Below are 72089 nucleotides of genomic sequence, written 5' to 3'. Positions count from 1 at the left end.
TGAAGACAGGTGGTGGAAAAATCTGTGCATGCATGCAATGTGTGTACATTAGAGGGAATGTGATCACAAACTCCAGCTATAATTCCAAAAAGGTAACGTTCCTTAACAAAGTAGCATTTCATATCTGCCCACTTTTGGAACCTCTTTCCTTCATCTGTCCTCAGATCTATGCTCATGGATCACAGTATTGTGGTCAAGAACTGTTGGAAATGCATTAGCATTAGTTTAGAATTTTCAGAAATAAATGATAATCCAAATCATGTCACCATTTGTACATTTCTGAGCAGCATATTTCCTCTTTGCTCATGTCCAGATTCTGGAAAGAGGGAAAATCTAATGATAATGCTTTCTAATGCCCATATGTTAATCGTCATTTGAGAATATACATCTGCGTATTTCATAGTTAATAAAACACCTTTTACATTTCTATTGTGTACATAGTGTACTTATAATGTACTTTAATGTGTGAACATTTTTTATTTGATTTTCATGGAATGGAGGACTGTGCTCACTCTTTTAGTCAAAGCAGTGAAGGCTTCGAGAGATATAATGGACCAGTGTCCTTATTGTATCTAACCCTCATCCGCACTGCTCTTATGTCACTGCTGCATGTATGTATGTATATTCCACTATGGGTCATGAAAGTATCATAAACAAAGACACACCTGTGTGTTTCTGTACCTACTTTTGACAGTGTCTTTGTCTTTTTTCCCATTTTCATGTATCTACCTGCTCTGCTTGTGTCAGCCACCATTTTCATGGATTAACATAAGGCTGGACCAATAAAATTCAATCGTCAATAAAACTAACTTCTGCATGCCTGACGTCATCACTGACAAAACAAATTATTTTCCTGAAGTAACAATGACAGGATTATTAGTAACACCATGTTTATAATTATAAAGTAGCAAAGGTATTTTTGAAAGTGATAATGTTTTAATCTTTTCAAAACAAAACCTTTTCTTATAAAACTTATAAAACTTATTCCCTGAATGAACCTGTGTATACTCCACAGGGTGGGTGCCATACATTACATCACTCAGTTACAAGGTAAATAAAACCCTGGCCATGAGAGATTCTGTGTTTTGTGGAACGAATAGTGATTATTTCTAGTGAAGATGTTGTGTACAAACTGTGTACAAACAACTCTCTCTGGAGTAAAAAGGCCAGAGGTGACACCATGACAAAAATAGCCCTTTAGACCACAAACACTTTAGTAGTTTCATTCTCGTCACTGCTTTTGCTTATTAACACTGCAGAAGTGACAGAAGCTCAGTGTGGAACAAGTGCTGAAAGTACATCAGAGAGATAATGGTGGAGGAAATCTATGATGATGTGTTCAGCTTTGAGCTGAGTGAGATGGACAGAGAGGAGAAGTTGGTGGCCATTTATCAAAGTGCAGATGCTGTTAGAGCTCAGAAAACAAGCACAAAAACCATCAGCACACAAAGGGAAACAACTATACAGGACACAGGTAAAGTACATAACTTTCAAAACCAAATAATTGTTTTCTTTTGTTTGATTTTTTTTTATATCTTTTGAAACCTCCATCTGCTTTTCATATTGTAAATTTCATGATGAACAATCTGATAGAAGGGTCCAATATTACTTATAAAAAATCTCATTAAGTTCTATTTAAAGACTGAGCAAGTTCGTGTTTTTATCTGAATTTATTTTTTTAGTGAGATCACAGATATTTAATCCACTATTTATCAGTTGTTAGAACAAGAGGTAGAGCTTCCAATCTGCCTGCAGTGTGTTTTGGACTGCTGTGTGTTCTCCTGCTGATTAGCAACGTAACAATCTACATGAACTGTGAGTATTTCTGCCTCAAACACAAATACAGTGCCCTACATAAAGTTTGGAACAAAGGAATATTTCTGTGATATGTGAGGTATATTTAAACATAAGGCCTTAATTGCAGTATTAAGAAATGTTCACTGTTCTGTATGTTTAGATGCATGCTCTGTGTCTGGGCTCCAAAGAGAGAAATGTTTAGGTTAAGCTGTCAGTGAGAGTAGGAGACTATAAATTTTACCCCTCCCTTAGTCCCTTAAACATGCAAATGTATACCAACCTCTATATTCACCATATTTGGAAAGGAGAAAGAACCATATAGATCGGGTCCTACCCAAGAGAGGGAGGAGAGAAAATAGAGATGGGAGAGAGCAGATAGAGAAGAGAGAATGGGGCAGAGACATGCGCGCGCTGAATCGGGAAAACTCTCTCACGGGATCCTTGTACATAGCCACTAGGGGGCGCATTTCAAATTTTCTACATGAAAATATGGAATATCTCAGTGAAATATAAACATATTGACAAGCAGTTTGCTTTATTGCATACTCTGCATAGTGTCTTACAACTTTGCAATTCCAACTATTGTCAAAAAATGCATAGTTTATCCACAATAGTCAGGTATGTGAAAATGGAGCTTTTCGTACTCCTCCCTGGAAATTTGTCTTATCAATAAACAACTGGTATTTTTGCAATCTGTATAGACTGTAGGTCAATAATTATTCACAAAAGTTTGAACTTTTGACATGCTGTTGCGGCAGTAATTTAACAAATATGCATGGGCGGGGCTCCATGCACTCTTTGAGCTATAACTACAACAAACTTCACCCAAATCAAACACAACTTGGTGCACATATGTACGTCATTACTCTGAAGCAGTCTGCTAAATATGCCCGCATTGCACAGAAAGGGGGCGCTACAATTAGACAACAACTGGTTGCATAGGTTCATAATTGATTACACTGCCACCTAGAGATGCAGTACCAGCAAGATGAGACAGTTATATTCTGATGACCATGGGAAAGGAGCTTGTGCGTTTTCATATCATTTGGCTAAAGCATTTTTCAGTTTCAGCTGTTAGTTATGTGAAGTTTTGAATACAAGCTGTACTGCTCTTTTTAAGCAGATCCTGCTATCACACAGTAATGAAAGTTCCACATTTTGTTGATAATTATTAAAGTTCAGGTTCTTATGAATCTCATGATCACACATATGTCCATATTGGCTTTTGATCCAAGCACTAGTTCATGCTCAAATACATGTCTGTTCCCACTCACCTGCCTGGAGTCTTCTCTTTTTTGCTGAATCCCCCCTCAGCCCCTCCTTCTCCTTCTCACACACAGACTGTCACCTCCCCCCCCCCTCCCCCCTGCCAGTCAGAGAGGGCCAGAGGACACAGACAATTGAAAGCAGTTTTAAACAAATCAACAGTAACATAATGACCACCTCCTTATTTTAGTTTCAGTATCCATGTTTTCAGCTCCACTGTCCAAAGTAACACTTTGTAGATCTAACATTACAGAGAGGGGTGCACCTCTTGCTCTGCATACTTTCATTGCTCCCTTTCACATGTTCTTCAATGGTCAGGACACATACAGAGCAGATATGCTGAAAATGTATGACCTACTGTCTCTGCCTTTTTTATCTATAATGTGGACCAACAGAGTATGTGTGTGTAACAGTGTAGACAGTGAGTGGACACAGGTTTTAAAATTATCCAACAGCACTGCTCTCTCTGATCCACTCATAAGAGCACAATACAAACTGAAATAGTACCACAATGTCAGTGTCACTACAGTTCTGAGAATGTATGAGATACTGTCTGAATTTATGTCTATAAGTTTGACCAATAAAATATATGTATCTCAGTGTGGACAGTGAGTTGACACAAATGTTAAAATCTCTAGCAGCACTGCTGTGTCTTATCCACTCATAAGAGCACTACACACACTGCCATATCACCACAATGTCAGTATCACTGCAGTGCTGCGAATTATCCACTACCCAAATTATATATGCTTTGTGGGGTCCTGAACATTGGGTCAGAATCCAGGGTGAAATTCCAGATTCAGTTCTGTGCTCTGGGCTGTCTCTGTAACCCAAGCCCCACGTTCACCTGTCTGCAGACCAGAAATTCACTCACTCATCTACTACCCTTTCTTCTTAGAAGTCAGAGCACCAAGGATCACATTTTAAAGCACTACAAAATCTTAAAGTGTGGCTCCTGTATCAGGAAATGTCATATGCTACTTTCTTGCTCTGCAAAGACTGCTCACTTTCAACCTGCTCTTCAATGGTCTGGACACCTATTCAGCAGGTATGACTCAGGTGTTGGAGTTGTAAATCCCTCAGCATCACTGCTGGACAGAGAATAGTCCACAGCCAAACACAGCCAGCAGAGAGTGTCCTGTGTCCACTGATGACAGACTCGAGTACAAGCTACTCCACATCATATCTGCTGTTTGGGGTCCTGAACATTAGGGTGAGAAACCAGAGTGCAACTCCAGAGTGACTTCTGTGCTCTATGCAGTCTCTGTCATCCGCTACTCCTCCAGCTCATGCTACACCTCCAAAGAGATGCCAGAACAGCATGGAACACCTTATAAACACTACACAAACTTCCCCAACAGCCCCTACTATCTCAGGACACCTCATATGAATAAAACACCTTACAAACACTACACAAACTTCCCCAAAAGCCCCTACTATCTCAGGACAGCTCATATGCTAGCACATTGTTCTTCTACCAGCGAATACCAGCTTGGACCCCGGGAATTGTCGCTTGCGGCTATATTTTATTATTTTTTTTTTTTAACATATGGAGTCCAATCAGGGTCAAAAACATTTGCATGTGAGAAAAGTGCACACACAAAAAAGTGTCTGAAAGTGTAATGAAGATTTGGAGCTGTAGATATATTTGTACATGTGTGCACCTGTATATATAATTTACACATGTGAAAAAGTGCATATTCATATTTTTAACAGTGAAGGTTTACAAGTCTGATAGACAGAGGCACACATTTCCTACATTTTAGGGCAGCACTAGAGTTTCAAGCCATATAGGCTGTATATAAGAGGGAACAGTAAATCCCCCTTCATTTCTACTGTGATATTTTGGACAAAAGATGGCTGAAGTTGGCATCTGGTTTGCACTTACAGAAAGTGCAAAGCAAAATGGAGACAGAGGGTGTCAGCATTTAAAAATACACAAGCAACTAATCTTGAACATAGCAACTTTTGTTTAAGGATTTGAGAAGGTGATGTTTCCACGTCATGGTGAAACTGACACTGGACACTGCTCACCAGGTAGTGACCCCAGGGGCAAAATATTCTACTTTTGGAGCTGGCATCATTTTAGCTGACATGGGAAAATTAGAAAAAGCTGGAGAATAAGAAGCTTTATTGTGAAGATCTGTACAAAACAATTATAAAACTATTAGAGTTATTGGTCAAATATTGACAATCAAAATAAACATTTTGGAATAATTATTGTAAAGAAAGAATTTAGTAGTGAGATTAATATCACATGAGGACTGCTAGGCCAAGAAAGAACTTTAATGATGCTCTTAATGCTGAAGATAAAGAATACTCAGTTTTCTGTCGTATAGTGCATTAACAGCTTTCAGGAGGTGGATTTCAATTTGTCAGAGGCCACTATCCACAGAAGCTTTCAAATAAAGAGGTTACACTGCACGACGCAAACCACTAGTTATTCATAAAACTAGAACGTCCAGATTACAGTTTGTAAATAATTACTTAAATAACCTGCAGAACTCTACAAACATGTCTTGCAGTTTAAACCAAGACAGATCCGTATCTGAGTGATGGTAAAGGCAAAGTGTTGCAGCAAAAAGGAACTGCCCACAATCTAAGTATTTCACCTCTTCACACACGTATTTGGCATGTGTGAATATATCATGTACGGCTGCAACAAATACTGACACACTTATATTCATGAATGGTGTAACCGCTGATGACAGGAGCACAATGAATTCTGAAATGTAAAGGAACATCTTATCTGCTCACACTGGACCTGAATACACAATGTCGATAGGCTGATGCTGTGGAAGCACAAACACACCAGTGGTTCCCCTTTGACTGCAAAATAACGTCTGATAACAAACGTCTCAAAATATCTTCCCTGTATTTTATCTCGATGCAGATATAAATGTGAAAGCGGAGAAGGACAGTCTAACACAAACTGTCATTTCTCTAAGAGCAAACTTCACAGCAGAGGCTGAAACATTTTTATCCCCCATCAGAAATCTCACTGAGGAAAGAGACCAGCTGAGGGATCATACTTCCACTGTGACTGGTGAAAAGAGAAAATAAAATATTTTTAACACTAATTAAACATGGTATGTTATTTATATAATTTGACGTGGCGGACACATGGATCCAGCTTTTACTACTGTTTAGAAAAGACCAAAAATTGCCATGATTCCAGACAGGAGTGCAAGAAGAAAGGTGGAGATCTGCTGATCATAAACGGCAAAGAGGAACAGTTGAGAGAGACATACAGCGACAGACAGAGAGAAAGGTGTCTAAATTTTAATAATATTATTTTGCATTAACAACCAAGGCATAAATACCTGGATTGGTTTTAACTCATACAGAAACAGAAATAGAGTGGAAGTGGGTGCATGGGTCAGCACAAAATTCATCTGTAGGAGTTTTAAAATCTTGAATTTAGTCATGGTAGATTAGATTAAATTTGTATGAATATTAAATAGAAACACTTGAGGGTTTGCAAAATATAAATTATTTGAAATGTCACCCATGATGTATTATTTATACATTAGTTAACCCCTTGATTTCCAAATTAAATACAAAATTTACATCTGAAAACAAGACTTCAGACCACGGCGCAACATTCCAGTCCTTTTTCTCCTTGGCCCAGGTGAGATGCTTCTGGCATTGCCTCTATCATGAGTGGCTTGAAACAAGGAATGCGACAGTTGTGGCCCATGTCCTGGGTACGTCTGTGTGTGGTGGCTCTTGAAGCACTGCCTCCAGCAGCAGTCCACTCCTTGTGAATCTCCCCAAAATTTTTGAATGGCCTTTTCTTGACCATCATTTCTTGGCTGTGGTTATCCCTGTTGCTTGTGCAACTTTTTCTATCACACTTTTTCCTTTCACTTACCTTACCATTAATACGTTTGGATACAGCAGGATGGTATCAATGACTGCCTTCTGGACATCAGTCAAGTCAGCAGTCTTCCCCATGATTGTGTAGCCTACTCAGTTTGCCTTTGCAGGTGTTTTGTGTTGATTATTCTAATTTTCTGAGATGATGATTTTTTTTACAGTGTTCATTGGCAGTGATCCATAACAATCAACATTAAAAGAAATAAACACTTGAAATAGATCACTATGATTGTTATGAGTCTATATATGAGTTTTACATTTTGGATTGAATAACTGAAATTAATTAACTATTTAGGCAGCACAGTGGCACACAGCCCCTGGGGTTGCGGGTTAATGTCCCACTCCAGGTGACTGTCCATGCAGAGTTTGGTGTGTTCTCCGCGTGTCCATGTGGGTTTTCTCCAGGTGCTCCGGTTTCCTCCCATGGTCTAAAAACACACATTGGTAGGTCGACTGGCGACTCAAAAGTGTCCATAGGCGTGAGTGAATGTGTGAATGTGTGTCACCCTGTGAAAGACTGGTGCCCCCTCCAGGGTGCATATAATCATTTAACAGAAAGCATTTCGATCAGGGCTGTGCATTGCAGAGAGCAAGGCCTCCTGATAAGTGTGATGCAGAAATAAGTGTGAATTTCTGTTCGAGCATTTGACCACTGAAGTCAACAGTCACATTCATTTACACTTTCAGAATTCAATGCTTGAGAAATGAAGCAGCAAAGCAAAGAAAATTACAGGTGTTTGAAATACATATTAATATTTTATTATGTTTTATTATTATTATTTTATTTTATTTATTGTTTAATTTATTATTATTATTTTTATTTATTATTATTTATATTAATATTTACTCATTTACATTGAGTTCTAACCACTGTGCAACTGGCTGCTTGACTGGAAGACCACAGGCAGTACGGGTTGGCAGTAACTCGTCCAGCACCATTACTCTGAACACGGGGGCTCCCCAAGGATGTGTGCTGAGCCCCCTTCTGTTCACTCTGCTAACCCACGACTGCTCTCCATCACACACCTCCAACCTCTTCATCAAGTCTGTGGATGACACGACTGTGGTAGGCCTCATCAGCAACAACGATGAGTCACACTACAGGAGCGAGGTGAGCCGGCTGGCCTCTTGGTGCAAACACAACAATCTCTCTCTGAACACTGAGAAGACCAAGGAGATTGTTGTGGACTTCAGGAGAACCCACACACAACATGCCCCTCTATCCATCAACGGGGCTGCTGTGGAGAGGGTGAGCACCACCAAGTTCCTGGGTGTGCATGTCACAGAGGACCTCTCCTGGATCAACACAGCATCACTGGCCAAGAAGGCTCACCAACGGCTCTACTTTCTCCGCAAGCTAAGAAGAGCAAGAGCTCCACCCCCATCATGATCACCTTCTACAGTGGGGCCATTGAGAGAATCCTGACTAGTTGTTTCACTGCATGGTAGGGGGCCTGCAAAGCATCCGGCTGCAGAACCCTCCAGTGTATTGTGAGAACTGCAGAGAAGATCATTGGTACCTCTCTCCCCTGCCTTCAGGACATATACAACTCCCATCTCCTACGAAAAGCCCTCTGCTTGACAGGTGATCCCACCCACCCACTACACAGCTTCTTGAGCCTGCTGCCATCAGGGCGGAGACTGCGTAGTCTCAGGGCTAGGACCAGCAGACTGAGGGATAGCTCCATCCATCAGGCTGTGAGAATGCTGAACTCTCTCCCTGCTCTGCCCCCCTCCCACTTCTGCCCCCCCCCACACACCACTCAGCAACCTCATCAATTACCACCAATATCCAACTGTGACTTTGAAAATCAGGCAGACACTGAATCATTTTAACCAGCCTCCAGGCTTCATATCTCTGTATTTGCACTACTGTTGACATCGGGTCTGTTTATATTGGTACTGTCACTTAAGCTCCTCATCAGACCTAACTGTGACTTTTTCAATGGGTATGCACTTGTTCACTTTATTTAGTTGTTATGCGATTATCTTGCACTATTGTCTACTCTGCCTTGTACATCCAGTAACCTACATCCTATTACGATTATTTTGCACTACTGCTTACACTGACCTGTACATCCAGTATCCTACCTCCAAATCAGGTTATTGTCCTCAGTCAGTGTCCCATTGACTCATGTATGTCTATCAGTGAGCTGCTGGTATCGTATGCCCCGCACTTGTCTTCTGTTGTCCTGCACTTGTTCACTTGAACTGTTGTTCACTTTCCTATATTTATATATATTTATATTTATTTAGCTTAATTGAATTTAGTCTATGTTTTGTTAAATGTTACTGCATCTTGGAGAGGAGAGTAACGTAATTTCAATCCTTTGTATGTCCTGTACATATGCAGAATTGACATTAAAACTCTCTTGACTTGACTTGACTTGTATATTATCTACATCCTTACCAGATGTTTAACCACCAAGTTGAATCAGTTAACAACGGACATAATGTATTTTTATACATCAGTGATAATTAGTGCATCTTAACATATGAAACAACTAACTTCACATTCTCGGGCCTAAGCTTATTATTTCCCTTGACATTTTCCCCTGGCAATTTTATTCAAAAAACTTATCACTGTTGTGGTGGAGAAAATAAATACAAGTATTAAGAATTGAAATCTAACAGAGCATTTGCAATAAGAAAGTAGTTTATTTATCCTTAAGGTGGTCAGCACACAATAACAAGAGTATTGTTATAATAATAAGAGTATTATGTGATTGTGGACAAAGAAGATGTTTTCACTGAGAGTTTATATAGGTAGTTTATACACCATAACCATAAGATAATCACACTAATTTTCTGCAAGCTTAGCTTCCTTAGGTTCCCAGGTTGATAAACAAGATGATGTACAGAATGTTTTGTTGTGATAAAGCACTGACCTCGAACTGACCTGACATACACTTAGTTTCTGAGTTCTGTTGGCAATTATAAATGAATATATAGACAAAACAAGCAGACAGGGTCTTTCAACAGAGACATATAAAAATTTCCATTACAATCGTCACCCTTTCTTTCTCTGTGTTAAACATGACCATTAATGAATATTAAGGTGTTTACTATCTGATTTGAACCATTTATAAACATTTATAAGTGTAGTCTTGTTTTAAAGTTGTGGACTGCATACTGTAGCACGTGTGTTTTTCAAGGACACTTCACCCCCCGCTGAACGCAACTGTACAACGTCGAGAGACTGGTGCTGTGGAAGTGCAAGCATATCATCAGTTCCCCTTTTACACCAAAACAACTTTTGGGAAAAAACATCACAGAATTTACATGTGCTTCTTTCATGTATTTTATTTTGATACAGATATAAATGTGAAAGCAGAGAAAGACAGTCTGACCGAAACCCTTTCAACCCGCATCAGAAATCTCACTGAGGAAAGAGACCAGCTGAGGAATCAGACATCCACTGTAACTGGTGAGAAGAGAAAATCATTTGTTGCAGTTTTTATTTTTACACTCATTAAATATTGTATGTTTTATTTATTATTATTTAAAGTGACGTGGCTGACACATGGATCCAGCTTTTATTACCGTTTAGAATGTTCCAAAAACTGGAATGATTGCAGACAGGAGTGCAAGAAGAAAGGAGGAGATCTGCTGATCATTAACAGCAAAGAGGAACAGGTGAGAGACACACACAGAGACAGAGAGAGAGAGAAAGAGAAAGAGTGAGGTGTCTTAATTTTAATAATACTGTTTTGTCCTCTAGGAGTTCATTAACAACCAAGGCATAAATACCTGGATTGGTTTAACTGATAAAGAAAAAGAAGGAGTGTGGAAGTGGGTGGATGGGTCAGCACTAACCACTGGGTAAATTCATCTGTAGGATTTGTAATGTCTGGTAAAATCTGGAATGTAGTCATGGTGGATTAGATTAAATTTGTATGAATATTAAACTGAAAAAATGTATTTGAGAAATTACAAATAATAATTCATTTGGTGGCTTTCGTAACATATTATTTATACATTAGTTAACACTTCACATCATCACATAGTAACGGATTACATAATTATTAATAATAAGGTGCTGTGTAAAGTGATTGTTTATCCCTAGATCATATTTCTTAACTGTGTGTGTATCTATTAAAGGAAGAAAAATGAGAACTAAATATTGGTGTTACATTGTTTATTACTAAGCAATTAATAAATTAAAAGGCAGTGTCAAGGAGGGGCACAATAGAGGATACCTAATAATGCACCCTTGTCTATTGAAAAACAAACAGATAAGGCACTTCTTAAGACACATTATTGAATTTTCTTGCCCTAGAGGACACATCATCTTAAATTATTGTAAGAAATGGCACCCAAGAGGGCACTTTGTTATTTATTTGCCACATGAATGGCAGCCAATAGGGCAAGTTGTCTCGTTTTTGCCACTTTGCCACTTTGCCACTCTTGAGGGCACTAGTGACATTTTGCAACCATCGGAGCACGAGGTGGGCGGCCCCCAGGGTCCACCACTGTTATTTAGTAAAAATTACTTACAGTCTTAACCATGTTACAGACATATGCAAATGTCTTCATGTAGACTGGTGTTCCTACCTGAGCAGGGAATTGATATGAATCATCTTCTGAATAAAAGGCAGCAGTGTTAGCCACTACTCTACTCAAACCACATTCAGGACCCCTCAGGTAATGTGTGGCCTATGAATGAAATAATGTAAAATAAATCAATAATGTGAAATTTCTAATGCTTGCCTCTTTGCTGTTTGTTAATCTCAGATACTGGAGGCAGGGTGAACCCAATAATGGTGGTCGGGTGGAGCACTGCGCTGTTTTCTTGGTCTACCCTCCTGCACTGAACTCATGGAATGATATAAACTGCATGCAACCATCACCCTGTATCTGTGAATCTACAAAGCCACCCTCATAAAGGTTTGAGAACTTCAGACCATTTGCTGCTTTTGGATTTGAAAAGATCTGAAAGAGAGTGAAAACAACCTAACACAGAGTAAATATAACATGGATGTTGTAAGACATTTGTTGGTCATTTTTTAACGAGCTGTGTGGCACCAACATAATTATTTTTTAACATCTGACATAATTCTATGTAAGCATCTATAAAGGCTTAATCCAACAAACAGCAGCTGTCATAAAGCACTTATTGCAAAACACCTTTATAAAATCTGCACAGTTTGTGGACACAGACATTCAGCACTGGGTGGTGAAGCAGTAGAAATGCATTAAGTGAAGGAGTATGTGTCACACCCTTGTCCTGTCGTGTCTGTTTTCCCCGCCATGCGGTCTCTTAGCACATGGCTCTGTTTGTTATTGTCCATGTCTCCGCCCTTGTCCAGCCTTTGTTCCACCTCCTTGTCCGTCCTCCTCGTTATCTGTGTCAGGTGTGTCTTGTCTGTGTCAGGTATTTAAGTCCAATTGTCTCACTTCCTCTTGTCGGTCATTCGTTCCAATTTCCAGGTCATGTTGTTTTTAGTTCCAATTCACAGTCTCGTTGTTTCCTTCCCTAAGTCATGTTGTGTTGCTTTATGTCGCCCAGTTCAGTGTGTTTGTCTCCGTCATGTCATGCCTTTTTTCCCTTCCTCGTTATGTTGTTTTGCGTTTCAATCCCTAGGTCATGTTGTTTAGCCTTCTAGTCTGTCTGTCTCTGCTATTACTCGTTTCATTATCTATTGTCTTGTTGCTCCCAAGTCTGTCTGTCTCTGTTGATTCTCTATTATGTTTGTTCTCTGTTTAGTCTACTGTTTTATGCTCTGTTTATGACTCTGTTTAGTTCTCTAGTCTTTATGTACCATTAACACTGTTTAGAACTCCATGTTTATGTTTAGTCTGTTTAGTACTCTGTGTTTAGGTTTTGTCTGTTTAACTGTGTCCTAGTTTAGTTCACTTAGCTCCGTTTTGTCCAAGTCTCTGTTAGCTCTCTGTTTTGTTATTCTTTTTGTAAATTAAAGTTCACTGTGTTTTAGCGAGTGTGTCCGCCTCCATCAGTCCGTCCCGCGATTCCTGACAGTATGATTCAATAACTTTGGGATGGATAGCGTTTAATGCTGTGATCCAGAACTAAACAGAACATCAGAACCTGACTTCACTGTTGCTGTAATAAATGAATATCATCATATCTTCACAGTTAAATTGTAATATTTATTGTCTACTTTACAAGAAGGTGTAGAAGCTGTTACTGTATCAAAGAGGGTCAAATTACTAATACCCTGGATTTCAGAAGAAATATTTCATGAGCATCTATCCACAGATTTGCCACTTCACTCTGTTTTTGATATTTCTGCTTCTGCTTTATGGTTGAAATTATATTAGCCCTGATAGTCATTTTCATTTTTCACTTGAGTTTTTATGTGTAGTAGATGTTTGATTGTTTTGTTCATTTATAGCAAATACAATTAATAAAATAACAAAACCTGTTCATTTTCAAAAGTGGAATAAAACACAAAAAGTTAAACATTGTAAATGGGAGCATCATCATTTCTACATCCAGTGTTTTAATAACAGTGTTAGTCACAGCTGTCTGAGTGCTGGCTCCATCACAAATATATCACAGGTTTAAATCAGCATCTGAGGCTAGGAGTCTTAGAAAACACAGCTGACCTCACTCTCTGGGCGAATAAGATGTCCTTCCCTTTTACTGCATGATGATGTCTGTGCAGGTGCCTGTGAGCTGATGTGACAGATCTGGACAGTTACTATTTTTAAATTGTCCAGTAGCATGGCATCATCAGTACAGTCTCAGGAGACCCAAGCCCACACATATCCATGGTCAATGCTACCAAATAATTCCTTCAAAAAAAACAACCAGTTATTTTCTCCAGACACATTTTCATGTCTATTGTAGAAATACATCTATTTTAAACATGACCACTTGTATCTATGTGACTATAGAGTATAAACTGGTTCATTCTCATGTGTTGCTCATTTTTGTTAGCAGTGGAATATTCCTTACATGACTTCTGCAGAGAAATGGAATTATTAATGTTTCTTTTCAGTTAAATAAAGTAATGTTTAATGCATGTATTCATGAGGGGGAAAAATGTCAGCACAATATCTCTCCCTCGTGGAATGATCCCTATATTTGCATATATCTACAGTACAAATGTAAGAAATAGCGCCTCTTTCTCATGCAACTGAGTGAGTGGGTTTGAGGTCATTTCCATGAAGTGAATCACATCAAATGTAAGCAGTGAAATATTTAATTGCATCCAATATTTGCTTCTGCTTCTTTTTTTGTATGGTATTTAGGTATAAAGACAATAAGCCTTAACATTATTTTTAAACATGTACAACCAAATGTTCCATTAATTATTTTATTAATATACCATTATTTTGCTTCAGACTTTTCTTGTAACATTAAAAATACTATTTTTAAAATGGCCTGTAATGTGTTTTTTAATCAAATCCTTCAAATCCACATAGTTCTCAGAGAGCTCTATTCTGGTCATATTTGAGGAGGGATTTATCATATTTGTATATTGTGGTTTATATCTAAGAATCGCTGAACATTTCACATAACATCCAAGTTTAGAAAAATACACAAACTTTCGAAATGGGTTCGAAAGGGGCGTTATAGCCCCTGTTCAAATATACAGCTGCTCCAATCAACAGCTTCACTGGCTCAGATTCACCGTTAGAGTCAGCACAACAGATAAAAATGACGGCTAATTACAGTTATGAAAGCGGCTTGTATATAACGTCTTGTTAGGGAAACACAGGAGGATTTGGGTGTCAGTGAACGTTAGCTGTGGTCAGGTTGTGGATGCAGCAAGTTAACCTTCGTCTCTGGTCATGTCCCAAACTGCCACTGCTGCACTGAATAGTTTTTAAATATAATAATATACCACCCTTAGCAGTGCTGTCAATAGTATGTACAGTTCCATAGTGTGTTGTTTGGTATTTTACTGCCTTATCTACTTAGGAATCAGCTTATAGCTATCTAATGTTTTGGGTATGGGATTGGCTTCCCTTGTGGAAAAAGAGAGAAAAGTGTACTATTTTGGAACCATTCATTTGTACTATATCCTTATTAATATGTAATATAAATTATATCAAATTACACTGAATATATACTGAGTGTACTAGTCATTATTTCTGCAAATCTAAGTACACTTCAAATGTATTTATAAAGCTTAGTGTTGTATAAGTCAAATTCATATTATTTACAAGTATTGTAATATGTAATAGAGGTATATTTGTGCTAATGCATAATTTTTATTAATTATTATTTTGACATGGTCTAATTGTTTATATTAGTGACTTATTTTATATTTTATTAATAAATAAATCTCATTTTAATGTGTTTTATAAATGAGGCAGGCAGCTCAGATAAATCAGGGCATGTGAGAGAAGTGCACACAAAATAAAGTGTCTGAAAGTGTAATGAAGATTTGGAGCTGTAGATATATTTGTACATGTGTGCACCTGTATATATAATTTACATGTGTGAAAAGGTGCATGGGTAAATATAATGTTACCATTCATATTTTTAACAGTGAAGTTTCACAAGTCTGCTAGACAGAGGCACACATTTCCTACATCTGAGTGCAACACTAGAGTTTCACGCCATAAAGGCTGTATATAAGTGTGGACTGTAAATCCCCCTTCATTTCCACTGTGATTGTTTTAAGACAAAAGGTGGCTGAAATGGAAGTTGGCATCTTCTTAACACTTGCAGAAATTGCAAAGCAAGATGGAGACAGAGGGTGTCAGCATTTAAAAATACAGAAGCAACTGAGATTGAACAAAGCAAATTTTGTTTAAAAATTTGAGTGTTCGTTTGGATGAAAAACTGGTGTGAGTCCAGACAGGAGTTCAAGAAGAAAGGAGGAGATCTGCTGATTATAAACTGAAGAGAGGAACAGGTGTGTGTGTGTGTGTGTGTGTGAGAGAGAGAGAGAGAGAGAGAGAGAGAGAGAGAGAGAGAGAGAGAGAGAGAGAGAGAAGCATGAGTTGTCTAATAATACTGTTTTGTCCTCTAAGAGTTTTTAACAATCAGGGCATAAAAACCTGGATAATCTTTAGGATTTTAAAGTCTGGTCAATGTAGTTGTGGTGGATTAGATTAATTTTGTTTGAATATTAAATAGAAACACTTGATAACCCAAGGGGGATTGGGGGGCTTACACTGAAGTGTACTTATCTTAAATATACTTAGTACAATATGATTATTATTTAAATTCAATTAATTTATTTATTTATCTAACTTTATTTGTTCATTTATTTGTTCATTGTAATTTTGGGAACCTAGCACCTTCCTTTGTGTTCTCTGTTTGAATGTTGTAATGTCTGTGTGTGCATTCTTCTGTTATTGTCTGTAAGTCTATTTTGTTATTAATTATAATTTAATTATTGTAAAATGTCATTTTCAGTTGATATTACATGTTGCAAAATTTCAGAAAAGCAATAAAAAGATTTACCCCAAAGAGGTATACTTAGTGTACTTCCATGCACTCATGATTAATGTACTAAAAGTGTGCTAATTTTAATGTGCTATGTACTTAGTATGCTATTTATATATCGTCAGTGCTACTAAAAGTATGCTTAAATCATTAATGCCCAGGCACTTCAAACAGCTTTTCAGCTTCACCACTGGTAATTATCCTTCATGGAGTACGTCCAGCACCTGGAGGGTTCACAGCCCTGGTTTAAAGAAAGTAAGTGAAATATGCTGACAGCATTGTATTCACTTTTGCTCAGCCATCATGTCTGTTTCAGTTCATAGACTCTAGACAGCATCGGGTTCCAAACTGTCTCTTGCTTGGTCTCATAACTTGTAACATCTCCATTTAAATCATGTGGAACATGTCAACAAGCCCATCATCATTTCCATGCTGTTCTATTCCTTTCAACTCAATGCTATATGTATGTGCATACAATAATAGCACCCATCTCTGTAATCAAACACAGACACAGAGCTTCCCTACTTTTTTTTTTTTTTTTTTTTTTTGTTTATTTTTGTCTATAGCTGTGTTCATCCTAGGAACTAGAGGCAGAGACAATGGGGCGTTCCCCTCCATTAGCACAAATCTGAGATGATCTTTCTACAATTCTACTCACATTGCACTATTAAATTCTAGAGCAAATAACACCTGTTTTACCTATTTTAAACACAAGGGGGAATCACTCTATAAAGTTGTTAATTTTAGGGAACAATTTGATTCTTCGTCTCATACAAATTAATTTAACTTAATTTAAATTAATTAAGCACTAACTAAAAACAAGATAAAATCAAACAAAAACAACTGATATTGCACAATATAATTTCTAGGTACAAAACTTTCTCACACGTTCCTTTCGGTTGTATACATCACAGTCCTGTTTGCCATGATCTTAGTTTTTAAAAAAATACGGTGGGAGTATGTGAAATGAAATCATAGAGAGATAGATAAACAGATAGATTGAAAACATTTTGAAAAGAAACCCCAACCACTGATAATAGTAAATACACACTGACTGCTATTCAAAAAAATATTTAGAACTTCAAAATAAAAAAATATATCTTCATGAAATTTCCATCCCGAAGCCAACAGATGGCGCCAGTGTAGCACTTCTGCTTAAAGAGCTCATATACATTACACTTATGACCGAACATGACTACATTTAAATGATTGATTTCAAAGGTTTTTTTAATTAACACTATTTTTAATGTGTTTCTAAGGCTTAAATATGTAAATGACCTCTTTTCTGATTGGCTATCATGTGTCTTAATTAAAAAGCATTTCATAGTGAAGCTTTCTTTTTAACTTCAGCTGAATAGTGGCTATACGTAAATATACAGCACAATGTTTTGGGACATTTTGCACAGTGACACACTCACACCTATGGACACTTTTGAGTCACCAATCCATCTACCAACGTGTGTTTTTGGATCGTGTGAGGAAACCAGAGCACCCAGAGGACACCCATGCAGACACAGAGACCCAGAACACACCAAATTCCTTACACACAGTCACCCTGAATGGAGATTTTAACATGGATGTTGTCACAAAGCAGCCTCACAGACTTAGTATCAGAACAGATCATGTGGATCAGAAAGCCCCATGAAAGCAAGCTGAAGGCAACAATGGCAAGGAAAAGCTCCCTGAAGGCTGGAGGAAATTTGGAGTCTGCAGTTGCCACTGTTCAACATGAGGACAAGAGATGTTCAGATGAAGGTCAGTTGAGCTATTGTGAGTTTAGAAAATAAGAATAAAACTGTTATTGAGTCATTGGCAAAACATTGGGATTACCAGAAATAACTGTTTAGAATATTATTGTGAAGAAAGAAGGCACTGCTGAGCTCATTAATCATAAAAGGTCTGCTAGGCAAAGGAAGACCTTCACTGCAAATTACAGAAGAATATTTACTATGGTAAAGTCCTCCATTGTCTTGGAGACAGATCAAAACAGACTTGAGGTGGAAGGTGTCTATTTTTCAAAGACTATTTTCTGCAGAAGTCTTCATGAACAGAAACACAGAGACTGTATAGCAAGGTGCAAACCACTAATTAACCACAAAATCATTACAGCAAGATGACATTTAAGAATGCTTAAAAGAGCTTCTGGAGAATGTCTTGTGGACAGATTAGACCGAGATTAACATGTTAGCAGAGTGACGGCATGAGTGTCATTAGAAGACAACAAGGAAACCATGTTTCCTGTGGAAATGTGGCGAGGCGTCATTGCTTGGCCTGGTATGCCCATGTATGGCTGCCCATGTATTGGTGCACTTCACTTCATTGATGGTGTATGTGCTGAAGACAGTAGCTCAATGAATTCTAAGGTCTATAGGAACATCTTACCTGCTCAAGTTCCAGTTAATAACTCCAACATCATTGGATGGCACTTCAGCCAACAACATGATCATGATCCCAAATATACTACTGAGGCAATGTTTACAATGTTACTACTGAGCTGTTTTTCATAAGTAGACAAACAAGACATTTCTTCAGTCACACAATTTAAATCCATCTAAGTATGTGTACCATTCGCCAAAAAGAATATTTAAAGAACTGTGACCCTGAACTGTATAAGCGGTTACAGATAATGAATGAATGAATACTTAAAGAAACAAGGCCCCAAAACAAGCAAATAGCTGAAGAAGACTGAATGAATCACAGATTTCATGGAGTCATTTACATGTAAAAAATATGCAATAAAGTACATAGCAATGATAGGTCCATTAAAGTAGTCATTTTATATTTTATTTATTATGGTGCCCTGAAAAAAAGTAATTTCTGAAACAAAATGTACACAAATGCACTTGAATGAGATGAAAATATGAAATGTGTAATTTAATCATGAGTTATTGGTATGATATCATTTTAAAGTAAGGAGCATATCAAGAAATATATTCTGTTATTCATGGTCTTATGATTAAAATAAATCAATTCAGGTGGGCTAGAAATTTCAAGCTATAACCATCCCAGACTTTTCTTTTTTTTTTTTTTTCTTTAATTCAGTTCATTCATTCATTCATTCATTCATTTTCTGTAACCACTTATCCAGTTCAGGATCGCGCTGAGTTTGGAGCCTACCCAGAATCATTGCGCACAAGGCAGGAACGCACCCTGTAGGGGACACCAGTCCTTCACAGGGTAACACACACTCACACACACCTACAGTCACCTAGCCACCTATCAACGTGTGTTTTGGGACCGTGGGAGGAAACCGGAACACCCAGAGGAAACCCATGCAGACACAGGGAGAAACACCTCACAGACAGTCACCCGGAGTCGGAGCTGGAGCTGTGTGACTGCGATACTATCTACTGCACCACCATGCTGCCACTAATTCAGTTCAAATCTGTGCATGCATGCAATGTGTTATATTGGAGGGAATGTGATCACAAACTCCAGCTATAATTCCAAAAAGGTAACGTTCCTTAACAAAGTAGCATTTCATATCTGCCCACTTTTTGAACCTCTTTCCTTCATCTTTCCTCAGATCTATGCTCATGGATCACAGTATTGTGGTCAGTAACTGTTGGAAATGCATTAGCATTAGTTTAGAATTTTCAGAAATAAATGATAATCCAAATCATGTCACCATTTGTACATTTCTGAGCAGCATATTTCCTCTTTGCTCATGTCCAGATTCTGGAAAGAGGGAAAATCTAATGATAATGCTTTCTAATGCCCATATGTTAATCGTCATTTGAGAATATACATCTGCGTATTTCATAGTTAATAAAACACCTTTTACATTTCTATTGTGTACATAGTGTACTTATAATGTACTTTAATGTGTGAACATTTTTTAATTGATTTTCATGGAATGGAGGACTGTGCTCACTCATTTAATCAAAGCAGTGAAGGCTTCGAGAGATATAATAGACCAGTGTCCTTATTGTATCTAACCCTCATGCTAAATGTATGTTATATTTATGAATTAAACTTTATCAGTTATTCACTGTCCTACATTATTCTTATCCCCACTGCTCTTATGTCACTGCTGCATGTATGTATATATATTCCACTATGGGTCATGGAAGTGTCATAAACAAAGACACACCTGTGTGTTTCTGTACCTAATTTTGACAGTGTCCTTGTCTTTTTTCCCATTTTCATGTATCTACCTGCTCTGCTTGTGTCAGCCACCACTTTCGTGGATTAACATAAGGCTGGATCAATAAAATTCAATCTTCAATAAAACTAACTTCTGCATGCCTCCTTACTGACGTCATCACTGACAAAATAAACTGTTTTCCTGAAATAACAATGACAGGATTATTAGTAACACCATGTTTATAATTATAAAGTAGCAAAGGTATTTTTGAAAGTGATAATGTTTTAATTTTTTCAAAACAAAACTTTTTCTTATAAAACTTATAAAACGTATTCCCTGAATGAACCTGTGTATACTCCACAGGGTGGGTGCCATACATTACAGTTATGAGGTAAATAAATAGGACACAGGTAAAGCACATAATTACTTTCAAAACCAAATAATTGTTTTTTCTTTTGTTTGATTTTTTAATATCTTTTGAAATCTCCATCTGCTTTTCATGTTGTAAATTTCATAATGAACAATCTGATAGAAGGGTCCAATATTACTTATAAAAAGTCTTTCATTAAGTTCTTTTTAAAGACTGAACAAGTTCATGTTTTGATCTGATATTATTTTTTTAGTGAGATCACAGATATTTAATCCACTATTTATCAGTTGTTAGAACAAGAGGTAGATCTTCCAATCTGCTTGCAGTGTGTTTTGGAGTGCTGTGTGTTCTCCTGCTGATCAACAGCGTAAAGCTCTACATGAACCGTGAGTATTTCTGCCTCAAACACAAATACAGTGCCCTACATAAAGTTTGGAACAAAGGCATATTTCTGTGACATGTCTCTCTACTCCTTAGTTGAAAATTTATATCAAACTATGAGCTATTTAATGTATACAACATGTATACGACATTTAATTAATTAATTAATTTTTTTTAACAAATGGAGTCCAAGGGTGGCACGGCGGGGCAGCAGGTAGTGTCGCAGTCACACAGCTCCAGGGACCTGGAGGTTGTGGGTTCGATTCCCGCTCTGGGTGAGGAGTTAGTGTGTTCTGTGAGGAGTTAGTGTGTTCTCCCCGTGTCCGCGTGGGTTTCCTCCGGGTGCTCCGGTTTCCTCCCACAGTCCAAAAACACACGTTGGTAGGTGGATTGGCGACTCAAAAGTGTCCATGAATATGTGTGTGTGTGTGTGTCTGTGTTGCCCTGTGAAGGACTGGCGCCGTCTCCAGGGTGTATTCCCGCCTGGCGCCCAATGATTCCAGGTAGGCTCTTGCCCCCCCGCGACCCTGAATTGGATAAGCGGTTACAGATAATGAATGAATGAAATGGAGTCCAATCAGTGTTAAAAACATTTGCATGTGAGAAAAGTGCACACAAAAAGTGTCTGAAAGTTTAATGAAGATTTGGAGCTGTAGATATATTTGTACGTGTGTGCACCTGTATATATAATTTACACGTTTAAAAAAGTGCATGGGGAAATATAATTTTACCATTCATATTTATAACAGTGAAGTTTCACAAGTCTGATAGAGAGCACTAGAGTTTCAAGCCATATAGGCTGTATATAAGAGGGGACAGTAAATCCCCCTTCATTTCTACTGTGATATTTTGGACAAAAGGTGGCTGAAGTTTTCACTTACAGAAAGTGCAAAGCAAAAGTGGAGACAGAGGGTGTCAGCATTTAAAAATACAGAAGCAACTAATCTTGAACATAGCAACTTTTGTTTAAAGATTTGAGATGATTGATGATGTTTCCACGTCATGGTGAAACTGTCACTGGACGCTGCTCACCAGGTAGTGGTGCTGAGGACAAGAGAACAATGAATTCTGAAATGTAAAGGAACATCTTATCTACTCACACTGGACCTGAATACACCATGTCGATAGGCTGATGCTGTGGAAGCACAAACATACCAGTGGTTCCCCTTTGACAGGGGAAAGACAGTCTGACACAAACTGTCATTTCTCTAAGAGCAAACTTCACTGAGAGCAGAAATCTCACTGAGGAAAGAGACAAGCAGCTGAGGAATCATACATCCACTGTAATTTTTTTTAACAATAATGAAACATGATATGTTATTTATATAAAGTGACGTGGCTGGCACACGGATCTACCTTTTACTACTGTTTAGAAAAGACCAGAAATTACCATGATTCCAGACAGGAGTGCAAAATGAAAGGAGGAGATCTGCTGATCATAAACAGCAAAGAGGAACAGGTGAGAGAGATATACAGCGACAGACAGAGAGAACGGTGTCTAAATTTTAATATTATTTTGTCCTTTAGGGGTTAATAACAACCAAGGCATAAATACCTGGATTGGTTTTAACTGATACAGAAACAGAAGGAGAGCAGAAGTGGCTGGATGGGTCAGCACTGACCACTGGGTAAATTCATCTGTAGGATTTTTAAAATCTGCTCAAATCTTGAATTTAGTCAGTAGACAGCTAATACTGCATTGGGATCTGAGGGACAGAAATATATTAACAAACACCACTGATGCAGGAAAAAGCCTTGTTAACTTCCAGTGAAAATCAATGTAAAAAGACATTATTCTGAATAAATGTGGAACATTTTTATTTCTCCATTCATCATTGATCACAATGTGAAAGACAACTGCTGTGTTCAAATTAAAAATCAACCAAAAATGGAGGCAAATATTTTTAAGCAACAATATCTTGTCAGCAACAATATCTTGGCATACAGTTTTTTTTTTATTGACCTATAGCAGTGTTTTAGATTCATGGATTATAAACTTGCAAGGTAACTGGGTTCAATGTGACTATTGACTTCAGTGGTCAAATGCTTGAACAGGAATTCACACTTATTTCTGCATCACACTTATCAGGAGGCCTTGCTCTGTGCAATGCACAGCCCTGATCAACATTCTTTCTGTCGTATAAATGATTAAACTTAGATGAAAATGTAAAACTAAAATAACTCATTTAGACTTCACATGTCTTTTAATTTTATAGTTTTTTTAATAACATTTTTACATTGGTATGAAAATAGAAAGTGGTATAAGTGAAACATTTTTTAACTCATTTTATTTTAAGACAGTTTGGAATGTGTTTCCATGTGTTGTTTAAAAATTATATAGTAAAATGCAACACTGTTTAAAGAAAATTATGAAAATGTCACAAAACAATTTTTGCAACACATAATTGTCATAATCTGCCTAATATTATTCCACAAAGTAAATCAATTTTTACTTTAAAAACTCCCATTTCCATTTCCAAATGGCTTTTACTGTTTTACAAACCTGACACATTAGGAGTTCAGTCACTGTGATGTGGTTATAGGTGTGCATGTATAGAATGGCTGTACAGAACAGTGATATTTGCACTGCGCATAACGTTACTAAATGAACGTTACTCAGTTACCTCGTTTGAACTGTGTGCCTTGTCATCATGATGTTCTTATGAGTCTTGTAGCTTCCCTATTGGTTTGTTTACATTATAACAGCACCTGGGTTCACTTTGCCCCTTGATTTTGACAAGCACTAGAGGACAAGGGGAGGTGGATATGAAGTCGTGTCTCTAAACTAGAAGCCCAGGGCAGAGGGCAGCAGGTGAATGAATCAAATGAATCTGTGTCAAATAGCACTACAAGAAGTAAAAACTGGCAGTGACGCTATGACATGCTACCAAATAAGCCACAATTTATTCATAATGTACTATATATACAATGATGGAAGCTAGAAAGCCACTGCTATGAGCTTTGGATACAGCTAAATCAGAGTTAGCCAATCAGAGCTCAGAAAGTTAACTATCCATTTTTAAACCTATCTTTAAACTTATACAAACATTATGGCACACATTTGGCACATACGTCATGAATTATTTTTTTCACAGTTTTTTCAGTTGTTTACTGCCCTGCATGATTCGTATACCAATTGCTCTTATGTCACTTCTGTGTTTATGTATGTATATTCCACTATAGGTCATGATATTATCACTCTGTTACAAGGTAAATTAAATTCTGATCATGAGTGATTCAATGCTTTTTTTATTGAATAATGATTATTTTCAGCTTCTGGAGTACAACAATGTGTTCAAAATACATTCTCTGAAGAAAAACCAATATGCAAACAGGAAACAAATGAGGCCAGATGTAAGACCAAGACACAAATATCAATTTAGACCACAAACATTTTGGTAGTTTCATTGTCGTCACTGCTTTTGCCTATTTATAACCAATGCAGAAGAGACAACAGCTCAGTGTGGAACAAATGCTGAAAGTAGATCAGTGAGATAATAATGGGGGACATCTATAATAATGTGGGCAGCTCTGAGCTGAGTGAGATGGACAAAGGTGAGCAAGAGAAGATGTTTATTTATGAAAATATAAATGTTACTAGAGCGCAGGAAAACAGCACAAAAACTACCAATACACAGGAGGAATCAACAACGCAAACCTTCAGGTGCTGTTCATGTTGTGGTAAGTTTTCATTATGAGCAAGCCAACGGAAAGGGTCCAAAATGACTTCCAATTAAATACATAGTATTTTAATGTTTGAAATTGACAGTGAAATATGTCCAATGACTATGCATAGAAAAGATTCATATAGGAATATTTAAAACTTATTTTAGAGAGATCACAGGTTGTATTTTCACTGTTTATCAGTTGTCAGAACAAGAGGCAGATGTTCCCGACTGGCTCCAGTGTGTTTTGGACTGCTGTGTGTTCTCCTGCTGATCACAAGCATAATGCTCTACATGAACTGTGAGTATTTCTGCCTCAAACACACATACAATGTCCATAACATTTTATATTTTTTCTGTGAGATGCCTCTCTGCTCCATAGTTTAAAATTTCATATAAAACCATGAGATATATAAAGTACATCTTCCAGACTGTAATTTAATGGTACTTGCAGAAAATAGTGTGTGGGCACCACATTTCTGTAGACCTCCTTTATCAGGACACACAGCCCACCACCAACATTCATATCCCCCAAAACAATAACATTTAACCCCTAAAATAACCTGTAAACAATAAACATGGTGGCTGCTGAGCACACAATTTTTTATTACTCCACTGTGGGACTAATAATTGTTTATCTTATTTGATGCTGGGAGCTCCCTGTGTGATCCTCAGCCACATCTCTGCTGGGCACTGCCACACAGCTTCTCTCCAAGGGCTGACAATGTCCTTGTAAAGCCCACACATTTAAATTTGAACAGTCCCCCTCCGTCAACAGTAAAAGCCCCAAACACACAGATAATAATCCCAAAAATACTGCAGCACAGGTGTTTTTCAAGGACACTTTACCCCCCACTGAACGCAACTGTACAACGTCGAGAGACTGATGCTGAGGAAGCACAAGCATATCATCGGTTCCTCTTTTACACCAAATGAACTTTTGGTAACAAACATTATAGAATTTACATGTGTTTCTTCCCTGTATTTTATTTTGATACAGATATAAATGTGAAAGCAGAGAAAGACAGTCTGACCGAAACCCTTTTATCCCACATCAGAAATTTCACTGAGAAAAGAGACCAGCTGAGGAATCAGAAATCCACTGTAACTGGTGAGAAGAGAAAATCATTTGTTGCAGTTTTTATTTTTACACTCATTAAATATTGTATGTTTTTCTTTTATCATTATTTAAAGTGACGTGGCTGACACATGGATCCAGCTTTTATTACCGTTTAGAATGGACCAAAAACTGGAATGATTGCAGACAGGAGTGCAAGAAGAAAGGAGGAGATCTGGTGATTATTAACAGCAAAGAGGAACAGGTGAGAGACACACACAGAGACAGAGACAGAGAATGAGAAAGAGAAAGAGTGAGGTGTCTTAATATTAATAACACTGTTTTGTCCTCTAGGAGTTCATTAACAATCAAGGCATAAATACCTGGATTGGTTTAACTGATGAAGAAAAAGAAGGAGAGTGGAAGTGGGTGGATGGGTCAGCACTGACCACTGGGTAAATTCATTTTTATTTTATTTGTAATATCTGGTAAAGTCTTGAATTTAGTCATGGTGGATTAGATTAAATTTGTATGAATATTAAATAGAAACACTTGAGGGTTTGCAAAATATTAATTATTTGAAATGTCATCCATTACGTATTATTTATACATTAGTTAACCCTTTGATTTCCATATTAGACTGAAACAATTTATTTGCAAAATTACAAATGATAAATTATTTGGTGGCATTCATAACATTATTTATACATTAGTTAAAACTTTACATCATCACATAGTAACTGATTACATAATTATTAATAAAGTACTGTGTAAAGTGATAGTTTGTCCCTAGATCATATTTCTTAACTGTGTGTATCTATTAAATAATGAAAAATGTGAACTAAATATTGGTGTTACATTGTTTATTACTAAGCAATTAATAAATTATGGGTAATTATCTACGCTTAATTAGTAGTTAAATAATGAACAATGAATTATCAATGAATACTTAACCTTTCATTTATCCTAATCTACTTAGCAGTTGCAGACTCAGACTATTTCAAGGGCAGGGGTGAAAAAACAAAAAGGGCATTCTGCTGTTCATTTCTACATTCCGAAAAATAAGAAAATAAAGTGGCCAACAATATATGAGATTAAATCAAATTCTATATCTAGGTATTAACCTAACTTAGTGGGCCCTTGCAAAAATGCATACCATGCTTGTTATTAGCTGTGTGATGTGTTTTAAAAGTAAGATGTGCATTTAAAATCTTATCAAAAGTATTTTACTGGACCCTAGACTGCTGCCATGGCACCAACTTGGGGAAAGCCTCTCCCAGGAGGGGTGTTACAAGGGCACTGCATCATGTTTTCTCTCTTGGAAGGGCATCTGCGAGGGAATGTTGAATTTATCCGATTGAGGGACTGCCTTTAGGGCACTATATAACCTTTTCTCCACTGACGAGGCTTCCATTAGAAAACTTACCCATATTTAGTCTAATGTAGATACATCCTTTGCGTGTGATTTTTTCAACTGGAAAAGGCACTGCCAAGGAGGGGCACAACAGAGGATACCTAATAATGACGACAAACATACAAGGCACTTCTTATATTAAGGCACTTCTTAAGGCACTTAAGACACATTACTGAATTTTCTTGATCGTCATCTAAAATTATTGCAAGAAATGGCACACAAGAGGGCAATTTGTTATTTATTTGCCACATGAAGGGCTGCCAATAGGGCAAGTTGTCTCGTTTTTGCCACTTTGCCAGTCTTGAGGGCACTAGTGACATTTTGCAACAATCGGAGCATGAGGTGGGGGGGCCCCAGGGTCCACCATTGTTATTCAGCATTAATTACTGCCAATCTTAATCATGTTACAGACATATACAAATGTCTTCATGTAGACTGGTGTTCCTACCTGAGCAGGGAATTGAAATGAATCATCTTCTGAATAAAAGGCAGCAGTGTTAACCACTACTCTACTCAAACCACATTCAGGACCCCTCAAGTAATGTGTGGCCTATGAATGAAATAATGTAAAATAAATCAATTATGTCAAATTCCTAATGCTTGCCTCTTTGCTGTTTGTTAATCTCAGATACTGGAGGCCAGGTGAACCCAGTAATAATGGTAGGGCGGAGCACTGTGCTGTTTTCTGGGTCTCCCCTTCCCCACTGAACACATGGAATGATCGGAACTGCATGCGAACATCAGACTGTGTCTGTGAATCTACAAAGCCACCCTCATAAAGGTTTGGGAACTTCAGACCATTTGCTGCTTTTGGATAAAAATTGATCCCCACTGTTCCACCGTTAAATTGCACCGTTAAAAAGTGAACATAAGAGAGTGAACACAACCTAACACAGAGTAAATATAACATGGATGTTGTAACACATTTGTCGGTCATTTTTTTAACGAGCTGTGTGGCACCAACATAATTATTTTTAACATCTGACATAATTCTATGTAAGCATCTATAAAGGCTTAATCCAACAAACAGCAGCTGTCATAAAGCACTTATTGGAAAACACCTTTATAAAATCTGCACAGTTTGTGGACACAGACATTCAGCACTGGGTGTTGAAGCAGTAGAAATGCATTAAGTGAAGGAGTATGATTAAAAAACTTTGGGATGGATAGCGTTTAATGCTGTGATCCAGAACTAAACAGAACATCAGAACCTGACCTGTAATGAATGAATATCATCATATCTTCACAGTTAAATTGTAATATTTATTGTCTTCTTTACAAGGAGGTGTAGAAGCTGTTACTGTATCAAAGAGGGTCAAATTACTAATACCCTGAATTTCAGAAGAAATATTTCATGAGCATCTATCCACAGATTTGCCACTTCACTCTGTTTTTGATATTTCTGCTTCTGCTTTATGGTTGAAAATATATTAGCCCTGATAGTCATATTCATTTTTCACTTGAGTTTTTATGTGTAGTAGATGTTTGATTGTTTTGTTCATTTATAGCAAATAAAATCAATAAAATAACAAAACCTGTTCATTTTCAAAAGGTTGAATTTAAAGCCAAAAAGTTAAAAATTGTAAATGGAAGCATCATCATTTCTACATCCAGTGTTTTAATAACAGTTTTAGTCACAGCTGTCTGAGTGCTGGCTCCATCACAAATATATCACTGATATATTATGCCACAGCATCTGAGGCTAGGAGTCTTAGAAAACACAGTTGACCTCACCCTTTGGGTGAATAAGATGTCCTTCCCTTTTACTGCATGATGATGTCTATGCAGGTGCCTCTGAGCTGATGTGACAGATCTGGACAGTTACTATTTTTAAATTGTCCAGTAGCATGACATCATCAGCACAGGAGGTCTCAGGAGACTCATATGGAGACTCAAGAGATTCATATATTTGCATATATCTACAGCACAAATGTAAGAAATAGCGCCTCTTTCTCGTGCAACAGAGTGAGTGCGTTTGAGGTCATTTCCATGAAGTGAATCACATCAAATGTAAGCAGTGAAATATTTAATTGCATCAAATATTTGCTTCTTCTTCCTTTTTTTGGTTTGGTATTTAGGTATAAAGACAATAAGCCTTAACATTATTTTTAAACATGTACAACCAAATGTTCCATTAATTATTTTATTAATATACCATTATTTTGCTTCAGACATTTCTTGTAACATTAAAAATACTATTTTTAAAATGGCCTGTAATGTGTTTTTTAATCAAATCCTTCAAATCCACATAGTTCTCAGAGAGCTCTATTCTGGTCATATTTGAGGAGGGATTTATCATATTTGTATATTGTGGTTTATATCTAAGAATCGCTGAACATTTCACATAACATCCAAGTTTAGAAAAATACACAAACTTTCGAAATGGGTTCGAAAGGGGCGTTATAGCCCCTGTTCAAATATACAGCTGCTCCAATCAACAGCTTCACTGGCTCAGATTCACCGTTAGAGTCAGCACAACAGATAACAATGACGGCTAATTACAGTTATGAAAGCGGCTTGTATATAACGTCTTGTTAGGGAAACACAGGAGGATTTGGGTGTCAGTGAACGTTAGCTGTGGTCAGGTTGTGGATGCAGCAAGTTAACCTTCGTCTCTGGTCATGTCCCAAACTGCACACTGCTGCACTGAATAGTATTTAAATATAATAATATACCACCCTTAGCAGTGCTGTCTGTAGTATGTACAGTTCCATAGTGTGTTGTTTGATATTTTACTGCCTTATCTACTTAGGAATCAGCTTATAGCTATCTAATGTTTTGGGTATGGGATTGGCTTCCCTTGTGGAAAAAAAGTGTACTATTTTGGAACCACTCATTTGTACTATATCCTTATTAATATGTAATTTAAATTATATCAAATTACACTGATTATATACTGAGTGTACTAGTCATTATTTCTGCAAATCTAAGTACACTTCAAATGTATTTATAAAGCTTAGTGTTGTATAAGTCAAATTCATATTATTTACAAGTATTGTAATATGTAATAGAGGTATATTTGTGCTAATGCATATTTTTATTATGAATTATTATTTTGACATGGTCTAATTGTTTATATTAGTGACTTATTTTATATTTTATTAATAAATAAATCTCATTTTAATGTGTTTTAGAAATGAGGCAGGCAGCTCAGATAAATCAGGGCATGTGAGAGAAGTGCACACAAAATAAAGTGTCTGAAAATGTAATGAAGATTTGGAGCTGTAGATATATTTGTACATGTGTGCACCTGTATATATAATTTACATGTGTGAAAAAGTGCATGGGTAAATATAATGTTACCATTCATATTTTTAACAGTGAAGTTTCACAAGTCTGATAGACAGAGGCACACATTTCCTACATCTGAGTGCAGCACTAGTGTTTCAAGCCATATAAGCTGTATATAAGTGTGGACTGTAAATCCCCCTTCATTTCCACTGTGATTGTTTTAAGAGAAAAAGGGACTGAAATGGAAGTTGGCGTCTTGTTTACACTTGCAGAAATTGCAAAGAAAAATGGAGACAGAGGGTGTCAGCATTTAAAAATACAGAAGCAACTAAAATTGAACAAAGCAAATTTCGTTAAAAAAGTTTGAAATGATTGGTGTTCGTGTGGATGGAAAACTGGTGTGAGTCCAGACAGGAGTTCAAGAAGAAAGGAGGAGATCTGCTGATCATAAACTGCAGAGAGGAACAGGTGTGTGTGTGTGTGTGTGTGTGTGTGTGTGTGTGTATGTGTGTGTGTGTGTGTGTGTGTGTGAGAGAGAGAGAGAGAGAGAGAGAGAGAGAGAGAGAAAGCAAGAGAGAGAGAGATAGAGATAATACTGTTTTGTCCTCTAGGGGTTTATTAACAATCAAGGCATAAAAACCTGGATAATCGTTAGGATTTTTAAAATCTGGTCAAATTTTGAATGTAGTCGTGGCGGATTAGATTAATTTTGTTTGAATATTACATAGAAACACTTGATAACCCAAGGGGGAGTGGGGGGGGGGGGGGGGGGGGGGGCTACACTGAAGTGTACTTATCTTAAATATACTTAGTACAATATGATTATTATTTAAATTCTATTAATTAATTTATTTAACTAACTATTTTTGTTAATTTCTTTGTTCGTTGTAATTTTTGGAACCTAGCACCTTCCTTTGTGTTCTCTGTTTGAAAGTTGTAATGTCTGTGTGTGCATTCTTCTGTAATTGTCTGTAAATCTATTTTATTATTAATTATAATTTAATTCTTGTAAAATGTCTTTTTCAGTTGATATTACATGTTGTAAAATTTCAGAAAAGCAATAAAAAGATTTACCCCAAAGAGGTATACTTAGTGTACTTCCATGCACTCATGATTAATGTACTAAAAGTGTGCTAATTTTAGTGTACTATGTACTTAGTATGTACTTACACCACTCGTAATTATCCTTCATGGAGTACGTCCAGCACCTGGAGGGTTCACAGCCCTGGTTTAAAGAAAGTAAGTGAAATATGCTGACAGCATTGTATTCACTTTTGCTCAGCCATCATGTCTGTTTCAGTTCATAGACTCTAGACAGCATCGGGTTCCAAACTGTCTCTTGCTTGATGTCATAACTTGTAACATCTCCATTTAAATCATGTGGAACATGTCAACAAGCCCATCATCATTTCCATGCTGTTCTATTCCTTTCAACTCAATGCTATATGTATGTGCATACAATAATAGCACCCATCTCTGTAATCAAACACAGACACAGAGCTTTCCTACTTTTTTTTTTTGTTTTGTTTTGTTTGTTTTGTCTATAGCTGTGTTCATCCTAGGACAAAGAGGTAAAGTCAGTATGGCGTTCCCCTCCATTAGCACAAATCTGAGATGATCCTTCTCCAACTCTACTCACATTGCCCTATTAAATTCTAGAGCAAATAACACCTGTTTTACCTATTTTAAACACAAGGGGGAATCACTCTATAAAGTTGTTAATTTTAGGGAACAATTTGATTCTTCGTCTCATACAAATTAATTTAACTTAATTTAAATTCAACTTAATTTAAATTAATTAAGCACTAACTAAAAACAAGATAAAATAAAATAAAAACAACTGATATTGCACAATATAATTTCTAGGTACAAAACTTTCTCACACGTTCCTTTCGGTTGTATACATCACAGTCCTGTTTGCCATGATCTTAGTTTTTAAAAAGTGGGAGTATGTGAAATGAAATCATAGAGAGATAGATAAACAGATAGATTAAAAACATTTTGGAAAGAAACCCCAACCACTGATAATAGTAAATATACTTTGACTGCTATTCAAAAAAATATTTAGAACTTCAAAATAAAAAAATATATCATCATGGTATTTTAATCCCGAAGCCAACAGATGGCGCCAGTGTAGCACTTCTGCTTAAAGAGCTCATATACATTACACTTATGACCGAACATTCATTCATTCATTATCTGTAAGCGTTTATCCAACTCAGGGTCGCGGTGGGTCCAGAGCCTACCTGGAATCACTGGGCGCAAGGCAGGAATACACCCTGGAGGGGGCGCCAGGCCTTCACAGGGCAACACAGACACACACACACATTCACTCACACTTACGGACACTTCTGAGACGCCACTTCTGAGACGTGTGTTTTTGGACTGTGGGAGGAAACCGGAACACCCGGAGGAAACACACACGGAACGGGAATCGAACCCCCAACCTCCAGGTTTTTTAATTAACACTATTTTTAATGTGTTTCTAAGGCATAAACATGTAAATGACCTCTTTTCTGATTGACTATCAGGTGTCTTAATTAAAAAGCATTTCATAGTGAAGCTTTCTTTTTAACTTCAGCTGAATAGTGGCTATACGTAAACATATCGGTTTTGTGTCATTTCTGAATGAGCTTCCTTTTGTCTTTTAATGTCTTTATATAGATGTTATGGACAATGTAAAAATATCTATCTTCACATTTTTGTTTAATTTTGACACTTTGACCAATAAAATCTGTATTTGTTTATTTATTTATTTTGCAAACTTCATTGTTCATAGTTTTAGTAGTTATTTGTAGTATAGTTATTTATTGTTCTAATTCTAGGATTTAGATGAGAGGAAACCCTAGACATGACCAGTTAAGGATGTGTGACAACGTAGTATCCACAAGCCCATTCATTTTCTTTTACATTGTAATGCCTTTTGCTGGGAACTTTTTCAGAAAACTAAAACTTATCAGTGATGTATAGTGAAAGGTTTTATGTTTTGTTGATGCTAAATCTGCAATATATTCTCATTCATTTATCTCCCTCAACCACTACAAACTGCTGTTTAGAGTTTAGAGCCCACTGGGCACAAGGCAGAAACACAGCCTTTCAGGTTTTTGTCCTTTAATGAGTACAACTTCTTCTAATCACTTTCTATTCATTGTTCATTACCAACTACTATATTTTTAAGCCATATTAAGGACAATATAACACCCTTATACTGATAACTCGTGTGAGTAACTGTGGCTTATTGGGAACAAAAACTGAAAAATTATTTTAACTCCAGGTTGACTTTAAATAAAGATGCTCCTAATATATCTAAAACCTGTGTGAATGAGCTACCAATGCCAGCAGACTAAATCCTAATAGCATCAATTGCCCAATTCATTTCAGTACAAGTGTTTTGACAGCTGCAAATGCCATGCAAGAGTTTTAGCATTCAGTTTGCAGACTTTGGCTTTCTTACTGTTTCTGTCTTTGTATCATATGAAAACCACATCCATTGCAGTAAGCTCGGTGCATTCTTGTCTTGTCTATTTCCTGTTTATTTCTGCTAAAAGGGGTACTAATAAACAAAAGAGTCCTATCGTGGCAGAAGAATATTTCTATCAGTTTTTCAGTTCAAATGTAGAGCATGTTGAGATGCTTTGTATATAGAAAATGCTCAATAAATAATGATTTTATTCATCACAAAAAAGTGAAAAAAAAAAAACAATTAAATTTTTAAATGATTGTATTATTTGCATTACTCTAACTGGTCATTCCTTTTGTCTCTCTTCTGTATTTTAGGGGGTTATATTCATATAACTTCAGCTGGATAATTACTAATTTGGTCAAATTCAGTTTTCAATTTTTTAAGTTTAAAGCAGCCTTTTATTAGTCATTTATGGAATTAAACAAATTGAAGCAAGATTAATTTAGGGGTTTAAGCTATTTTAATATGCAGTGACATAAGAATAAAATATAAATATTTGGAGACAACAGAAATAGTACAAACAAATAGCATGTCCACATTTGTTGTATAACTGTTTTACTTTGTATTATATTTTGCAATTACTATATGTTATAGTTTTATATTTAAATGTTTTTTTAGAATAAGCTTAGTTACATTCTTATGGTAAACTTTATGTACATTTTAATTTTACTTTAAAAACAAAAAAAAACTCATTGATGAAAATATGTCACTTTAAATGATTTGTTGTAAAGGAGGAAATAAACAGGATAATTGATTTTCATAATTATTAAATATGTAATTTGAAAAATATATTTAGATTTCCGTTATATGTCATATTGCTGTTCTAACACGTTCACTAAGCCAAATCTGTGACATTTAGATACTGAAGAGTAGAATAATGTCTACAAGAAATATACAGTGCTCTTCATAATGTGGGAGAGAAGCACATTTTTATTCCATATGCCCCTTTGCTCAACAAAGTGATTAAAATACACATTCTAAGCTTTAAAGATATTTGCCATATTTAAAATTACAACAATTTGTTTTTACAAAGACCCCCTTATATTAGGACAGCATAATGTTTTAGGACATTTTGCACAGTGACACACTCACACCTATGGACACTTTTGAGTCACCAATCCATCTACCGACGTGTGTTTTTGGATCGTGGGAGGAAACCAGAGCACCCAGAGGAAACCCATGCAGACACAGAGAGAACACACAATTCCTCACTCTGAACTGAGCTTTTAACATGGATGTTGCCACAAAGCAGCTTCACAGACTTAGTATCAGATCAGATCATGTGGATCAGAAAGTCCCATGAAAGCAAGCTGAAGGCAACAGCGGCAAGGAAAAGCTCCCTGAAGGCTGGAGGAAATTTGGAGTCTGCAGTTGCCATTGTTCAACATGAGGACAAGAGATGTTCAGATGAAGGTCAATTGAGCTATTGTGAGTTTAGAAAACAAGAATAAAACTGTTAGAGTCATTGGTAAAACATTGGAATTACCAGAAATAACTGTTTAGAATATTATTGTGAAGAAAGATGGCACTGCTGAGCTCATTAATCATAAAGGGACTGCTAGGCCAAGAAAGACCTTCACTGCTAATTACAGAAGAATATTTACTATGGTAAAGTCCCCCATTGTCTTGGAGACAGATCAAAACAGACTTGAGGTGGAAGGTGTCTATTTTTCAAAGACTATTTTCTGCAGAAATCTTCATGAACAGAAACACAGAGACTGTATAGCAAGGTGCAAACCACTAATTAACCACAAAATCATAACACCAAGATGACATTTAAGAATATTTAAAAGAGCTTCTGGAGAAAGTCTTGTGGACAGATTAGACCGAGATTAACATGCTATCAGAGTGACGGCTTGAGTGAAGTTAGACTTGTGAAATGTGGTGAGGTGTCATTGTTTGACCTGGTATGGCTGCCCATGTATTGCTGCACTTAAATTCATTCATGGTGTATGTGCTGAAGACAGTAGCTCAATGAATTCTAAGGTCTATAGGAATTCTTACCTGCTCGAGTTCCAGTTAATAACTCCAACATCATTGGATGACGCTTCAGCCAACAACATGATCACGGTCCGAATGTACTACTGAGGCTACTGAGGCTACTGAGGCAACACAATGTGTATTTTTTAATCATGAGTTATTGATATGATATCATTTTAAAGTAATGAGCATATCAGGATGTGTATTTTGTTATTCATGGTCTTATGGTTAAAATAAATCAAATGGGCTAGAAATTTCAAGCTATAACCATCCCAGACTTTTCTTTTTGTTTATTTTTTTTTCTTTAATTCAGTTGGTCCAGAGACTACCTAGAATCATTGGGTGCAAGGCAGGAACACACCATGTAGTCCTTCACAGAGCAACACACACTCATACATTCACTCACACCTACAGACACTTGAGTCGCCAATCCACCTATCAACCTGTGTTTTTGGACCATGGGAGGAAACCAGAGAACCCGGAGAAAACACTCGCAGAAAACACCAAACTCCTTACAGTCACCCGGAGTGGGACTTGAACCCACAGCCTCCAGGTCCCTGGAGTTGTGTGACTGTAACACTACCTGCTGCACCACCGTGCCTCCTTAATTCAGTTCAATTTAAAAGAATTAATCAAAAGTAAAACAACAAAAGGGTGAAGGGTGATCACAAAAAAGTGAAATAATTCCAAATTAATTATCTCATAAATTCCTTTACAACTTTATACAGATCAAAAAAGACTAGAACTATAAAAATCTTGACAAATAAAATGAGAGATTATCTGTAGCCTTCACTACATTCATCATAAGCTTCGCTTACTTTAAGTTACTTTCCTACATTGCAGTTTTTAATCTGTATATCAAACAAAAAGCCACAAAACCTTCAAACACCCTGGTGTGAGCCTCTGCATTTCCTGTTTGTTTCAGCATTTAGCGTTATGGAAAAAAAAAAAAAACAGTTGTTCCTTTACTTCATATACTGCTTTCAGACAGAGGTGGCAATTATTAATGATCGGAATATAACAGTACACACTGGGACACAAACAGGGACACAAGGATGACAGATAGAAATATGATAGGTAAAGGCAAGCACACATTTATTTAAAAATTCCTTTATGAATTTTATAGTGGTTACAGTGGTATAGTGGTAGAAAAATGCATAGTGGTGGGATTTGGTCGCTGGTTTGTTACATTAAGACACATTAAGCTTCTTTAAATTAAAGCATCTTTCACTGTCATTTTAAATGGAGTAGAAACATTTTGTTTGTATCAGTGTAAAGTTAAAAAAATACTACATCCGCGCAGATCATCGTGTGAAAAAATCATTTGTTCATCCATCAATTTATTTATGTATCTATTGTCTGTATGCTAATGATTGTCTGTTTGCTGAACACTTATTCAGTTCTGCATCAGGGAAGGTGCAGAGCTCATCCACAATTACCAGGCAAAAGGCAGAAACAAGGTAAAGAACGGCATTATCTGTTCAAATGTTTTCATTTGAATATTTCTTTCTGGTCTTAGGTCTGATACAAACAAAAATGTTGGGAAAAAAACTCTGTTATTTTCTATTTGTGTTCTTGTTATTATAGGAATTATGTAAAATATTAATATATTTGAAAATATAATATAAATGAAAGTCAACATTTGTTTTTCAGGTTGATAACCTGTTACTCTCTAATTTAGATAATCTCATATAAGTTTTGAGTGCGGTCACAGATACACACCATGGATGAATATTAAAATGTTCTGTGAAATGTGCCTTTGCTCATTTAATGATCAGATTTAAATACACGCCACAATGATGAAAGAGAGACATTGTTCTTAAACTAAAGTAGTGTTCACTAAGGTTTTCTCCACAATATATTGATCGCCTCAGTATAATAATGGATTTATCAATGACTTTGGCTGGAATTATACCAAACCATGACTGTATTTTAATTGTCTGAGATTTTTATATTCTTATCTTTTGTCCCATTTGTTGCTGGTGAAAGATTTGTTTAATATTATTATAAAGTAAATAACTTATTGTAAAGTAACAATCCTTGACCGTTCCTACCAATGATGGTAGAGAAACCTTGTGCACACACTAGATCTTGTTTTATGGTAAAGTGTAACTGTTTAAATTTGAAATTTCGTTTCTAAATCCAGTGCTTCAGATTGTCACTGTCATATTTTAACCCTTACACTACTGTGTAGTTTTTTTTGTTGTTTTTAAAAATATGGAGACCTACTTAGGGTCCCTCTTGCCTAGTCCCGTCACAATTATGCACTTCAAACCTAAAGCTGAACATTGCCTGAATGTCAGTACTTGCTAGACAAGAATGCAGGAGAATATTTTGCAGAAATGTACAGGTGTCTTTTTAATATACTTATAGCAAAAGATTATCAAAATTAAAATGTTTCAAATGCTGGTCAAAATCCTAAGGTTCTTAATAAAATCAGAGCTGTTCTTAACACCCACAAATCAGTTTGTACTGATGTTACCTTTGAGACCTGTAATATTTATATTTATCCATTTTAACCCACCTTCATATCTTAAGTTAAATATTGGATCATTTGAAATCTTTGGCCTGTCCTACAGATTTAGATTTCAGTTTTTAAAAATTCACTGCTGCTTTCGACATCATCTGTCACAGCATCCTTATGTCTATTTTGGCATTAAAGGTACCACTCTGAAGTGGTTTAGATTTTATTTATCTGCCAGAAGTGTTCTGTCAGAGTTTATCCTTTACTGTATATTAGAAGGGGGACATTGTGCTTATAGCCACTAAACTATTGAATCATTTGCCGCTGCAAGTTAGGATGGCACCCACATTGATTTCAAATCCCATCTTAAGTCATATTGGTTAACACCTTCGGTGAAACCTGTTTTTGTATTTGTAAATATATGCACAACGTGTAACCTGGTAATAATGCTTTGTAATGTTGTTTATAAATGTTGGTTTTTTTAATGTTTAAATGCACATCTCGCACCATTAATTTCCCTCATATATGTGGCCTTAGACAATGAGCAAGCAATGTAGGTTTATCTTTCAATTTGACATTTTTCAAAAAATAATAATTTACATGATTCTGGGCATGTCTATGATAGCTTCCTGGACCTTCAAATACAGAGCTACATATATACATATTTCTCATTTTTGTTGTTTGACGGTAAAACACCTCTAATTCTCCTTGCTGTATTTTGTCCCCCCAAAAAAATGTAAAAAAAAAAAAAAAGATTATGTTTTAAACTGCAGTAATATGTCTGTCTTTATTTAATTAGTTTGCATTTAAGTGATTAATTGATACAAATTTTAGACATAATGTATAAATAATGAGATATCTTTAAATGTCAGTCACAATCTGAAGCATTCAATTATGGTATTGTAAACATTTAGAAGTATTGGTATGTATTATAGGTTCTTTATAATTATTCACGGGTCAATATCCATAACTAACATTGACACTTACATAAGTTACAATTACATAATAATTCATTACAGTTCATTATAAGAGACATTATTGGAGATTATAAGTATGAATGCAAAGCATTATTACCAAGTTACAAAGTTATAATCACATTTATGAAGGCTTATAAATATGGGCTTCATAGAATGTGTTACCTCATTTTATTCTTTGGCTTTTAGTATGATATTTATTTTTTTATTTTATTTTCATTTTTATCTTTCTCTCTGGTTTTTTATGTTAATTGGACAGTACTTTGGTCAACATTCTGTTGTTTTTAAAACTATGTTTTAATTGAAGCCGACATTGACTGGAAAGTTGGAAACATTTCACCCATCCTTGCTCATCAAGGACTAAGATTATTAAACATTACAATATCCTTTAAATTCATTAATGAAATCATCTGTATACTGTTATTAAAGGGGCAGCCGTGGCGTTAAAAAATGGACTAGAGACTGGAATGTCACCAGTTCAATTCTCAGGAGAGGCAGGAAAAAATTAATCCACGGTAAAGTGCCATTGTGCAAGGCACCTAACCCCCAGACTACTCCCCAGGCACAGAGACAGTTTGCAGCCGGCTGCTCCGGCTGTGTGTGTGTTCACTGTCTCTAGAGTGTTTTAAGAATTGCTCTGTAGTATGAGTTTGTGTGTGCCACGGATGTGTCAAATACAGAGAAGCAGGTTCTGCTATATTCTACAAGTAGAGCATTTTTACAGTCAGTAACTATTTTTATCAGATAATTTGGTTTATTCATTTTTAGGAGTATTTAAAAATATAACAAAAAGTGCTTCTAACACCAACATATTCCTGCTTCAAGAGGTATAATCAATGAGCAGATTTCACAAATTAAGTAATAAAATTATTCATTATTAAAAAAAATATATAATATATATTTGTGTAGTTTGTTTAGCAAGTAGAAGAAGATGTTGTGGACTTGCTGTATGTTTTGGACTGCTGTGTCTTCTCCTGGTCATCAGCAACATCGTGCTCTGCCTGTACTGTAAGTGTTTTGAAATATACAAATATGAAACCGTTAAAGAAACAGTTATACATCATCAAAGGAAACATAAGTGGAGTAATGTCCTTGTGCACTGCTGCAAAAGTGAATTAAAGAGAACTAATGTTATGCATTTCCTGGGACTGAATACTATTTTCTGGGCATATGTTTCTGGAAAAAGCATTAAGTTTTCACCTTCTCTGTGTTTTATCTTAATGCAGATATCAACTTAAAAATGGAGAAAGAAGAACAATGCCAGCTGAGGAATCAAACTGTGATTGGTGAGAAGACAAAAAAACAAAACAAAACAAAAAGATATATATATATATATTTCTTTTTTTTTTTTTGCTGTATATTTTTACACTACTAAATCATGGCTTGTTTTTTTAGCGAAGAAGTATGGATCCAGCTATTACTACATTTTAGAATGGACCAAAACATGGAGTAAGGCCAGAGAGGACTGCAGAGAAAAAGGAGGAGATCTGCTGATCATAAACAGCAAAGAGGAACAGGTCATATGAGAGAGAGAGAGAGAGAGAGAGAGAGAGAGAGAGAGAGAGAGAGAGATACATGAATTCTGATAAAATTCTAATACTACTATGTCTTCCTGCAGGAGTTCATAAACAAACAAGGCATAAATACCTGGATTGGTTTAACTGATGCAGAAAAAGAAGGAGAGTGGAAATGGGTGGATGGTTCAGCACTGACCACTGGATAAATTCATCTGTAGGATGTTTAAATCTGATCAAAACTTTTATGAATTAAATCAAGGTGGATTAGATTAATTTACTATGAATAGAAGGAGGCAAAATTTGAGCAAAAATATACTTGAGAAATCGCAAAAACATAAATGATCTGAAATGTCATCTATAACTCTGTTAATGTACGGTTTGTAGGACACTGTTGGCTGAATAATTTGTGTTGGTGCACTATCCTCAGACCAGAGGCGCTTCTGAGGGCTTTAAAAACACAAGTAGCCCTGCTGTGTCTAATTTTCTTATAACAGCACAACATACAAACACACCACCACCATTACGTCAGTGAAACTGCAGCACTCTGAATGATTCACCACCCAAATCATCCTGACAACTGAAGAGCAGGGTGAAATGAGGATAAGAAATTATGCAGAGAAATAGGTGGATTAGAGTCATCAGTGTGTGTGTATGTGTGTGTGTGTGTGTGTGTGTGTGTGTGTGTGTGTGTACCGTGAAATGGACAAGCGGAAAAGATGATGATGATGAGATGTATATATATATATCACACTAACATATTACACAGTTAAGAAATACAAGCTAAACTATCACTTTACACAGTACTTCATCGATCATTGTGTACTAACTATGTTAGAGGAAGTAAAATGAGGGCTAAGTAACAGTTTGGTACATTACTGCTAGGCATTTAATCAATCACTAAATAATTAACTAGGCATCATTATGTGTTAAATTATGAAAAAAATTATTTAATAATAAATAAGTGACATTTCATTTATCCCAATTTATTTAGAATTCATTAGTTACAATCTTAATCATGTTACAGACATATGTAAATGTAGCATTAGGAGTCTTGCTGTAGGACTTGGTTTAGCATGGTGTTCCTAACTGAGCAGGGATTAGAACTGAAACATCTTCTGCATTAAAGGCAGCAGTGTTAGCCTCTACTCTACTCAAACCACATTCAGACCCCTCAAGTAATGTGTTGCCTGTGAATCAAATAATATAAAATTAAACAATGTCAAATGTCTGATTCCTACCTCTGTGCTGTTTGTTAATCTCAGATACTGGAGGCCAGGTGAACCCAATAATGCTGATCATGGGGAGAACTGTGCTGTTTTCTGGGTCTCCCCTCCCGCACTGAACTCCTGGAATGATATGGACTGCTTGCAACTGTCATTCTCTATCTGTGAATCCACAAAGCCACCATCGAACTAGAGAACTTCAAACCATTTGCTACTTTTGACTCCAAATTGATCACCACTATCATTTTAAAGCAACATATTCCATTGGCAAAAGGGGAAAAATGGACAATGTGAACACAACCTAACACAAGGTAAATATAACATGGATATTATAACACATCTGTTGGTCATTTTCAACAAGTTGTATGGCACAACATAATTATTATATGACAACTGACATAAGCCTATGTAAACATCTATAAAGTCCATCAAGTAGTAGCTGTGTGGCCTATATAGGTGTCATTCAACACTGTGAAAGTTCATCTAGAATAAAATGTTCAATTAAGAAAATATTTAATGTATTAAGGTTCAATTAAAATGCATTTTTAGTATTTTTTGTAAAGACATTATGGATTTATAAAGATTTAATCTGAAATATTAAAAAATGAATATTAAATAAACTTAAATTCTATATGCAAAAGTAGTAGATGGGCCTTATAATTCAACAGTTTTAAGGTGCACCATTTGTGGACACAGACAATCAGTTGTACACGCACAACTTTTATAATCTCTATAGAAATCCAGTGCTCTGTAGGAGCCACACATGCACTTACGATCAGTGCCTAGTGTCAGCTGGAGTGGAGTAATGCCCACCAGTACAATGTGGTGAAGCAGTGGAACTGCTTTAAGTGAAGGAGTGTGATCCAGTAACTTTGGGATGGATAGAGTTGAATGTTGTGATCCAGAACTCATCTTCTAACATCAGAACCTGACCTCAACGTTACTGTAATGAATCAATATCATCACATCACAGTTAAATTTGAAATCGTTATTGTAGCAAATTGGGTTAAAGAAGGAAACATTTTGATAAGCATCTACAGATTTGCCATTTCGGTTAAATTCAATTTTATGGTTTTGATATTTCTGCTTCTGCTTTGTGGTTGAAAATAAACTTGCTTTGATTAACATGCTCTCTTTTCACATGAGTTTTTTTCTGTAGCATATATATTTTTCATTGTTAAATATGAATCAAAACTAAATGTAGGGCACAGTCACACAGCTCCAGGGATCAAGGGTTTGGGGCTTGAATCCTGCTCTGGGTGAATCCTGCTTCAGTTTCCTTCCACAGTCTAAAAACACATATTGGAAGTGGACTGGAGACTCAAAAGTGCCCGTAGTCACCGTATGATTCCAGGTAGTCTCTGGACCCACCTCGCCCCTGAGCTGGATAAGCGCTTACAGACACTGAATGAATGAATGAATGAATGAATGTATAACTAAAAACTTAAACTTTGTGAATGGAAACATTATAATTTATATTCAGACTTTTAAAAGAGTATGTTGTTGTTTAATGTGAAATAAAACCCTTTAAGATCTACATTTGGGAAAACATTGCCTGCAGTCAGTTAAACTTTTACAGACTTTTAGACTGTTACAAATTTTACAGATTGGTGGATTACTCTTAGAGGAAAAGGGGCATCGCTCCTCTTTATCAGTGGTTAGAATGGGAAGCAGAGGTTTCAGACTGGCTGCAGTGTTTGTAGGACTGCTGTGTTCCTCTGCTGATCACCAACATACTGCTCTAATTACGGTCAATATTTCAGCCTCAAACAAAAAATATGTTGTTTCTAAGAATATCATTTCAAAAAAATAAAAATAAATAAATAAATGCTACAATCATCATACATCAATACTGATAATCTGGGGCAGGAACCAGGATAATCTTTTTTTTCTTTTAAATATATGCAGATTTTATCTATATTACAATACAATTAATCTATTGTGAATGTGAAATATTATAATTTAAAAATCAGCTGCACAATAGCCTTGTGAAGGATTGGCCCCCCTCCAGGGTGTATTCCTGCCTTGCGCCCAATGATTTCAGGTAGGCTCCGGACCCACCACGACCCTGAACTGGATAAGCGGTTACAGAATGATTGAATGAATGAATGCACCACAATAAAGGGTCTTTTTCATTATAATGCACCACAGTTGTCATTGGGAGACAGGCTAGTTTAGCACCCACACTCTTACGTCAGACAACCATGCTACTGTAATTTTTACACTCTCAGAAAAAAAATAGTACAGTAGAGGTACAGTATTGTCATTGAAATAAAAACAGTGTAAATGTACCTTTAAAAAGGTAAAACAGTGGTGTTAAAGTCCAGTTGTGTTCCCTAAAGGTACATTACAATCTCTTCACCAGAAGGAGGGTTGAATATTTGTAATTGTTCATAATAGAAATGTGTCAAACAAAAGAAAATCCGTCCTGCAGATGAAATTCGTCATATAAAGTCAACACAACATTAAAATCTATAATTTTTATAGAATATGGTGCAGTTAAGTTCCCTAACTGAAGGTACTAGAATGTACCTTTGGGGGTACCACCACAGTGACAGCAAAATGTACCACCACAGTGACACTATTTCAGACAGTGTACAGAATGTAGTTTTCCAATGTCATGATTAAACAAGAACTGACATCCCATTCTTTAAATAGACATCTTGAAATCAGAACTTTGGCCAAAAATGTGAATCTAATTTGTATGTGGTGCCTTCACAGATAAACATTTATTCATGACATGTGCACAACTGCACCCCTACACCATTACCCTAGCTTTTAATTGATTGTAACAATCTGGACTGCCCAGAGGACACAATGTCTATTATTTTAGTAAATAATCTGAAAGGTTGATTTAATCAGACTGAAATACTCATTTCAGATGTGCTCCAGCCCTGAGAAGATGTCTCTCAAATATTGCCTCTGCTGTGCATACATTCTTAACTTTTATTCCTGTATGCAGTCATGAGTTAATTCACAACAGTTGATTAAAGTAAAACAATCACAGCAGCATGACAGCTGAGGTATTTACAAAAATCCTGGTGTAGATCATGAAATACAGTTATTTCTCTTTTTATTAGTTTATATAAATATTATTATTTAAAATGCTGTATAATGCAAGTTTTGCATAACTTAAAATCTAACTTTCCCATAAACAATTACAGCAAAGTGGTAGTTAATGTTACATATGAATATTATTTATTGTATTTTTCAGACAAAAACAATAAATGACAAAGAGAAAATTAATTTTGTAACTTGTGTTGGATGAATAAATAAATAAATAATCTCTCTCACACACACACTCTTGGATTTGTGACATAAGAAACAATTTGAAAACAAACATTTAAAAATTAAAACTTATATTGAAGCCACATTTAGACCAAGCTGATGCTGATTTCTGAAATGTTTCATTTTGTCATTAAGCTTTTTTTTTTCTTAATAACCTATAGCTGTAATTCATGGATTATAAACTTACGCAAAATGCGAGGTGACTGTATATGTTTTTTGTAAATTTTAGAATTTCATTACATGTCAAAGTCCATTTATTACCCACTGTATCTCTCAGATTCACTTTTAGTCCATTATTTGAATTGAGGTTGGTACGAGTTCAGACAAAAATGTATCATGCCTTTTTTCAATTCAGATATAAATGTAAAAAGGAGGCTTTATAAAGTGAGAGTATCTTGTCCACTTGCAGAAACTTGAATGATAATACAGAATAATGACTAGGCAAGTGAAACAGCCAGCATTATACTTTTTTCTTATCATTTCAAAACAAGAAACTGTTAAAAAAGGAAACTTTGTTGTATAGACACACTACTAAAATATGACTGTACTTTATTGTTCTCTAGAGGAGCTAGACCTAAAAGATGGATATGGGAGCTGGGAGAATGCAGAAGTGTAGTTCAGTTATTCACAGAAGCAGGCTTGGGACTGAGGGATAGCTTGTTGAATCCCATAGACTTTGTTGCAGAATTAAAACAGTTATCATCAGTAAAGCTGATGATAATGGAGTGGAGGATTGTGCTGTGTTCACTTCTTTAGTGAAAGCACTGAAGGCATGGAATGAGACACACTCTGCTTTTGAGAGACACTGCATCTGTGAGTCTACACTGCCACCTTCAGTAGCAGTAGGTCACTTTAATAAAGGTCATAAAAATATCGTAGGTTAGTATCCCCCAAACATTTCTGAATCTTCCAGAAGTTTTAACATGGAACATATAGCTCCCATGTGAGCAAGCCAGAGGTGACAGTGGCAAGGAAAAACTGCCTTAGAGATGATAGATGATAGAGCGGCACGGTGGCGCAGCCGGTAGTTGGGTTTGATTCCCGCTCCGGGTGACTGTCTGTAAGGAGTTTGGTGTGTTCTCCCCTATCTGCGTGGGTTGGTGGAATGGTGACTCAAAAAAATAAAAGTGTCTGTAGGTGTGAGTGTGTGTGTGTTGCCCTGTGAAAGACTGGAGCCCCCCTGTATGTTTTCCTGGACCCACCACGACCCTGAACTGGGTAAGCAGTTACAGATAATGAATGAATGGACCACGCCCAGAGAAGCGTGAAGGAAGAAAGGAAATGTCCAGTTTCAACCTAAATGTAACTGATCCCCCCAGTCAGAACTGAGTTAAGGGAGAGTTGGTTAAAGAAAGTAATCTGCAGTGTACAAAAGGACATAAAATATAAACACATATACAAATAAACTGTAAACTGTATCTTAATGTTCCATTTTCTGTAGAGGATGAGCATTTATTTTCACTTAGCAAATCAACAAAAATAATTATTTGAACAAATGCCATTTTTCCACCTATAGTCTAAAAACTGTGCACACATATGTACATACAAACAAACCAGCACATGTACATACACCTCTGTGATACATGATGTCTCTAGGTTCTAGATTCTAGGTTCTGGATGAATGGTGAACCCAATGCTGAAAATGAAGAGGAAGACTGTGCTTTTTCCTTTGACGGGGCTTACACACTTAAGACATGGAATGACATAAGCTGCTTTACAACATGTAAATGGATCTGTGAATACATGCTGCTGTCTGCTAAACTGCTCCAGTAATGTACGAGGTTTATTTTCAGTCCTTTCAAATGTGCATTCAGTAGCTTTTTCCAAGTATTCTTCTTATATACACTAACTGCATCGTCTGTAGGGGTAAAAGCTATAAGGTCTAAAAGAAGTTGATTCTTTGTCTCATGCAAGTTGCACTGGATAGAAAAAAATATTAATAACTAGCAATTTCATAAATTGTTTTGTCTTACCTTTCTGAGGTAAGAATGACGAGCTGCATGTTTAAAGAAATGATAAAACTATGTAATCATGATTAGCAGTACATTATATAGAATATTTGGGGATTGGGGAGAGGAGTTGAATGTTTTTTGTGATGTGAAATTGATTATTTAAAGCAGGTAGAGGTGTGGTTATTCTACTTCTCAGAGATTTAATGTAAAGACATAAATGTTAATCTGCTACTGTACATTAAATAACTGAAAGGACTTTGAATGAAAATGCTAGAATAAAAGTTGTTCAAGAGAACAGTTGTATCTCTTTTTAAACTGTCCTGTTTGCTTCTTCAGGTCTTCACTTCTGAAGCTTTGACGACTAAAATGCAAGAGTCAGTGACTGCTCAGTCCTTGTGGTCACAGGCCTCTGAGCGACAGGAACTCAAAACCAAAGTATCTCACACTTATTTCTCCATCACACTTATAAAGACAACTTGCACTCTGCAATGCAAATACCCAACAATTGTTGAACTACTCAGCCAAGCAGCCAAACTAGCATGTAACCAAACCAGCATGAGATTTACTTTTAATCTTAACCATTGGTTCAGAGCATAAACAGGGTTCAATGGTTTGCCCAGCACTCAGCCAAAACAGGTAGTGGCTGATTTACTTAAGTTAGCAGTGGAGTATTCATGCATTCATCAATTTCAGGGTTTCAGTGGGTCTGGAGCCTACCTGGAATCATTGGGCGCAAGGCAGGAACACACACTGGAGGGGGTGACAAATCTTCAGAAAGCAACATACACTCACACCTATGAACACTTTTGTGTGCTAATTGTGAAGAACTAGTCCCCCTCCAAGGTGTGTTCCCTCCTCGTGCCCAGTGATTCCAGGTGGGCTCCGGACCCACCGCGACCCTGAACTGGATAAGAGGTTGAATGAATGAATGAATGAATAATGTAATTACTTGGTGAACTCTGAGGAATGAAACTTCAAAAGAATTTTTTATTCTAAGATGTGTTTTTCTTCATAAAGTCATTGTGTTGCCATACCTTAATTAAAAAAAAAAAACACTGAATTAAAAAAGCACTGAATTATAAACCACTGTGTTCAAGCACAGTTTGTCTGTGCATCCACAATCACAAGTTAAAACTCACAAATGCAAAGAACAATATATAAATAGAATCCAGAAACAGTGCTTCAAGCCCTGGGCCTGAACTGAGGTAAGGTGGGGCGGCACAGTGGCACAACAGGTAGTATTGCTGTCACACAGCTCCATTGTCCTGTGGTTGTGGGTTCAAGCCCAGCTCTGTGTAGGTGTGTTCTCCCCGTGTCCATGTGGGTTTCTTCCCATGGTTCAAAACACCCACCTTGGTAGGTGGATTGGTTACTCAAACAAGTCTCAACTCAACTTTATTTATAGAGCACTTTTCCATAGTCCATAGGTGTGAGTGAATGTGTGTGGATTGCCTGCATTGCACAGAGAGACTGGGTAGGGTCTGGACCCACCCACCAAAGCCAACCTGAGCTCCTGCTCAAAAATTATATTCGAATTCACTTCCCCATTTTAGCCTTAACAGGTGTGGTTTGTACGAGCAAGTGTGTGTTTTTCTGCTATTGCAATTCATCCATTCATTCATTCATTCATTCATTCATTGTCTATAACCATTATCCAGTTTAGGTTTGCTGTGGTTACAGAGCCCACCCAGAACCACTGGGCGCAAGGCAGAAACACACCCAGTTCCCCACAGGGTGACACACACACACACATATATGCTGCTATGTTTTATTGACTATTCACTGTGCTGCATGCTTCTTATCCTCACTGCACTATGTCTTATGTCAGTACTCTGGGTCCTATATGCCATGAACATTATTTTTTTTCTTATTCTCATGTGTCTACATGCTCTGCTTGTGCCAGCCACCACTTTCAAAGATTAATATATGGCTGGATATCTAAAACACAAATAAAATTAACATGTGCATGCCTCTTTCCTCCTTACTGGTGTCATCACTGTCATACACATATAGTGTGTTAAAATTATGAATTTTTACTGAAGTAAGAATGAGCAAATCATTAAAAATCAAAGTCCATGGGTATTAATGAGTGAGTGGTTGTTTCTGCCAGAACCAGTGATTCTGGGTAGGCTCCAAACCCACCATGACCCTGAAATGGATAAGTGGTTACATATAATATATAAAGGAATTAATTAATTCTCACATTAGATGAGGAGACAGACTATATTTTATTCCCTAAAATTAAAGTAAATTAAAGACCATTAGAAATTCTAAGATCTGATTAAAGAAATGTAAGCTTTTGTCAGCTACTGGAGTTCCAGAAGACGTATCAAAAAACAAGACATTTTAAGAATAGGCATGCAAAGAAGTAGGACAGTGACCTGGAGGAAAACCAAAACATAACTAAGAAACAAATGAGGCCAGAGGTGAGTCCATGACATCCCTATATTACTTTAGACCACAAACACGTCATCAGGGTCAGTATCATTATTGTTGTGTCTTAATAAAGCTTCAGAAGTGACAGCAGCTCAGTGTGAATAAGTGGTACTAGTGCAGTAAATCATAGGGAATTTAAGATGTGGCCAATTTTGAGCTGAGTGCAATGGACAGAGGAGGGCAAGTGAAGAAGATGGTGATTATTTATGAAAGTGAAAATGACAGCAAGCACTTAAAACAGGAACTGCAATCAAGATATGAAGATAAAGCTGTCTGGCAGACATAATGCAGATCATTTGTTGGCTTTTCTTATTTATATTTTGGTTTATTTAGTATATTTGTGCTTTTTGATATTTATATTAATATTACATTTTTGTATGAATACTCTTAATAACTAAGTTCCTGCTAAGTTCTTTAACTAAGTTCATTGCCCTTTAAAAGTGTGTAAATGCATTATTATGCTATAATAATATCTTCATGTAAGTGGCATATAATGGTCTTAAAATTACAATAATTTTGTTTATTTGGTTACTGATGAGGCGGCACGGTGGCGCAGAAGGGAGTGTCGCAGTCACACAGCTCCAGGGGCCTGGAGGTTGTGGGTTCGATTCCTGCTCCAGGTGACTGTCTGTGAGGAGTTGGTGTGTTCTCCCCGTGTCTGTGTAGGTTTCCTCCCACAGTCCAAAAACACACGTTAGTAGGTGGATTGGTGACTCCAAAATGTCCATAGGTGTGAGTGAATGTGTGTGTGTCTGTGTTGCCCTGTGAAGGACCCCCTCCAGTATGTAATCCCGCCTTGGGCCCAATGATTCCAGGTAGGCTCTGGACCCACCGCGACCCTGAATTGGATAAGCGGTTACAGATAATGAATGAATGAATGGTTACCGATGATCAAATAGTGTTGAGTATGTTCAGTTCTATGAACTGCTTCACTTTAAAAAAATGGAAATTGTGAAATGGTTTGTATAGATATTTTCCTATTTTCTGGTTCATGGATTTTTTCTTTTAAATGTAGCAGGTATATTTTTATATAGTTTTTATATGTATATGAAACCTAGAGAATATGTGTATACATTATGCTTATTGTATTCAGGTGTAAAAATTGCTATAATATTTTTGTAAAAATTCATTTGTAACATTTGAATGATATTTTACTAACACTGCATTGTGGAGAACTAGTGTTGCTTGTAAATACCCTAAAGCCACAAAAGCCACACCAAAATATGCCAAGTGTGTTTCTTCTGTGATTATTTCCTGACAACAGCAGATATTTTAATAACTGGCTGAAACTTCAGAGCAAACCATTCTCCTTTCACTGTGTAGTAGGTTAGTGCTGAAATTAGATTAGAGGAGATATACAGGAGAATGGCTAATATGAAAAAGTGGGTAGCACTGACCTGAGTGGAATTAACAGAGGGAAAGTGGGGACATTTATGAAAGTTTAGAGTTCAGAAAATCACAAGAAAGCCTGAGGAAACAAGCTCGAACACTGACAGCACCATCACAAACAGAAAGGAGACAACACAGGCCCAGCTTAAAAAAACAATCAGCCAAAAGCTGATGTGCTAAAGACACTTGTGCATAGTTATTTCCTCCTTACCATTCTCATCATTGATATATCATTATCAGTTCTTAAAATCAATCATTTTTCCGAAATAACAGTAAATGTGTTTAGTAGGAACACACATTGTTTCGTGGAGCACTTTAGCAAGCAAAGTAGCAATCAATATTTTGGAAACACAATTTTTGTTTTGTGCAATCCATGAGAATCAATTTGTGGATCACATAATGTCTATTTAGTAATTATGAACACATTTGAAATTTTACACATACAACACACTCCAAAAAAGTTAGAGGTGCAAAATATGAATAACATATTTACAGAATAATCAAGTTACAGCATTTTGTAACATTTTCCTGTAAGCAGCTTAATATAAAGGATAAAGAAAATCAGTCTTTGCAACAGAAATTTGTTTGTGACTAACAAAATTGCCACAAACTGTAAATGCTATGAATTGAGAGATGCCAGAGATGTTATCATGAAACATGGACACACATGCTACTTCAACCCACAAACACTGAAGTAAAAACACTTCCTTTCTCACGCTTATTTTGTACTAAAATTCTAAAAGCAACAACTTAGTGTGTACCAAGCTCTGAACACAAAATATATCAGAAAGATTGTGTCGAAGGGAATCTATAAACTGCACACAGAGTTAAACTGAGTGAGATGGACGGAAGAGAGCAAGTGGAGAATACTTTAACTATTTATGAAAATGTAGATGATTTAGGAGTGCCGGTAAACAGCACAGGGAGAAAGACAACAGCAACACAGAACAGAGGTAATGTATATAAACACAACAGAAATTAAACCTTTTATTCTCGCCACTGTTTCTTTTCTCTTTGTTGACATGATTTGAAAACTGCTGCTATTTACATTGTGGTGAAATTTCTTGATGTACAGGCCCATAAAATTGGTCCAAAATTACCTTCAAAAAATGTATTAATTGCTTTCCAAGATTTGGGGAATGAATATTTAGAACTTATTTTCAGTTGTTAGAACAAGAATCGGATGTTCCAGACTGGCTGCAGTGTCTTTCGGACTGCTGTGTGTTCTCCTGCTGATCACCAACATAGTGCTTTACGTGAAGTGTAAATATTTCTGAAACACAAATTTCTCATTTCAAATAGAAAAAAAATAATAGAAATAGTTCAATACATTGTCCATATTTCTGATTGCAAATATAGAAACCATAATGTCTTTTGTAACAGCTAATTTAAGCAATGGTAATGTTTTCTTAATGCAGACAATAATATAAAAGAAGAGAAAGATGGTATGTCCCGAGCAGAGAGAGAAACCCTCTTATCCAGCATCAAAAATCTGACTACAGAAAGAGATCAGCTAAAGAACAGCAATCAGGTCGTGATCAAGGAAAGGGATCAGCTGAAGAGCAGCTATCAGGACCTGACTAAGGAGAAAGAGCAGATAAATAAAGCTCTAAATGCAAATAAATCCACCAATACGGATCTATTACAACGATTCGGTGAGTAAAAAAACAGATTCACCCTCTAAAATAATATACTTTTTTTGTTTTATAATTGTTTTATTCTTACATTTAGTGCAACTGACACTCACAATCATTAATGAATCAGTCTGTTGTGCCACTAGGTGTATTAATGAAGAAAAACCTGTAGAATGCGTCTATATTTATGAGATAGTAATGAGAGTAATAATTTCATCCAAGTAAAATGTATTTAGGTCCTTTATAAAAGAAATAATTCTTTTCATTTTGTTCTGGCATCGATTTATTCTCATTCATAAATATGACCAAAGACTTGAAACATTATAGTCATTCACTTCTTTTTCGGTCGTTAGAATTGACAGCAGATGTTACAGACATGTGGCAGTGTATTTAGCAGTTTGTGTTTGTTCACTTGCTGATCACCAGCTTTATTTCTTACCTACAAGGAATAAAGTCACTTGGAAGTAGCTATTACTACATCTCTGATGACTCCAAAACATGGAGTGAAGCCAGAAATGTTTGCAAAGCTAAAGGAGCAGATTTACTGATCATAAACAGCAAAGAGGAACAGGTAAGAGAGAGAGAGAGAGAGAGAGAGAGAGAGAGAGAGATAGAGAGAGAGAGAACTCTGAGCTCTTTCTAATTGCTATCTTTTCTGTTCTAGGAGTTCATTAAAAAACTAAATCTATATGTCTGGCTTGGTTTAACTGATGCAGAAAAAGAAGGCGAGTGGAAGTGGGTGGATGGGTCACTACTGACCAATAAGTGAGTAGCTGTGTTATTTCCCCCCCAAATCTTGTCACATGACATTTACAGATTTTCCTGACACTCATTCACAGTGGCTTACAAAAATGCTTCATGTTCAGACAGAATGTGTATCCTAGCTAGTACAAATAGCTTTGAGTCCAAAATCCCCTTTAGCTCAGACACAGCCAGAACAAGAGCAGTGCTGATACCTAGAAAGAACAAAACAGTGCAATACACAGCTTCTAGTCAGTGTTCATACCTAAAAAGAAAAGTAAACCTAAAAGATCTTGAGATTGAACTTTGAAAAATACTACATTCATTCATTATCTGTAACCGCTTATCCAGTTCTGAATCTGAGTCTGAAAACATAAAATCTTCAGCTGAAAAATATAAAACTTTAAAATTTCAAAACATACAGGATGAAAATATATAATTTATCCCAAAAAATTCCAGAATTGAATCAACATTTTATTTAAACTGAAAAAAAAAAAAAAAAAACCTCATCCTTGGTGTTTTAGCAAGTTTGTTTAATATGTGTTTCTCCTATGGGTACGAACCCCAGTAGTAGAAAAGAATTAGGCTATTAAAGGCTAAAATTGTGATGCTAGAAATATTTTTTCAACTTTTTGGTGTTACTTCCATAAATAAATATATAAATAAATAAATAACGGTAGAACTGCAGTACGGTACGAGTCAGGAATGTACTTTCAACATTTCTTCCCCAACCAACCCCTAAGGACTGCCATAGCATCATAGAAATGCTTTACTTGTAAATATTTATGTAGACTTTTATTTGACGCCAGATATTCAGCTGTTGTATCAATGAAATATTTTGCATTTGTCAGTGTGCACATTTCTGCGAAATATATCTTTATCCAGACATCACCAAATGACAAAAAAGCAAAAAGGCTATACCTCCGATGTTGTCACTGACCAAACGTTCTTTTAATTACACTTTTTAATTTCTGGTGAACCGAGGACATTAGCTGTTAAAGCTTTGTGAGTGGAATTTTTTACCTGTGCTTGGCATTTATTTGAAAAGCTGTGATGGCAGAAAATGTCATCATTTTTATTATGTAAAATAATATTCACAGAGATTAAGTCTGAGTGTATTTAATTTAAACCTACTGTAGTATTTTATTGTGAATTTCATATTTTACATTCTGATTATTTTATTTTATTATGTGCTGCCAGAATCAGTGTGATTTTGCAGTTTTTGTTTTGTACATAACGCGAGACACAGTGAAGTATCTACTACTTAAGTAGATTTTTTCTTGCTATATATATTATATATATATATATTTCTTTTATAATAATTTAAACAATTACTATTACAGCTGTTCCAGTAATTGTTATTTTAAACTAAAAATAATTTTACATGAAGTCAGAATTTGTCAAATCTACCCATTTCTTGCCTGTTTTATAGTGGCATCTGATGATTGGACTAAAGTTACTAGCTAGATAAAGTTTGTTTGCCAATTTAATAAACAGCTACTAGCAAAAAGAAAAAGACCCAAACACATGGAGTGATGCCACTTCTGTGAATGTGTACCTACACCGATTTATGAATGAATGAGGCAGCCAGGGGGCACCAGCCACAATCTTGCATAGGGCTCCAATTTGGTCAGGGCTGGCTCTGACTGCTATTACAGAGGAAAGTCTGGTAAGAGCTAAAATGAACAATTGTACAATTAGAAATTTTCTGTCACATACATCCAAACCACTCTTAAACCTGTATCTCCAGCACATCCATCCTGTGTATGTGTGGTTTGGTCTCATGGACAGTAAAACATAATTCAAGAAAGCAGAAGGAAAAAGAAATGTAAAGTATGGAAACGTCTGCTTTCAAGCTAGCTGTCAGTTATGAGCAGTCCTTGAAAGCTACTCATAACTGTGATAGACCAAGTAGCTGAGGGTCATGCTGCTGCAATGTGTGGTTGAGGTGTAATGTGCAGTTGTTGACTGAAAAGTTCATATGAGAATCACAGAGAATATGCATTTATTTACTTTCATTTTCAAAATGTAAAAAATGTCACAAATCTGTGCATACATATGTTCAAACCAAGAAAAATATGTAAATACATCTATGTGATATTTTGTTATTAATTCAAGGTTCTGGAAAACTGGTGAACCCAATGATGCACATGGAGATGAGGACTGTGTTGCTTTTGCCGAGACTTCTGACCCACTGATGACATGGAATGATATACCCTGCTCTTACAAAGCAGGATGGATCTGTGAATATACATATGCTATGCTGTAAAATGCCACCGCGACCCTGAAATGGAGAAGCGGAGAAGAAAATGATGATGATGATGATGATGTAAAATGCTGCAGTAATTCATTAGTTGCTTGCTTGAATGTGATTTCTTTTAACATAGCTATCAGTCATTTTCCCCTGTGTTTCTCCTTCAAGTACAACCATCCCACCACACCCATGTGCACATCATGCTGTACGCTCTTCACAAATTTTGCTAAATTTGGTTGCAAAAAATTATTGGTTGTACATTTAAAAAAGAATAAAGATAAAATCAAAATTAACCTCACATTGTTCTTAAAGGAATACTATGTAATATGTAGGTTTTTTGTCTCTTGAGCTCCCCCTGCTTGTTGCTGAGTTTAATTCACATTTACAGTGCTACATGGAGAAAGGCTGTCACACACACACACACAAATCCTCCCTCTCCTTTCACAGACACATGCCCTCTCTCTCTCTCTCTCTCTCTCTCTCTCCCTCTCTCTCTCACACACAGATAAGCACACACACACAATGATCTTCTGAGCCAAGGAATATTCACGTCAGTCACAAACATCTCTCTGAGCAATGAAATTGCTGCTTTCTTTTGCAGGGTGTTTGTAAGAGTAGTTTATATTTTTGTGGGAATTCCCACTCCATTCTGTATTAAAATGTCCAGTATTAAAAATGAAAATCCTGAAAGAATATTCAGTGAAAGATAGTTTTGTTGTTTTAATTTTTTATTTCTGGGATCACAAACATTTTCATATTTCAGATTCTCTATCTTCATCAGTCAAATAAATCTAGAAAATTATGCTTTGGATATTGTGGAACATCTGAACAAAAATAAAAAACAATAAAAACAACAATATGCCTGAATTATTCTTTCATTCATTGATTATTCAGTTCAGGGTTGTGGTCGGTCCGGAGCCTACTTGGAACCACTGGTCACAAGGCGGGAACACACCCTGGAGGGGACCCTAGTCCTTCGCAGGGTGACACACACGTATATAGACACTTTTTGAGTAGCCACCTACCAGCATGTTTTTTTGGACAGTGTGAGGAAACCAGAGCACCCAGAGGAAACCCACATGGACACGGGGAGAACACACCTAGCTCCTCACAGACAGTCAGCCAGAGCGCAACTTAAACCCACAATCTCCAACCTGTGCGAATGCGACACTACCCGCTGCGCCAAAATGAGCTCAGGAGGTATGTAGGGCACTAGGACCTAAGGAAAAGACTCAAGTGCTCCGGTTTCCTCCCATGGTCCAAAAACACACAATGTTAGGTGGATATGCGACTCATAAGTGTGTGTGTGTGTGCGTGTGTGTGTGTGTGTGTGTGCGTGCCCTGTAAAAGACTGGTGCCCAGTGATTCCAAGTAGGCTTGGGACCATGACCCTAAACTGGATAAACGGTCACAGATAATGAATGAAGAAATTAATGTGTTATATTCTACTGTTCCTTCTATGTTTGGGGTGTATTTTGTCTGGAATGCAACCCCCTGTCAGAACACAATCGCAGAAACTTTCCCCTCGTGTGCAGAGAATGTGAGAGCAATGAGTTTGGCACACTCTCTTCACAAGGTGAGTTTTTCTACATTTCCTCATCTTCCTCCTGGGAAATATTTTACTGTTTGCAAGAACACTTTGTTGCCACCCTCTCTTCTGACAATAAAAAGATGTTCTGGGACAGGCTCTCCTTTTCTTGGTCATTTTTTAATATCTGAATTAAAAAAATAAAATGTTTAGGTAGAACCATTTCAAAATAACATGCTTTCTACAAATAAAATAAGTATTTTGTGGTTTAGCCTTCTGACAGCAGATCAACTCATGTGCAGAAGTCATTTTAATGCTATGATCACACTTGGACCAGCAAGTGTTGCGCACCTTCTCACACCTTGAGAAACCACCAGCTGCTACTCTGTGCAAACTTCACCTTGTACCGTGTGCATTTCTCTTCTCAGAGGCTCAAATGAATAAACTCCTCCCTGACTTCATCCTCTGTCATGTTCTCACAGAAACAACAAGCATTTTTCCCTCTACCAGGACTGCTGTCCTCCTGGGTCTCATTTAAATAACCAGTCTCATGATATTGACACTGATAGAACAGCAACATGGGGGCAAACCAGAGTGACAGCATTATTTATTATCAAACATGAATATATTCTAATATAATGTAAAATCACTTTATCTAAAGTATCTCAAAATAAATTTGCTCACATTGAATCATGTAGAAGACTCAAAAATCATGTTTCATGTCCATTTTAAAGTATTAGTGATCAGCTGGAGAACACAGCAGTCGAAAACATACTGTAGCCAGTCTGAATCATCTTCAAATGATAAAGAGTGAACTGACTTAGTAAATGCTGCTGTTTTCCTAGGAATTGTTCTCTAGTTTATGTACTTAGTAACCGTACCTGTGCTCTGAGTTGTTGCCTCCCCCCATGCATTGGTAAATTCAGACATTGTGCTGGTTTCCTGAGCTCAAAAAGCATCTGCACTTTCATAAATAACCACTGTCCTTTCCAATCACTCTTCTTTGTCCATTTCAATCAACACAAATCTTCACGCTTTCATCATAGATTTTCTCTATATTTCTCTCTAAGACACTCATTTTTCTAAACCACTGAACCCTGAGTAGCATTTTCTACAAAGTTCACAGAGTTCAAAGTTCACAAAGTTAACCGAGAAGTGACAGAAGGGTGAGGTAATGTCAGAGACATTAACCACAAAGCTATAAGGGCTTTTGCTTCTCTTTTTCTTACTTGCTAACCCACATACACTCACACATTCACTCACACCCACAGACACTTTTGAGTCACCAATCCACCTTCTAATGTGTGCGGGGTTGTTTTGGACCATGGGAGGAAACAAGAACCGTATTGAACTACTGAAATAAATTACTTTTTGATGAATTGATGATTACTTTCTGATGATTTAAAATTATTGAGATGCACCTGTAACTCCCATTATAACAGTACATTAATATAGTGGCACGACTGATTGAACTCATAAACTTCTTGTGTAAGCTGTCAAATGTGTTAAAGGTACATAAAAATTAATAAAAATATTTTTTAAATTCTGTTGTACACATGCCTTCTGAAGTTTCTAGACCAAGATTTTTGGTTTAAAGAATGTGAACACACACGTCTGATGATAAATCTTGAAGATGGAAGGAATTTAAGAAAGCAGTAGATTTTTAATTTTTTTTTTTTTAATATTGGAGGGGAGGGGGCATTACTGTGATTAGAATATTTTGTTTTATAGTTCTTATATTATAGTCTTATATTACTATGACTTATATATTTTTGTTCCACAATCTTCATTATATTTGATCATTTACAGTTCCTACAGTTCTAGTCAAAACTATAGATTTGTTTCTTTCATAAGTGAAAAAATGTGTGGGGAAAAAAAATCTTAAGTTTTTATTTATTTAATTTTTTGAGAGTGTTAATGCACAGTACCTGAAGTGGTAAGTGTTTTATAATTTTCTTCTGTAAATCAATGGCTTTTGGTTCTTATTTAGAGTTGCGATTATTAATTTGATCAGAGGGACATGTATTTTCTAGACTGCCTTATCATTTATCTGGAAAGTATCTGATTCTGAATATATTTGAATTGCAATTAAATTGCTTTTTATCAGATTTAAATCGCAGACCCAGTTGTGTTTCTCAGAGCAGCTGATATCATTCCATGTTTGCAGTCCAGATTAAGCTCTATCAGAGAAAATTGCACAGTCCTCATTTTTACCAGCATCGTTTGGTTCATGTTTTATCCAGAATCTGAAAAAACACACAGCATTCATCTGTAATCCTTACATTTTACATCTGATGTGATTCAAGTGCAAATTTAATTAAATGAGAATTAATACATTTTGTCAACAGAGACATTTGTGACTGTATCTACTTCTTTTTTGTAACATACCCATTGGCCAGAGGTTCACCGTCCACCCACATCCACTCTGTTTCTTTTTCTTTATCTGTCAGACCAATCCAGAATGTTTTTTTAAATTGGTCAAAGAGGAAACTCTGGAAGAAAAAAAATAACAACTAATATCTCTCTCTCTCTCTCTCTCTCTCTCTCTCTCTCTCTCTCTCTCTCTCTCTCTCTCTCTCTCTCTGTGTGTGTGTGTGTGTTTATGATCACCAGATCTGCTCCCCTCTCTCTGCAATTTTGTCTGCTCTCATTCTAGGATTTCCTTTCAGTGGATAAAGCGTAAAAGCTGCTTCCACTCTTCTTCCAGTCCTGAAAAATCACTAATGCTGTAAAAAAAAGACAAAGAAAAATATTTCAGAAGCTTGAAAAGACTTTGTTCTGTTTATCAGTAAGTGAGAGGGTGAGTAGTTACGTCACTCACAGATCTGCTTCAAGAAATAATCATATCTGCTTTGTAAGATGTGTTTCTCCTTAGTCAGATTCTGGTTTCTGCTCTTTAGTTGATCTCTTTCTTCAGTCAGATTGGTGATGTTGAATAATTGGATCTTTCTCTCTGCTGAGGTTCGGTTTTTGACCTCCATGTCTGCATAAATATGTACACGGTTACATTAATTTGGTGCCCCTTCTTAAATTATGGTTTGCTTATTTTAAGCAAGCATACCATTGTTGCCCAATTAAATACATACATTTCCATTTTTTTGTTTACTACATCATTTGAACACAACAATTGTCTTTAATATCATGTGAAAAAGGCAGAATGAAAGCTAAAACGTATTCTTCAAGAATATTAAACTCAAAACAGATGATTACATACAGAAATATTCCCATTACAAACCTGTTTCTATAACTCTCAATATTAATGAGAGTTTTCTCAATGACATTTATTGGTTATGGCTTCTGTATTTTAGTTCTAAGAACTTTAGAACCTATTTTGATGCCATTGAAGACACTGCAGAAACCACTGCGGCAGAGAATGCTAGAAAAACAAGCAAATAACTTGGTAAAATATACAAAGCCTTTAGGAAGAGTTTGAGGAGTTCTAATTGTCAGTAATTTGTGTGCGGAAAGCAATGAGTTAGCTATAAGATGCCAATAAACATCTTTCTTGGTTAGAGTTGAGGTGGATTCAGCAGAGAAACTCCAGAACATTCCAAAAGTACATTTTCCTTTGGTCTCATGAGCATTGCTCTTAGATGGGATTGTGAACAAATAGGAATTGCTGGGTTCCAAATGTCATTTTTAATTATATAGCTACATTATATATACACAAGTTTGTATTTTAGAAGTTATAACCTGTGAAATGAGAAAAATATTTACCCCATACATTTTTTATTTATGGTTATTGTGGTTTTTAAGTGAACAGAGTGCTTGTGGATAATGGAGAGATGATAAATTGTACAGTACCTGTTTTGTTCAAACAGGTCAGGGTTTTTTATTTTCTTTTTTTTTTCTTTGGAGGACCGTCTGATCTGGAGACAGTCTAGTGAACCTTCATAGAAGTTAGATGGAGAGCCACCCAAGAGATGAACTGTCTCCTTAAGATTTACAATCCCTTTCTACTGGTGAAGTTTTATTTTATATATTTTCCTCATGCATGTCTTCCTAAAGCTTGTTATATTCATTATTAAGGTGAAAATAAAGTTATTAAGTTTAGACGAAGAGTTGGAACAGCAGTGTATCTCAATGACATCTTGTTGACAAAATGGAGTGACCATGAGCATCTCCAAACATTGCTAAAAAGTTTGGAAAAGGCAGGCCTGCGGTTAAAGCGAAGCAAATGTTCATTCATGGCAAAAGAAGCTGAATTTTTAGGACACAAGTGGATGTTACTGGACTTCATCCACTGTCAAAGAAAGTCAAAGCCATTCAAAAAGCATGAGCACCAGCACAAAGCATATCTGGGATTATTTAACTATTACAACACATTTCTAACTAACTCGTCAACATTTTTGACACCACTGCATAAGGAAGGATATGAGTTGGCACTGGGCGAAAAACAAGGGGCTGCTTTTAAGAACTAATTCAGTCATCAGATGTCCTAGTGCATTATGACAGTCAGAAGGATCTTTTTCTGTCCTACAATGCATCGTCATATGGAGTTGTTGTGGTTTTATCGAATCGAATGCCCAATGGGGAGGAAAGGCCCATCAGTTTTGTCTCCCAACTGGACAAAGAAGGACTGGCAGTGACGTTCAGGGGTGCAACACTTCCATACTTATATGACAGGAAGTTTACTATATGCACAGATCACAAACCTCTTCTGTCTCTTATCAATGAGATGAAAGCAGTTCCTCAATGCATCATCCAAGATACAGAGGTGTTCCATGACCCTAGAGCTTTTGAGTATGTAATTGTATACAATCCAGGAAAAGACCATGGCAATGCAGACGCCTTGAGCAGATTGCCCTTACCAGGTGAAGAAACCATGGATGTCTCCAAAGATAGAGTTCTAATGATGGAGGAAATGGCACTGGTGTCAGTTGAGGAGGTGCAAAACTGGACAAAAAAGGATCCAGTGTTGTCAGAGAGTATGTTAGGAAAGTGTGGCCACAGCACATGTCAGATCCAGATTTTGTACCCTACATCGCCAGAAAAGATGAGTGTTCAAGATTATTGTATATTATGGGGTGTACTTGTGAAACATTTATGTCAAAAAATTAAATTTTACATGTGACTTCTGCACCATTTATATATATATATATATATATATATATATATATATATATATATATATATATATATATATATATATATATATATATATCTGTCTAGACTTTCAAGACCATGATAAGAAAATCTTGGTGAAAGAAGCATTTCCACTAAAGTAGTTTGTGTGTTGTTCAGTTGCTGAATTACAAATTACACCACCATATTTTGTGATATTACGTTTCAATTGTTCCCCTAAAAGGTCTGCCAAAATCTGTTGACTAATAATAATAATAATAATAAATTCAACCTATATAGTGCCTTTCCCAAACCCAAGGACGCTTAACTGTCCTATGAAGTTAACAGCTACTAAATGAATTGTTTATAACTGTAATTTGCTAAGCCAAATTTAATTTCGTGCAGTTTAATTTATTACATTTTTACCTATTTTCCATGCAAAATATAGAAAATAACATTAAAAAGAGTTCTTGCACTTAAGTGCTTTTGAGAAATTCATTTTCTTAAATGAATACAATTGATCCTAATTTATTGTGCTTAATAATATTAGCAATATAAACTGACAAACGGGCTAATAATATATCCGAAACCTTTCTGCAAATGGAACACCTTCAGACTAAATGCTAATCAGTTTGGCTACATAAAATGTGTATATAATTTTAATGTTATTCATTTCATTACAAGTGTTTTGACAGCTGTGAATACCAAGTATTTTTTCATCACATTTGCAGACTTTGTCTTTCTTACACTTTTTATCATATGAAAACCACATCCATTTCAGTGAGCTCAGTGCATTCCTGTCTCTTTCCTATTTACTTCTGCTAACGGGTATTAATTGGGGATGTGATTATAAACAGTATCTAATGATCACTGTTGGACAAAGTACAACCAGAATCACATGGCAGCTGTTACTGGAATGCCACCTTAGAGACTAAAAGAAAGCCACGTCTCTTTATTATGTTTAGATAATATAAAAAGCTGTGTAATGTAATTTAAATCTAATGTTTGTTTGTCACATTACATACAAATGATAATTACTCTATTTCTCAGAACCACTTTAGAATATGAATACACTACACAGGTATCTTGAGATGTTTCCTCATGTAATATTTTTATTTGGCCTCAAACGTAATATTTTTTTCTTAATAACCAATAACACCATTTCAGTTTCACAGATTCTAAACTTAAAATATGACTTGACTTTATTATTTCTCCAAAATTTAGTGTTAATTACAAATCAAAGTGTATTACTCACTGCACCTCTGATTCACATTCAGACCCTTATTTGAGTTGAGGGTTGTAAATAATGCAAGAGTTCAGACAGAAATCATGCTTTTATCAATTCAGATATGAATGTGAAAGAGGAGGCTATCAAAATCTGCGAGGAGTGAGAAATGTCCTCTTGTCTACAGGCAGAAACTTGTCTGATCATATTTAATAATGGCTAGGTAAGTGAAGCAGCCACCATCACACTCTTGTAACATCTCAGATCATTCCAAGATGTTAAATTTTTTTTTTTTTTTTTTTTTTTTTTTTAAGAGAATCTGGATTTAAAAGGAAGGCAAATCAGGGGGAATGGTGTGGGAACAACGATAATGCAGGGGATTTGGAGTCGTTTGGTGAAACTTATCATGACAATTATTTCCAGTAGTGCAGTTGTGCACAGAAGCAGACTTGTATACAATGGAAACTGCTACATTAGCAGCTAATTCACCAAATTATTTTAAAAATTCTCTAAATATTTATAAAGAACAGGGTGTTCTTGTTGTGGCTGGCTAGTTATGTTAAATGTACATCATTTCAAAGGAAGTGAAGTTGTAATCATGTTTTTGGATAATATCTAAAACATTTTTGTAAACTACACATAATCCACCCCTTTGCCTGTCAATCTGGGGCTGTGTGCATATTTAAAGCCTGTAAGAGTGGGGGCCAGAGATGATTAACAACATTTAAATTATTTAAATTCTATTCATTTATTTATTTAACTAACTATTTTTGTTCATTTATTTGTTCGTTGTAATTTTGGGAACCTAGCACCTTCCTTTGTGTTCTCTGTTTGAAAGTTGTAATGACTGTGTCTGCATTCTTCTGTAATTGTCTGTAAGTCTATTTTATTATTAATTATAATTTAATTATTGTAAAATGTCTTTTTCAGTTGATATTACATGTTGCAAAATTTCAGAAAAGCAATAAAAAGGTTTACCCCAAAGAGGTATACTTAGTATACTTCCATGCACCCATGATTAATGTACTAAAAGTGTGCTAATTTTAATGTGCTATGTACTTAGAATGCTATTTATATATTGTCAGTGCTACTAAAAGTATGCTTAAATCATCAATGCCCAGGCACTTCAAACAGCTTTTCAGCTTCACCACTGGTAATTATCCTTCATGGAGTACGTCCAGCACCTGGAGGGTTCACAGCCCTGGTTTAAAGAAAGTAAGTGAAATATGCTGACAGCATTGTATTCACTTTTGCTCGGCCATCATGTCTGTTTCAGTTCATAGACACTAGACAGCATCGGGTACCAAACTGTCTCTTGCTTGATCTCATAACTTGTAATATCTCCATCAGCTGTGTTCATCCTAGGACAAAGAATTAGAGGCGGAGACAATGGGGTGTTCCCCTCCATTAGCACCAATCTGAGATTATCTTTCTCCAATTCTACTCATATTGCACTATTAAATTCTAGAGCAAATAACAGCTGTTTTACCTATTTTAAAGACAAGAGGGAATCACTCTATAAAGTTGTTAAATTTTTATGGAACTATTTGATTCTTCGTCTTGTGCAACTTGAATTTTATATGAAAGAATGGATGAATAGATGAATTAATTAAGCACTAAAAAAAAAACAAAAAAAAAACTGATATTGGACAATATAATTTCTAGGTACAAAACTTTCTCACACGTTCCTTTCAGTTGTATACATCGCAGTCCTGTTTGCCATGGTCTTAGTTACTTAAAGAAATATGGTGGGAGTATGTGAAATGAAATCATAGATAGATAGATAAACAGATAGATTGAAAACGTTTTGAAAAGAAACCCCAACCACCGATAATAGTAAATACACACTGACTGCTATTCAAAAAAATATTTAGAACTTCAAAGGGAAAAAATATATCTTCATGAGATTTCCATCCCGAAGCCAACAGATGACGCCAGTGTAGCACTTCTGCTTAAAGAGCTCATATACATTACACTTATGACCGAACATGACTACATTTAAATGATTGATTTCAAAGGTTTTTTTAATTAACACTATTTTTAATGTGTTTCTAAGGCTTAAATATGTAAATGACCTCTTTTCTGATTGGCTGACATGTGTCTTAATTAAAAAGCATTTCATAGTGAAGCTATCTTTTTAACTTCAGCTGAATAGTGGCTATACGTAAATATACAGCACAATGTTTTGGGACATTTTGCACAGTGACACACTCATACCTATGGACACTTTTGAGTCACCAATCCATCTACCACAATGTGTTTTTGGATCGTGGGAGGAAACCAGAGCACCCAGAGAACACCCACGCAGACACAGAGAAAACACACCAAATTCCTTACACACAGTCACCCTGAATGGAGATTTTAACATGGATGTTGTCACAAAGCAGCCTCACAGACTTAGTATCAGATCAGATCATGTGGATCAGAAAGCCCCATGAAAGCAAGCTGAAGGTAACAGTGGCAAGGAAAAGCTCCCTGAAGGCTGGAGGAAATTTGGAGTCTGCAGTTGCCACTGTTCAACATGAGGACACGAGATGTTCAGATGAAGGTCAGTTGAGCTATTGTGAGTTTAGAAAATAAGAATAAAACTGTTAGAGTCATTGGTAAAGCATTGGGATTACCAGAAATAACTGTTTAGAATATTATTGTGAAGAAAGAAGGCACTGCTGAGCTCATTAATCATAAAGGGACTGCTAGGCCAAGAAAGACCTTCACTGCAAATTACAGAAGAATATTTACTATGGTAAAGTCCTCCATTGTCTTGGAGACAGATCAAAACAGACTTGAGGTGGAAGGTGTCTATTTTTCAAAGACTATTTTCTGCAGAAGTCTTCATGAACAGAAACACAGAGACTGTATAGCAAGGTGCAAACCACTAATTAACCACAAAATCATAACACCAAGATGACATTTAAGAATATTTAAAAGAGCTTCTGGAGAACGTCTTGTGGACAGATTAGATCGAGATTAACATGCTATCAGAGTAACGGCATGAGTGTCGTTAGAAGTCAATAAGGAAACCACGTTTCCTGTGGAAATGTGGTGAGGTGTCATTGCTTGGCCTGATATGGCTGCCCATGTATTGGTGCACTTAACTTCATAGATGGTGTATGTGCTGAAGACAGTAGCTCAATGAATTCTAAGGTCTATAGGAACATCGTACCTGCTCAAGTTCCAGTTAATAACTCCAACATCATTGGATGGCACTTCAGCCAACAACATGATCATGATCCCAAATATACTACTGAGGCAACCCAGCTGTTTTTCATAAGTAGACAAACAAGACATTTCTTCAGTCACACAATTTAAATCCATCTAAGTATGTGTACCATATGCCAAAGAGAATACTTAAAGAACCGTGACGCTGAACTGGATAAGCGGTTACAGATAATGAATGAATGAATGAATACTTAAAGAAACAAGGCCCCAAAACAAGCAAATAGCTGAAAAAGACTGAATGAATCACAGATTTCATGGAGTCATTTACATGTAAAAAATATGCAATAAAGTACATAGCAATGATAGGTCCATTAAAGTAGTCATTTTATATTTTATTTATTATGGTGCCCTGCAAAAAAGTAATTTCTGTATGGTGAAACAAAATGTACACAAATGCACTTGAATGAGATGAAAATATGAAATGTGTAATTTATCAATCATGAGTTATTGGTATGATAACATTTTAAAGTAAGGAGCATATCAAGAAATATATTCTGTTATTCATGGTCTTATGATTAAAATAAATCAATTCAGGTGGGCTAGAAATTTCAAGCTATAACCATCCCAGACTTTTCTTTTTTTTTCTTTAATTCAGTTAATTCATTCATTCATTCATTTTCTGTAACCTCTTATCTAGTTCAGGGTCGCGGTGGGTTTGGAGCCTACCCAGAATCATTGGGCGCAAGGCAGGAACACACCCTGTAGGGGACACCAGTCCTTCACAGGGTAACACACACTCACACACACCTATGGTCACCTAGCCACCTATCAACTTGTGTTTTGGGATCATGGGAGGAAACTGGAGCACACAGAGGAAACCCATGCGGACACAGGGAGAAACACCTCACAGACAGTCACACGGAGTGGGAGCTGGAGCTGTGTGACTGTGACACTACCTACTGCACCACTGTGCTGCTACTAATTCAGTTCAATTTTGTTGTTTATTGGATGAATTGTGAAGACAGGTGGTGGAAAAATCTGTGCATGCATGCAATGTGTGTATATTGGAGGGAATGTGATCACAAACTCCAGCTATAATTCCAAAAAGGTAACGTTCCTTAACAAAGTAGCATTTCATATCTGCCCACTTTTTGAACCTCTTTCCTTCATCTTTCCTCAGATCTATGCTCATGGATCACAGTATTGTGGTCAAGAACTATTGGAAATGCATTAGCATTAGTTTAGAATTTTCAGAAATAAATGATAATCCAAATCATGTCACCATTTGTACATTTCTGAGCAGCATATTTCCTCTTTGCTCATGTCCAGATTCTGGAAAGAGCGAAAAATGTAATGATAATGCTTTCTAATGCCCATATGTTAATCGTCATTTGAGAATATTCATCTGCGTATTTTATAGTTAATAAAACACCTTTTACATTTTTACTGTGTACATAGTGTACTTATAATGTACTTTAATGTGTGAACATTTTTTATTTGATTTTCATGGAATGGAGGACTGTGCTCACTCTTTTAGTCAAAGCAGTGAAGGCTTCGAGAAATATAATGGACCAGTGTCCTTATTGTATCTAACCCTCATTCCCACTGCTCTTATGTCACTGCTGCATGTATGTATGTATATTCCATTATGGGTCATGGAAGTATCATAAACAAAGACACACCTGTGTGTTTCTTTACCTACTTTTGACAGTGTTATTAGTATTTTGACAGGATTATTAGTAACACCATGTTTATAATTATAAAGTAGCAAAGGTATTTTTGAAAGTGATAATGTTTTAATTTTTTCAAAACAAAACTTTTTCTTATAAAACTTATAAAACTTATTCCCTGAATGAACCTGTGTATACTCCACAGGGTGGGTGCCATACATTACATCACTCAGTTACAAGGTAAATAAAACCCTGGCCATGAGAGATTCTGTGTTTTGTGGAACGAATAGTGATTATTTCTAGTGAAGATGTTGTGTACAAACTGTGTACAAACAACTGTCTCTGGAGTAAAGAGGCCAGAGGTGACACCATGACAAAAATAGCCCTTTAGACCACGAACACTTTAGTAGTTTCATTCTCGTCACTGCTTTTGTTTATTAACACTGCAGAAGTGACAGAAGCTCAGTGTGGAACAAGTGCTGAAAGTACATCAGAGAGATAATGGTGGAGGAAATCTATGATGATGTGGTCAGCTTTGAGCTGAGTGAGATGGACAGAGAGGAGAAGTTGGTGGCCATTTATCAAAGTGCAGATGCTGTTAGAGCTCAGAAAACAAGCACAAGAACCATCAGCACACAAAGAGAAACAACAATACAGGACACAGGTAAAGTACATAACTTTCTAAACCAAAAAATTGTTTTTTCTTTTGTTTGATTTTTTTATATCTTTTGAAACCTGCATCTGCTTTTCATACTGTAAATTTCATGATGAACAATCTGATAGAAGGGTCCAATATACTTATAAAAAGTCTCATTAAGTTCTATTAAAGACTGAGCAAGTTCATGTTTTGATCTGAATTTATTTTTTTAGTGAGATCACAGATTTTTAATCCACTATTTGTCAGTTGTTAGAACAAGAGGTAGATCTTCCAATCTGCCTGCAGTGTGTTTTGGACTGCTGTGTGTTCTCCTGCTGATTAGCAACGTAACAATCTACATGAACTGTGAGTATTTCTGCCTCAAACACAAATACAGTGCCCTACATAAAGTTTGGAACAAAGGCATATTTCTGTGATATGTGAGGTATATTTAAATATAAGGCCTTAATTGCAGTATTAAGAAATGTTCACTGTTTCATATGTTTAGACGCATGCTCTGTGTCTGGGCTCCAAAGAGAGAAATGTTTAGGTTAAGCTGTCAGTGAGAGTAGGAGACTATAAATTTTACCCCTCCCTTAGTCCCTTAAACATGCAAATGTATACCAACCTTTATGTTCACCATATTTGGAAAGGAGAAAGAACCATATAGATCGGGTCCTACCCAAGAGAGGGAGGAGAGAAAATAGAGATGGGAGAGAGAAGATAGAGAAGAGAGAATGGGGCAGAGACATGCGCGCGTTGAATCGGGAAAACTCTATCACGGGATCCTTAAGAACCCGTGAGACACTGTTTCTGTAAATAAAGATGTATTTACAACTTTAACCGTGTCTGCGGAGATTCTTTTCCATCACCTGTCTTCACAATACAGCAAAAGTTAACAACACATGTCTCTCTACTTCTTAGTTGAAAATTGATATCAAACTACGAGCTATTTAAAGTATACAACATGTATACAACATTTAATTTATTATTATTTTTTTTAACATATGGAATCCAATCAGGGTCAAAAACATTTGCATGTGAGAAAAGTGCACACACAAAAAAGTGTCTGAAAGTGTAATGAAGATTTGGAGCTGTAGATATATTTGTACATGTGTGCACCTGTATATATAATTTACATGTGTGAAAAAGTGCATGGGTACATATAATTTTACCATTCATTTTAACATTTTTAACATTTTTAACATTTTTTAAGTGAAGTTTCACACGTCTGATAGACAGAGGCACACGTCCTACATCTGAGTGCAGCACTAGAGTTTCAAGCCATATAGGCTGTATATAAGTGTGGACTGTAAATCCCCCTTCATTTCTACTATGATATTTTGGACAAAAATACACAAGCAACTAATCTTGAACATAGCAACTTTTGTTTAAAGATTTGAGATGATTGGTGATGTTTCCACGTCATGGTGAAACTGACACTGGACACTGCTCACCAGGTAGTGACCCCGGGGGCGAAAGATTCTACTTTTGGAGCTGGCATCATTTTAGCTGACATGGGAAAATTTGAAAAAGCTGGAGAATAAGAAACTTTATTGTAAAGATGTGTACAAAACAATTATAAAACTATGAGAGTTATTGGTCAAATATTGACAATCAAAATAAACTTTTTGGAATAATTATTGTAAAGAAAGAATTTAGTAGTGAGATTAATATCATATGAGGACTGCTAGGCCAAGAAAGAACTTTAATGATGCTCTTAATGCTGAAGGTAAAGAATACTCAGTGTTCTGTCCGATGGTGCATTAACAGCTTTCAGGAGGTGGATTTCAATTTGTCAGAGGCCACTATCCACAGAAGCTTTCAAATAAAGAGGCTACACGGCACGATGCAAACCACTAGTTATTCATAAAACTAGAACGTCCAGATTACAGTTTGTAAATAATTACTTAAATAACCTGCAGAACTCTACAAACATGTCTTGCAGTTTAAACCAAGACAGATCCGTATCTGAGTAATGGTAAAGGCAAAGTGTTGCAGCAAAAAGGAACTGCCCACAATCTAAGTATTTCACCTCTTCACACACGTATTTGGCATGTGTGAATATATCATGTCCGGCTGCAACAAATACTGACACACTTATATTCCTGAATGGTGTAACTGCTGATGACAGGAGCACAATGAATTCTGAAATGTAAAGGAACATCTTATCTGCTCACACTGGACCTGAATACACAATGTCGATAGGCTGATGCTGTGGAAGCACAAGCACACCAGTGGTTCCCCTTTGACAGCAAAATAACATCTGATAACAAACGTCTCAAAATATATTCCCTGTATTTTATCTCGATGCAGATATAAATGTGAAAGCGGAGAAGGACAGTCTGACACAAACTGTCATTTCTCTAAGAGCAAACTTCACAGCAGAGGCTGAAACATTTTTATCCCCCATCAGAAATCTCACTGAGGAAAGAGACCAGCTGAGGAATCATACTTCCACTGTGACTGGTGAAAAGAGAAAATAAAATATTTTTAACAATAATGAAACATGATATGTTATTTATATAAAGTGATGTGGCGGACACATGGATCCAGCTTTTACTACTGTTTAGAAAAGACCAAAAATTGCCATGATTCCAGACAGGAGTGCAAGAAGAAAGGTGGAGATTTGCTGATCATAAACGGCAAAGAGGAACAGTTGAGAGAGATATATACGGCGACAGACAGAGAGAAAGGTGTCTAAATTTTAATAATATTATTTTGCCCTCTAGGAGTTCATTAACAACCAAGGCATAAATACCTGGATTGGTTTTAACTGATACAGAAAAAGGAGGAAAGTGGAATGGGTGCATGGGTCAGCACTAAATTCATCTGTAGGAGTTTTAAAATCTTGAATTTAGTCATGGTGGATTAGATTAAATTTGTATGAATATTAAATAGAAACACTTGAGGGTTTGCAAAATATAAATTATTTGAAATGTCACCCATGATGTATTATTTATACATTAGTTAA

At 36.3% G+C, this 72089-nt stretch overlaps 3 protein-coding genes across 5 annotated transcripts; all 3 read left to right on the top strand.

The window, feature by feature from the left end:
• Positions 1 to 24658: 24658 nt before the first annotated feature.
• Positions 24659 to 29237, top strand: LOC136687481 (hepatic lectin-like). 2 transcript variants are annotated; one of them, XM_066661934.1, is made up of 7 exons: positions 24659 to 24831; positions 25018 to 25116; positions 25816 to 25926; positions 26010 to 26137; positions 26227 to 26327; positions 27915 to 28067; positions 28569 to 29237. In XM_066661934.1, the coding sequence occupies exons 1-6, from the start codon at positions 24696 to 24698 to the stop codon at positions 28063 to 28065; spliced, it is 726 nt and encodes a 241-aa protein (XP_066518031.1). In that variant the 5' UTR covers positions 24659 to 24695; the 3' UTR covers positions 28066 to 28067; positions 28569 to 29237. The 2 variants fall into 2 exon arrangements, with proteins under 2 accessions (XP_066518031.1, XP_066518029.1); XM_066661932.1 differs by having other exon boundaries at positions 27915 to 29237.
• Positions 29238 to 36955: 7718 nt separating this feature from the next.
• On the top strand, positions 36956 to 43203 carry LOC136687484 (CD209 antigen-like protein E). 2 transcript variants are annotated; one of them, XM_066661938.1, is made up of 7 exons: positions 36956 to 37037; positions 37361 to 37420; positions 40308 to 40406; positions 40625 to 40684; positions 40794 to 40915; positions 41017 to 41129; positions 42178 to 43203. In XM_066661938.1, the coding sequence occupies exons 1-6, from the start codon at positions 37016 to 37018 to the stop codon at positions 41119 to 41121; spliced, it is 468 nt and encodes a 155-aa protein (XP_066518035.1). In that variant the 5' UTR covers positions 36956 to 37015; the 3' UTR covers positions 41122 to 41129; positions 42178 to 43203. The 2 variants fall into 2 exon arrangements, with proteins under 2 accessions (XP_066518035.1, XP_066518036.1); XM_066661939.1 differs by lacking the exon at positions 37361 to 37420 and having other exon boundaries at positions 36977 to 37037; positions 40317 to 40406.
• Positions 43204 to 52650: 9447 nt separating this feature from the next.
• On the top strand, positions 52651 to 55847 carry LOC136675807 (CD209 antigen-like protein E). Its single transcript, XM_066652570.1, has 4 exons — positions 52651 to 52858; positions 53284 to 53408; positions 53502 to 53602; positions 55697 to 55847. The coding sequence occupies exons 1-4, from the start codon at positions 52651 to 52653 to the stop codon at positions 55845 to 55847; spliced, it is 585 nt and encodes a 194-aa protein (XP_066508667.1).
• Positions 55848 to 72089: the final 16242 nt, after the last annotated feature.

The sequence above is a fragment of the Hoplias malabaricus genome, chromosome 2, assembly GCF_029633855.1.
Source record: "Hoplias malabaricus isolate fHopMal1 chromosome 2, fHopMal1.hap1, whole genome shotgun sequence".
Taxonomy (NCBI): Eukaryota; Metazoa; Chordata; class Actinopteri; order Characiformes; family Erythrinidae; genus Hoplias; species Hoplias malabaricus.
The sequence above is the reverse complement of the archived record's forward strand: the minus strand, read 5'-3'. Positions and strand labels throughout refer to the sequence as shown.

Excerpts from the sequence above, each read along its gene's own strand:
- LOC136687484 (XM_066661938.1), top strand. The coding sequence starts at position 37,016 with ATGACAGATAGAAATATGATAG. Across the intron at positions 37,421-40,307 it reads AGGCAAAAGGCAGAAACAAG|TTTGTTTAGCAAGTAGAAGA; the intron begins GTAAAGAACGGC and ends ATATTTGTGTAG. Across the intron at positions 40,407-40,624 it reads CATCGTGCTCTGCCTGTACT|ATATCAACTTAAAAATGGAG; the intron begins GTAAGTGTTTTG and ends ATCTTAATGCAG.
- LOC136687481 (XM_066661934.1), top strand. The coding sequence starts at position 24,696 with ATGGACAAAGGTGAGCAAGAGAAGATGTTTATTTATGAAAATATAAAT. Across the intron at positions 24,832-25,017 it reads CAGGTGCTGTTCATGTTGTG|TTGTCAGAACAAGAGGCAGA; the intron begins GTAAGTTTTCAT and ends ACTGTTTATCAG. Across the intron at positions 26,328-27,914 it reads GGGTCAGCACTGACCACTGG|ATACTGGAGGCCAGGTGAAC; the intron begins GTAAATTCATTT and ends TGTTAATCTCAG.
- LOC136675807 (XM_066652570.1), top strand. The coding sequence starts at position 52,651 with ATGTCCCGAGCAGAGAGAGAAACCCTCTTATCCAGCATCAAAAATCTG. Across the intron at positions 53,409-53,501 it reads TAAACAGCAAAGAGGAACAG|GAGTTCATTAAAAAACTAAA; the intron begins GTAAGAGAGAGA and ends TTTCTGTTCTAG. Across the intron at positions 53,603-55,696 it reads GGGTCACTACTGACCAATAA|GTTCTGGAAAACTGGTGAAC; the intron begins GTGAGTAGCTGT and ends TATTAATTCAAG.